General features: G+C 49.8%; 1 protein-coding gene across 1 annotated transcript; it reads left to right on the top strand.

Annotated features, from left to right (window-relative positions):
• Positions 1-6,284: 6,284 nt before the first annotated feature.
• On the top strand, positions 6,285-31,017 carry LOC118370580 (thyrotropin receptor-like). The gene is made up of 9 exons (XM_052523330.1): positions 6,285-6,309; positions 9,963-10,026; positions 15,971-16,045; positions 16,256-16,330; positions 16,603-16,680; positions 17,162-17,230; positions 20,304-20,381; positions 29,986-30,174; positions 30,717-31,017. The coding sequence occupies exons 1-9, from the start codon at positions 6,285-6,287 to the stop codon at positions 31,015-31,017; spliced, it is 954 nt and encodes a 317-aa protein (XP_052379290.1).
• Positions 31,018-66,004: the final 34,987 nt, after the last annotated feature.

Below are 66,004 nucleotides of genomic sequence, written 5' to 3'. Positions count from 1 at the left end.
CAGTATATTTGACCTCTCAGCTTCCCTATCAAATCTAAAAATCTCAAATAGAAAACCGAAGAAAATTAACAATAATGACAAATGGTTTGATGAGGAATGCAAAAATCTAAGAAAGAAATTGAGAAACCTGTCCAACCAAAAACATAGAGACCCGGAAAACCTGAGTCTACGCCTTCACTATGGTGAATCACTAAAACAATACAGAAACACACTACGGAAAAAGAAGGAACAGCATGTCAGAAATCAGCTCAATGCAATTGAAGAATCCATAGACTCTAACCACTTCTGGGAAAATTGGAAAACACTAAACAAACAACAACACGAAGAATTATCTATCCAAAATGGAGATGTCTGGGTAAACCACTTCTCCAATCTTTTTGGTTCTATAACAAAGAACAAAGAGCAAAAACATATACATGATCAACTACAGATCTTAGAATCAACTATTAAAGACTACCAGAACCCACTGGATTCTCCAATTACATTGAATGAGTTACAGGACAAAATAAAAACCCTCCAACCCAAAAAAGGCCTGTGGTGTCGATGGTATCCTCAATGAAATGATCAAATATACAGACAACAAATTCCAACTGGCTATACTAAAACTCTTTAACATCATACTTAGCTCTGGCATCTTCCCCAATATTTGGAACCAAGGACTGATCACCCCAATCCACAAAAGTGGAGACAAATTTGACCCCAATAACTACCGTGGAATATGTGTCAACAGTAACCTTGGGAAAATCCTCTGCATTATTATTAACAGCAGACTCGTACATTTCCTCAATGAAAACAATGTACTGAGCAAATGTCAAATTGGCTTTTACCAAATTACCGTACAACAGACCATGTATTCACCCTGCACACCTTAATTGACAACCAAACAAACCAAAACAAAGGCAAAGTCTTCTCATGCTTTGTTGATTTCAAAAAAGCCTTCGACTCAATTTGGCATGAGGGTCTGCTATACAAACTGATGGAAAGTGGTGTTGGGGTAAAACATATGACATTATAAAATCCATGTACACAAACAACAAGTGTGCGGTTAAAATTGGCAAAAAACACACATTTCTTCACACAGGGTCGTGGGGTTAGACAGGGATGCAGCTTAAGCCCCACCCTCTTCAACATATATATCAACGAACTGGCGCGGGCACTAGAAAAGTCTGCAGCACCCGGCCTCCCCTGCTAGAATCCGAAGTCAAATGTCTGCTGTTTGCTGATGATCTGGTGCTTCTGTCACCAACCAAGGAGGGCCTACAGCAGCACCTAGATCTTATGCACAGATTCTGTCAGACCTGGGCCCTGACAGTAAATCTCAGTAAGACCAAAATAATGGTGTTCCAAAAAGGTCGAGTCACCAGGACCACAAATACAAATTCCATCTCGACACTGTTGCCCTAGAGCACACAAAAAACTATACATACCTTGGCCTAAACATCAGCGCCACAGGTAACTTCCACAAAGGTGTGAACGATCTGAGAGACAAGGCAAGAAGGGCATTCTATGCCATCAAAAGAAACATAAATTTCAACATACCAATTAGGATTTGGCTAAAAATACTTGAATCAGTCATAGAGCCCATTGCCCTTTATGGTTGTGAGGTCTGGGGTCCGCTCACCAACCAAGACTTCACAAAATGGGACAAACACCAAATTGAGACTCTGCACGCAGAATTCTGCAAAAATATCCTCCGTGTACAACGTAAAACACCAAATAATGCATGCAGAGCAGAATTAGGCCGATACCCACTAATTATCAAAATCCAGAAAAGAGCCATTAAATTCTACAACCACCTAAAAGGAAGCGATTCACAAACCTTCCATAACAAAGCCATCACAAACAGAGAGATGAACCTGGAGAAGAGTCCCCTAAGCAAACTGGTCCTGGGGCTCTGTTCACAAACACAAACACACCCTACAGAGCCCCAGGACAACAGCACAATTAGACCCAACCAAATCATGAGAAAACAAAAAGATAATTACTTAACACATTGGAAAGAATTAACAAAAAAACAGAGCAAACTAGAATGCTATTTGGCCCTACACAGAGAGTACACAGCGGCAGAATACCTGACCACTGTGACTGACCCAAAATTAAGGAAAGCTTTGACTATGTACAGACTCAGTGAGCATAGCCTTGCTATTGAGAAAGGCCGCCGTAGGCAGACATGGCTCTCAAGAGAAGACAGGCTATGTGCTCACTGCCCACAAAATGAGGTGGAAACTGAGCTGCACTTCCTAACCTCCTGCCCAATGTATGACCATATTAGAGACATATTTCCCCCAGATCACACAGATCCACAAAGAATTCGAAAACATATCCAATTTTGAAAAACTCCCATACCTACTGGGTGAAATTCCACAGTGTGCCATCACAGCAGCAAGATTTGTGACCTGTTGCCACGAGAAAAGGGCAACCAGTGAAGAACAAACACCATTGTAAATACAACCCATATTTATGCTTATTTATTTTATCTTGTGTCCTTTAATTATTTGTACATTGTGTATGTATATATATATATATATATATATATATATATATATATATATATATATAATATGACATTTGTAATGTCTTTACTGTTTTGAAACTGTTGTATGTGTAATGTTTACTGTTAATTTTTGTTGTTTTTCACTTTATATATTCACTTTGTATGTTGTCTACCTCACTTGCTTTGGCAATGTTAACACATGTTTCCCATGCCAATAAAGCCCTTGAATTGAATTGAATTGAATTGACAGAGAGAGGTTGGGGGAAGAGAGAGAGACACAGACCTCTGGCTCTGGGCCCCGTTTGTAAATGGCACCCTATTTCCTATAGTGTGTTACTGTTGACCTTATGGATTTCTGCCAAAAGTAGTGGACTAGACTTATATAAGCAACAGGGTTCCATTTTGGACACAGCCCTGGTCCTGACCCAGGTGAGAACCAAATGTCGAACAGTAAGAATGTCCAATTGTCATATTTGAGTAAAAGTAAAGATACCTTAATAGAAAATGACTCAAATTAAAGTTCAAGTTACCCAGTAAAACACTATTTTAGTCAAAGTTTAAAAAAAATTCTAATTCTAATTCCGCAAACTAGAAAACACGATTTTCTTGTTATTTTTTAATTGTGCATAGTCAGGGGCACACTTCAACACTCAGACATAATTTACAAATGAAGCATGTGTGTTTAGATAAGAGGCAGTAGGGATGACCAATGATGTTATCTTAATAAGTGAGTGAATTGGATCATTTTCCTGTCCTGCTAAGCATTCAAAGTTGAATTGTTCAAGGACAGAACGACAGATTTTCACCTTGTCGGCTTGGGGATTCGATCTAGCAACATTTCAGGTAATGGCCCAATGCTCTAACCGCTAGGCTACCTGCAGCCCCAAAATGATGGAGAGACTATCATCAGGTTCTGAGAGTGGTGGATGGTTCAAGACATCCACTGTAGGACCCAGAGGGTTTTCTGGTTATAAAATAAAAAAGAGAAAATTATGTCACGTGATCAGGTTAAATTCATCATAAATTACTGCTGCATTCTGTACTCTCTGTTGGCCATTAGGGACTGGGCCATCTGTGTATGGGCACGGGTTGGCTTCAGAGAGGGCATGGTGGGTCTACAGCCTTCCTCCAGCTGTAGAGGTTTAACACGTGTGATAACGCACATTCTCCTTCTGTTTGTTCAACCTACTGGGAACATTCCATTACCCTTCCTACCATTGGACATCCCCCCTCCCTCATACACAGTCTCTTCTCCCAGGACACCCATCACATGGAATTAGCCCCCAATCAGTGACCCAATTCATCTGCCCAGACGCATCCGCGATGCCACCACATTCTTCAGCCTCACATAGTTTGCCCGGCGCCCACCAGGAAACAAAAGAAAAGGAACAATATCTCCCCAAAATATCTCAAGTCCAAAACAACCCAGCTCGAAATAGCCATCTGGCATCCTGTATTTTAGGGATGTTCTGATAGTTGAGGTGTGAAGGTGTTGTACTGTACTGACTGGGGAAGAACAGTGAAGCTGAACCCAGCTGACCTGACCTGAGCATAGGGGCAAGGTCCCTGTCTCTTTGTATTAACACAGTGGCTAGATATCCCTCGCTCTGTCTCTTTGTCTATTTCTCTCTCTATGTGTGTGTGTGTGTGTGTGTGTGTGTGTGTGTGTGTGTGTGTGTGTGTGTGTGTGTGTGTGTGTGTGTGTGTGTGTGTGTGTGTGTGTGTGTGTGTGTGTGTGTGTGTGTGTGTGTGTGTGTGTGTGTGTTTAACAAGCAGACTACCATAGTCCCTGTGCCCAAGAAGTCCAAGGAAACCTAAATGACACTCACATCTATATCTTTGAAGGGCCGGTCATGCCTCACATCAACACCATTATTCCAGAAACCCTAGACCCACTCCAATTTGCATACCGCCCCAGCAGATCCACAGATGGCGCAATCTCTATTGCACTGCACACTGCTCTTTCCTACCTGGAGAAGAGGAACACCTATGTGAGAATGCTGTTCATTGACTACTACTCAGCATTCAACACCATAGTGGCCTCAAAGCTCATCACTAAGCTAAGGACCCTGGGACTAAACGCACTCTGCAGCTGGACTTTCTGACGCGCTGCCCCCAGGTGGTGAGAGTAGGCAACAACACATCCAACAAGTTGACTCTCAACACGGTGCCCCTCAGGGTTGCCTGTTTAGTCCCCTACTGTACTCCCTGTTCACCCACGACTGCGTGCGCAAAGGAGCTGATCGTAGAATACAGGAAACGGAAGGCTGAGCATCGACAGGGCTGTAGTAGAGCACACCCCCATCTACATCGACAGGGCTGTAGTAGACCCCATCTACATCGACAGGGCTGTAGTAGACCCCCATCTACATCGACAGGGCTGTAGTAGACCCCCATCTACATCGACAGGGCTGTAGTAGACCCACATCTACATCGACAGGGCTGTAGTAGACCCCCATCTACATCGACAGGGCTGTAGTAGACCCCATCTACATCGACAGGGCTGTAGTAGACCCCCATCTACATCGACAGGGCTGTAGTAGACCCACATCTACATCGACAGGGCTGTAGTAGACCCCCATCTACATCGACAGGGCTGTAGTAGACCCCCATCTACATCGACAGGGCTGTAGTAGACCCACATCTACATCGACAGGGCTGTAGTAGACCCACATATACATCGACAGGGCTGTAGTAGAGTACAGAGTAGAGTAATACCAAATTACCAACAATTGTGAAAGCAATGGATAAGCTGTCGAGTGCCTCATAACCTCACTTACCCTCTCTTTGTCTCCAGTCCATCTCTAAAGCTCTTGTTTTTCTTGCTTTCTTTTAGAAGGGGGGTGCAAACTCAATATAATAACTTAATCCAAACTGTGGACAACTGATAATGTACCTACATTCAAACTGTTTATTGACCGTGTCCAGCTCGCCAAAATGAAAGCTAGATTATTTGCTACTTTTAATTCTTACTTTGTTAGGTATTTTTCTTAACTGCATTGTTGGTTAAGGGCTTGCAAGTAAGCATTTCACTGAAAGGTGTATTCGGCACGTGACAAATAACATTTTGATTTGATTTAGACAGTCAGGGAACATTGAAAATCCCCCAAACTATTGATAGAGGACTATTATCAGCACATTTTCTCGTTGAAGATTGAATGCGGCCTCCGGGGCAAAATTAGTTTGACACCCCTGTCATAGTGGAATCCATGTCTTCAGTGATCGTGGGTCTTGTCACGCCCTGACCTTAGAGATCCTTATTATTCTCTATGTTTGGTTAGGTCAGGGTGTGATTTGGGTGGGAAAGTCTATGGTTTCTATTTCTTTGTTTTTGGCCATGTGTGGTTCCTAATCAGAGGCAGATGTCTATCATTGTCTCTGATTGGGGATCATATGTAAGTTGTTATTTTCCTTTTGGGTTTTGTGGGATCTTGTTTTGTGTTTAGTATCTGAGCCTGACAGAACTGTGCGCTTTCGTTTTTTGTCTTTGTTATTTTGTTTGGTGTCGTCAATAAAAATACGATGTACGCCTACCACGCTGCGCCTTAGTCTCCTTCTACCAACCAGAGCCGTTACAGGTCTGCTTTCAACTCTAATATTTGCAGCATGCACAGTTTACCTTACACACTGTAAGGTAGATGAGTGTCTCTAGGGCAGGAATGTAACCCCTGTACACTGACTTAACTAAACCAGCACAAGGAGACCTCAAGATCTCAACATTACATCCAGGGATTAGTACAGTATGCATAACTGGCCAAAATGGGTATATATCTTATCAGTTGTTACAGATATGATAGAGACTCTGGAGGAGGAAGGTACAATGCTTTTCTTATGAATGGACTTCAAACAACTACATGCTGATCTGTACACTTTACATAAATCAGTAAACTGTACATAAATCAGTAAACTGTACATAAATCAGTCAACTGTACATAAATCAGTCAACTGTACATAAATCAGTAAACTGTACATAAATCAGTCAACTGTACATAAATCAGTCAACTGTACATAAATCAGTCAACTGTACATAAATCAGTAAACTGTACATAAATCAGTAAACTGTACATAAATCAGTAAACTGTACATAAATCAGTCAACTGTACATAAATCAGTCAACTGTACATAAATCAGTCAACTTTACATAAATCAGTCAACTGTACATAAATCAGTCAACTGTACATAAATCAGTCAACTTTACATAAATCAGTAAACTGTACATAAATCAGTCAACTGTACATAAATCAGTAAACTGTACATAAATCAGTCAACTGTACATAAATCAGTCAACTGTACATAAATCAGTCAACTGTACATAAATCAGTCAACTGTACATAAATCAGTAAACTGTACATAAATCAGTCAACTGTACATAAATCAGTCAACTGTACATAAATCAGTCAACTGTACATAAATCAGTCAACTTTACATAAATCAGTAAACTTTACATAAATCAGTCAACTGTACATAAATCAGTAAACTGTACATAAATCAGTCAACTGTACATAAATCAGTCAACTGTACATAAATCAGTAAACTGTACATAAATCAGTCAACTGTACATAAATCAGTAAACTGTACATAAATCAGTAAACTTTACATAAATCAGTCAACTGTACATAAATCAGTAAACTGTACATAAATCAGTCAACTGTACATAAATCAGTAAACTGTACATAAATCAGTCAACTGTACATAAATCAGTCAACTGTACATAAATCAGTAAACTGTACATAAATCAGTCAACTGTACATAAATCAGTAAACTGTACATAAATCAGTAAACTGTACATAAATCAGTCAACTGTACATAAATCAGTCAACTGTACATAAATCAGTCAACTGTACATACATCTGTAAACTTTATTTTGATCTGTGAACGTAAGCCTCTATCTTCTCTTCCAGGTGGCTTCTGGAGACGCGTCTGAAATCAGTGCCAGGAGATGTCTTCTCCAACCTAGTAAACATATCAAGGATGTGAGTGAATCACAATCAGCACAATCACATTCACCAGCTTCTCGTTAAAGTCCTAAAGCTTTGTATTTAAATTCCTGTGAATCACTCAATCATCAGGATGATACACTTGTTTCTCACTGTCTCACTTTCTCATTTGCGCTCTTTCTTCTCCTCTTCTCTTTCTCTCCCCCTTCTCTCTTCTCCTCTTCTCTTTCTCTCCCCCTTCTCTCTTCTCCTCTTCTCTTTCTCTCCCCCTCTCTCTTCTCTCTTCTCTTTCTCTCCCCCTCTCTCTTCTCCTCTTCTCTTTCTCTCCCCCTCTCTCTTCTCTCTTCTCTTTCTCTCCCCCTCTCTCTTCTCTCCTCTTTTCTTTCTCTCCCCCTTCTCTCTTCTCTCCTCTTCTCTTTCTCTCCCCCATCTCTCTTCTCTCCTCTTTTCTTTCTCTCCCCCATCTCTCTTCTCTCCTCTTCTCTTTCTCTCCCTCTTTTCTCCTCCTCTTCTCTCTCTCTCTCGCTCCTCTCTTCCCCCTCTCTCTCTCTTCTCTCTTCCCCCCTCTCTCTCTCTTCTCTCTCCCCCCCTCTCTCTTCTCTCTTCCCCCCTCTCTCTCTCTTCTCTCTTCCCCCTCTCTCTCTCTCTTCCCCTCTCTCTCTCTTCTCTCTTCCCCCCTCTCTCTCTTCTCTCTTCCCCTCTCTCTTCTCTCTTCCCCCTCTCTCTCTCTATTCCACCCTCTCTCTCTCTTCTCTCTTCCCCCTCTCTCTCTCTTCTCTCTTCCCCCCTCTCTCTCTCTCTCTCTCTTCCCCCTCTCTCTATCTCTCTCTTCCCCCTCTCTCTCTCTTCTCTCTTCCCCGCTCTCTCTCTCTTCTCTCTTCCCCCTCTCTCTATCTCTCTTCCCCCCTCTCTCTCTCTTCTCTCTTCCCCCTCTCTCTCTTCTCTCCCCCCTCTCTCTCTCTCTTCCCCCCTCTCTCTCTCTTCTCTCTTCCCCCTCTCTCTCTATTCTCTCTTCCCCCTCTCTCTCTCTTCTCTCTTCCCCCTCTCTCTCTCTCTTCCCCCTCTCTCTCTCTTCTCTCTTCCCCTCTCTCTCTCTCTCTTCTCTCTTCCCCCTCTCTTCTCTCTTCCCCCTCTCTCTCTCCTCTCTTCCCCCTCTCTCTCTCTTCTCTCTTCCCCCTCTCTCTCTCTTCTCTCTTCCCCCTCTCTCTCTCTTCTCTCTTCCCCTCTCTCTCTCTTCTCTCTTCCCCCCTCTCTCTCTCTTCTCTCTTCCCCCTCTCTCTCTCTTCTCTCTTCCCCCCTCTCTCACTCCTCTCCCCCCCCTCTCTCTCTCTTCTCTCTTCCCCCTCTCTCTTTCCCTTTTTCATCATCAGTATGATCACATGTTTCTTGTTAAAGCCACAAAGCTCTATAAAGCTATATTTAAATTCCAGCGACTTACTAAACCACCTGTTGCATGTCTCTTATTCTCCAAAGAGGGGGAAAAACATCAGATCCAAGCCTCTCTCTCTCTCTCTCTCTCTCGCTCTCTCTCTCTCTCTCTCTCTCTCTCTCTCTCTCTCTCTCTCTCTCTCTCTCTCTCTCTCTCTCTCTCTCTCTCTCTCTCTCTCTCTCTCTCTCTCTCTCTCTCTCTGTCTCTCTCTCTCTCTGTCTCTCTCTCTCTCTCTCCGTCTGATCTGTTTTCTGTTTGGTATCACTGCTGTCTGCTAATCACAGTTAATGCCATCCTAGAATAGGAATGTCGGCATTCCCATCGCAAGAGCATAGGCATCCGCAAGGTAATCCAGTAGAACTGTTCTATGGATTGGTGCTTTTTTAGGATTTTAGTTTTTGGTCAAAAAAGACTGTAAAATCAACAGAAATTCAGCTGAAAATAATTCTGGACATCTGTTCCCAAGTATGAAAAAAAAACAATAGACGGTGTCTGAATTTAATCAAATATGTATTTGAAAATAACAATAATTTCAATCTCTTTTTTTGGGCGTAGTTGTGATCAATTTGCAGTGTACACATTTTTATCATTACAGTTGGTTCTGGCCGCGTCTGAATCTAGTTGCCTTCCCCTGGTTTAGTTGATGTGGTAAAATATACACTAGGTACATAAAGGTGGAAAGGGGTATCACCAAGCTAAAACGCTTAAACGCAAGATGAAGCCTTGATCTCAGCCTGTGAGGCCAATGTCCAAGTCAGCTACGAGGAAAGAGAGAGAAAGCAAAGAAGATTCTTATTTTCTTCTGCCTCAGCCAGTACATAGCAGCCAGGTGCTTCTATATTGGCAAATAAGATACTGTAATTGAGACACTTTTTAACCTGACCACACACTAGTTACTCAGTAATAACAAATGAAAGCAGTGATACTGATGACTAAGGTAAAAGTGTTGCATACTGTACATACTTGTTAATTGATTGTATTTAGATGCTATGTGACAGGTGGGTAGTTGAGTAGATTGGTCATGTGTGGCCATTAGAATGGAGTCAACAGACAGTAGATTGGCCATATTGAAGTATATATTTTTTTCCCAGATATATATCAGTGGATCTGACGCTGAAGAGGCTGGAGAGGCATTCATTCTATAACCTGAAGAAAATCACCCACATGTGAGTGACTTACTAATGTAATATATGCCATTTAGCAGACGCTTTGAAAGTTCCTACAGTCACGCGTGCATGCATGTTTACGTATTGGTTGCCCCAGGAAACGAACCCACATTCCTGACTTTGTTCTACCAACTATGCAGTACCAACTGAGTCACACAGGACCACCATTACTAACTTGTAAATTCCCTTGATTTCCATTACTGGCTGTCACATGAAGCGTAATTCCCTTCGACGAACTAGCAGTTTAAAGGCATTTGAGTATAGTTGTGTCAACTAAATTATTATTAAGTAACTGGATCCACAGACTTGTTTTAGTTTACGCAAATTTTCCGGTCAAAGTTTTATCAGAAGTCTGTGGAACTAATTACACACACACAGCACTTTTTAACATCAATTTTTTTAAACTTACAACTTGACATACATGATTACATTGTGCATGTTAATTTATTCACTCATTATTACTATTATTATTATTATTTGTATCCACAATCTCTTTATTGATGTCGTTCTGATCTTCCTGCCACCACGTCTGTGTTAATTATCAGTTAATCTGACAATTCTCGCATCTTTGCTTTTGTTTATTTATTTATTTATTTAAGCAGTTTTAGGTTTTTCTGTATAATTGTCAAATGTTGATAGGAAATATTACTCTGCTTTAATGTTACTCCTTGATAAATGAAATAGTTTTTCTTGACTACTTTTAACAGATTTATTTCAAAGTGCAAAGTGTAGCAATACAGCTGAAATCAGTTATTGAGACTGACATGGTGGCATAGCAGGAAGATTAGAATGCTGTGAACCAAGAGTTTGTGAGTTCAAATCCCAGTTGAGGACATGTTGAATACTAATTACTGTATAAATGAACATGCACAATGTCAATGTTTGTCTAATATGTAAGTTGAAAACGTTGTATGTTAAAAGCAGTGTGTGTTTAACTATTTCCACAGCCATTTGGGGGGGATAAAATGCCCAAATAATCATTTCTAGTTGAATGAACATATCAGACAAATTGAGCAAAAACAAGTTTGAGCCAACACATTTTTTCTATTCAGGTAAACACTGACCGAAAAGTTGAGTAAAAAAAGAAAAGGATGTGGAACCAGTTACTTCAAACTTCCTGGCATTGACAATGTCACGGATCCCTCCGGAAAATGCGCACACCTGGTCCCCATTCCCACTGATTGTATTTGTATAAATGTGCCCTTTGTTTCACCATTGGGCTGTCGGTTATGTTTTGGCTTTCGTGCCATTGTGGAGTGCGCAGAAGATTACGGGTCTCATCCCGTGTGATAATCATTGTGCGCTAGAGTTATTTATTTAAGGTACTCCTCGCTCTTTTGTTTGGGTTTCAACCCTGTGTTTTGTATACATGTTTGGTCTTTGTCCACGTGCCATTACATGGAACGCTGTCATTTGGGAAAATAAAAACCCCTATTACACATTCCTGCACCTGTCGCCCGATCCCTTCATACCAGCATGGCAGACAACTTAGATGTAAAGCTACTGAGGATGGTAGCTGACTCTATAGCCACTCCTATATGTCATATCTTTAATCTGAGCCTAGAGGAAAGTATTTGTCCTCAGGCCTGGAGGGAAGCCAAAGTTATTCCGCTACCCAAGAGAGATAAAGCAGCCTTTACTGGTTCTAACAACAGGCCTATAAGCTTGCTGCCAGCTCATAGAAAACAGTTGGAAATAATTGTGTTTGAGCAAATACAATGCTATTTCTCTGTAAACAAATTAACAATTTGATATTAAGCCTTTGCCATATTGTGGATTCAGAGCTACCTATCTAATAGAACTCAAATAGTTTTCTTTAATGGAAGCTTCTCATGTTAAACATGTAAAGTGTGGTGTACCGCAGGGCAGCTCTGTAGGCCCTCTACTCTTTTCTATTTTTACCAATGACCTGCCTCTGGCATTAAACGAAGCATGTGTGTCCTAGTATTCTGAAGATTCAACCATATATACATCATCAACCGCAGCTAATGAGCTGCAACCGCAGCTCTTCAACTTGTTCAACAGCCCCACCATTCATTACCAGATTCAGCTGAGGTCTAGAACTTAAGGAGTGATTTGTACCAAATACGATGCTCTTTAGAGATTTTTAGGACCCGTTTATTAATGGCCACCCATTCCAAAACAGACATGTAAACTGTAATGGTAAAAACAAATAGATTTAATGGATGTAAAGATGGGGAGAGGTCTGTCTTTAAAAAAAATATATTCTCTGCCTTTTTGACATCACATTCCAAAAAGCAGGCTCTCGCTTAGTCTTATCTTGATTATTGTGTGGTCGAGTGCTGTAAGGGAAGATCTAGTTAAGATGCAGCTGGCCCAGAACAGAGCAGCACGTCTTGCTCTAAATTTGTAATCAGAGGGCTGATATACACTTACCGGTTTGATCGGTAGTGTAACCAGAGGGCTGATATAAATACTATTCAGGTAGTCTCTCTTGGCTATGAGTTGAGTGAGGAGAGACTGGCTGCATCACTTATTTTTATAAGAAACATGAATGTGTTGAAAATCCCCAAAGTTTGCATACTCAACCCAACTTTACTCAAGGGCACATTTACCCCACCAGACATGTCACCGGGGGTCTTTTCACAGTCCTCAAACCCAGAACAAATGCAAGAAAGCGTACAGTATTATATAGAACCATTATTGGATGGAACTGTTCCATCTCATATTGTTCAAATGAACAGCAAACCTGGTTTCAACACCTCTCCCCTATTAGTTTGTGTATGTATTGGAATTGATGTAGGCTGTGTCCCTTTTTTGTAAAAAAAAAAGAAAAACTGGATAGTTGATGTAGGTCTGTACTTGAGCTGTTCTTGTCTATTAATGTTCTGTATTATGTCATGTTTTGTGTGGACCCCAGGAAGAGTAGCTGCTGCTTTTGCTGCAGCTAATGGGGATCCTAATAAAATACCAATACTACATAATATTTAGGTGAAACAACTAGTTTTTTTTAATATATTTCATTACAGTGCATCCTCAACAGACTTTCTGTTACCCAACATCGTCTCCATAACCAGTTTGTGGGTGACAACAACATTTCATAAGGTCTGAAGATTGTCACTGCCATCCCATGTCACTCTAGAGAAGCATATTAGCGAAGTGGCTTTTGAGATGACATCTGCTATATATATATATATATATATACCTTTTAGATGAGATGTGATTGTTTGTCCCCTCTGTGATAGGCTCTCTTTGTGGCCAATCCCTGTCATGGATTTAGTCTTCCACAAATCTCCAGTCCTGACACACCTCCCGCTCCTGAGAAGATTGAGCCCCGATCCAGTTATTTGAATTGGATCTCCAGGGTCTGTTCAGAGCTGATTGGTCCAGTGGTTGTGCCACACCACAATAATGGCATCTCTCTCCGTTTCCTCCAAGGATCAGAAACAAATTAATGTTGGGCTTCCTGTCAGCTGCTTGTGGCCAGTAGAGGGTGGCAACTGTTAGGAGTCGGGGGACCAGGGGGAGAGGTAGGGTGGAGGGATGGGGTGGAGAGGTAGTGTTCAGGGGAGAGGTAGGATTCAGGGCAAGGGGCTGGGGCTGGGGGCTGGGGGCTGGGGGGGGACCAAGGGGCTGGGGAGAGGTAGGGTGGAGGGATGGGCTGGAAGGGTGGAAGGAAATGTTTCATTGAACAAAGGCAGGCAAACCTTGGGGCTGAAATCAGGGGGGAGCAGGTTGAGTGTGGTGAGTGGGCGGTGGTTCACTGCACATTGCTGGGTCAGACAGAGGGCTCCCAGTGGTCAAAGCACGTTGGCCAGGGTGCTGTGTGGTTATCCAGGTGTGTGAAGGAGGGCCAGGATTGCACGTTCGTCCCCAGCGTTCCTACACACCACATGGGTTAGACAAGCAAAGAGGAGAGCCCCTCTCCTGGCCCTCTCTGGTGCACAAGAGTTAACACAGTAAGACAACATTAATTGAACCTTGACTTCTGGAGTTAGATGTATGTGGAGATTTGGAAGATTTTACTCCTGGTCTTTCCCACAGACAGACATGTACCTTTCCCTGTTCTGTCAGCACTCAGCAGGTTTAAGCCACACGGATGTAATCGGTATCCCTGGGTAAGGGTGTGTGCGTGCGCGTGAACCTTTTATTTTTTTATTTTTTATTTCACCTTTATTTAACCAGGTAGGCTAGTTGAGAACAAGTTCTCATTTGCAACTGCGACCTGGCCAAGATAAAGCATAGCAGTGTGAGCAGACAACACAGAGTTACACATGGAGTAAACAATTAACAAGGCAATAACACAGTAGGAAAAAAAAGGGGAGTCTATATACATTGTGTGCAAAAGGCATGAGGTAGACAAATAATTACAATTTTGCAGATTAACACTGGAGTGATAAATGATCAGATGGTCATGTACAGGTAGAGATATTGGTGTGCAAAAGAGCAGAAAAGTAAATAAATAAAAACAGTATGGGGATGAGGTAGGTAAAAATGGGTGGCCTATTTGCCAGCGATCGGTTAGCTGCTCAGATAGCAGATGTTTGAAGTTGGTAAGGGAGATAAAAGTCTCCAACTTCAGCGATTTTTGCAATTCGTTCCAGTCACAGGTAGCAGAGAACTGGAACGAAAGGCGGCCAAATGAGGTGTTGGCTTTAGGGATGATCAGTGAGATACACCTGCTGGAGCGCGTGCTACGGATGGGTGTTGCCATCGTGACCAGTGAACTGAGATAAGGCGGAGCTTTACCTAGCATGGACTTGTAGATGACCTGGAGCCAGTGGGTCTGGTGACGAATATGTAGCGAGGGCCAGCCGACTAGAGCGTACAAGTCGCAGTGGTGGGTGGTATAAGGTGCTTTAGTGACAAAACGGATGGCACTGTGATAAACTGCATCCAGTTTGCTGAGTAGAGTGTTGGAAGCAATTTTGTAGATGACATCGCCGAAGTCGAGGATCGGTAGGATAGTCAGTTTTACTAGGGTAAGTTTGGCGGCGTGAGTGAAGGAGGCTTTGTTGCGGAATAGAAAGCCGACTCTTGATTTGACGGTCCTGACCTTTAGACAACATGAAGGGAAGTTATGATGGACTGTTGGAAATTAATCAAACCCTTGTATCACCTCGATGTATGTGATATACAATATGTTCTGTGATGCAAAGGTATGCTAAATTACTGAGCAATGCAAAGAATGTATTAGCACTCAAAGGGATACTTCAGGATTCCATCTACTTCCCCAGAGTTGGATGAACTTGTGGAAACCATTTCATGTCTCTGTGTCCAGTATGAAGGAAATTAGAGGTAGGTTTGAGAGCCAATGCTAACTAGCATTTGCGCAATGGCTAGACGTCTATGGGTATCTTGCTAGCTTTAGCGCAACTACCTCTAACTTATTTCTTACTGGACACAGAGACATAAAAATGGTATCCACAAGTTCATCTGACTCTTTGCCAAAATACCAAAGTATCCCTGTAATCCTAAAATACACAGAAATACATCTCAAATTGGAAAACATTATGTTTACCTTGTCGTTCACTTACAAGTGTGTGTGTGTGTGTGTAGCTATCCCTTTCCTGCAGTCAAATGATCTAGTGGGCTCATGGGTGGAATGTTACAAGCATTTCGCTACCCATACAATAACATCTGCTAAATATGTGTATGTGCCCAATAACATTTGATTCATTAATAGTTTTCATAATTAATAAACATGTATTTATTTTACGCTGAAAACCTGGTGACAAATGTTTTTTATATTTTTCTTCTGTGATGTAATATTGGGATGCAAACTCCAAATTGAATACATTTTAACTCTATATCTGACATGGTACAGGTGTCTTCTTCTTTTTGTAAAGCCCATAACCATGTGTGTGAGGTGTATACTTTTGTTTCACAGTAGATTAGTTTTAGACGACCAAGAAACACTCTGTGTGACCCTGATTTAGCCCACTGCAGTAAAAGGTTAAGCATTTTGTGTTTTCCATTTCAGAGAGATCCGGAATGCGAGGAGTCTGTCATACATAGATCCAGAAGCATTTAAAAACCTTCCAAACCTGAAATACCTGTGAGCACTTTTACACATCATATACAATGATTTAAAAGCATCATTCTGACAGCATTGAAAACTCTATTGTGAGTCCTCCTAACCACTGATAATGCTACTTTAACACAAGATGCAAGAGATGAGACTTGTCTTCAAATATTTGGCTTGGTTAAAGGACCCATAATTGATCAATTATATATATTTAAGTTGTTGTTTTTTGGTTCCTTCTAGGGGTATTTTCAATACTGGCCTCACCATCTTCCCTGATCTCACCAACATTCACTCAGATGATATGAACTTCATACTGTAAGAAAACTAGTAGGCAGAACTTTTTGTTATTTGTCACTCAGGTCATAGAAATCTATTACAATCCACCGACCATAGTATTCTATATATAAAATCCCACACTCAAAACCTCCTTTCTTCAGTAGTAGGGAGGTTTTTCAACGCAATATGCCTTGGTTAGTCTAGTGTCAGTGGTTACTATAGTGCCAGGAGATGTACTTAGCTATTTCCCACTCTGACGAGGTTTTCTATATTTGCGATGCCACCTCATTTCCTCTTGTTTCTCCTGACAGTGAGATCACTGATCATCCTTACATCTCTGAGGTCCCAGCCAACTCATTCCGCGGTATTACCAACCAAGTGCTGACAGTGTGAGTACACAGCCCTGGTTCTAGTGTTTCACTGGTGTTGTCACTATAAGGGATAGGCCATTACATTACCCTCACTTGCAGTCTCAGAGTGTGCTGGGGCCAGCCCAGAGAGGTTTTCCGGAGAGAAACTACCATTACATTAGATGTCAAAGCTATGGGCACATTGGTCACATTGGAAAAGAGATACAGGAGACAACAAACTCCTACAGCTAAGTAGTTAGGTTTTGAAGGGGAGAAAATAATATTGAAAATGTTGTGGTGGTTTTAGTCACTAAATTGCATACACAGGCAAATCCCTCAGCACAAAAGTATGCATGTTGTTCACTACCTACTGTAGCACTGATATTACTGATTTTAATGTGACTTGTACAACCAGAAAGTTAGTCAGTGGGTTAGTGCCTAATAACTCAATTACCCAGTGATTACTTCAGTAAAAATGTCACCTTTATGAATGTTTTCTAATGTTGTTATTCTCTTCCAGGATGCTGTACAGTAACGGCTTCACAGACATCCAACATCATGCTTTCAACGGGACCAAACTGGATGCTGTGTAAGTCATTTAGCTTATCATTAAAAGCTAGAATGGAATGGAATAGAATAGAATATACAATATGGAATAGAATAGTCCCAGTCGGTATTAGACAGAACGTTGCGGCCCTGCCTGCCTGTGGGGAAAACAACCTGTTGCTACCTAGGTTACCCATTGGCTCACAGCAAATACTTGACCATGCAGTTTTCTTGATGTCTGCTTGTTTTAGTCAATTACAAAACTTAATTTAATAAAAGTACAACATGTCTAAAGATAACTTTTCAACATTGCCTGCTCCAGAGTTTTCTCACTACTTAGAAAAACATCATATTGTAGGGCTTCCCTCATGCCCCTTTTCATGACGTGCTAGCAGCCAGGTGAATAAATGAGGGCTAGCTAGCTACCAACCAGAACATTAAGCTAGCCAAGACCAACAATGCAAGCAAATGGACTATAGAAGTAGTGAGTGGAGTTACTAACTGACTATACTAAAAAAGTTAAATGTCTTACCTGTGATAAAATGTTTTCCAGACATATATAGCTAATGTGTAGCCTATTTGGATATCCGGCTCCCCACATTTCCCACATCGAATATCCTGAAGACACAGGGCTCTTCTCGCAGGCTCAAATTTCCCTACATGGGAGCATTGGGAACCTTTCCTGTACGTCTGGATTTTTGACCTGGTTATTTGTACCTTATTAAACAACACAGCAGCTTTTCGGCAAGTTTTGTTATCTCTGTATAACAAAATTACGTTATTTAATATCTTGACATGAGTAAACAATTTTTTACTTCTGGCATGTATATTTCCTTACTCAAAATTACACTATTACCCTACACAAGTAGTAGGATCACGGCCACATCTGAACTAGTTCTCTCAGATCACGGCTACATCTGAACCAGTTCTCTCAGATCACGGCCACATCTGAACCAGTTCTCTCAGATCACGGCCACATCTGAACCAGTTCTCTCACATCACGGCTACATCTGAACCAGTTCTCTCAGATCACGGCCACATCTGAACCAGTTCTCTCAGATCACGGCCACATCTGAACCAGTTCTCTCAGATCACAGCCACACCTGAACTAGTTCTCTCAGATCACGGCTACATCTGAACCAGTTCTCTCAGATCACGGACACATCTGAACCAGTTCTCTCAGATCACGGCCACATCTGAACCAGTTCTCTCACATCACGGCTACATCTGAACCAGTTCTCTCAGATCACGGCCACATCTGAACCAGTTCTCTCAGATCACGGCCACATCTGAACCAGTTCTCTCAGATCACTGCCACACCTGAACTAGTTCTCTCAGATCACGGCTACATCTGAACCAGTTCTCTCAGATCCCGGACACATCTGAACTAGTTCTCTCAGACGTGCTTAGAGAGAGATTATCCCCAGCTTTGATTAGGAAGCTCTAGTTCTCATGGGATAAATAGGATATTTTAGGAAGGTGATTTCAGGAAGTCCGCATCAAAGCATCAAATGACCTCTATTTCCCTAGCCCTGGGTACCAGTCTCTTTACAACAGGGGCGTTGTCACACCTTGGTCTTAGTATTTTGTGTTTTCTTTATTTATTTGGTCAGGCCAGGGTGTGACATGGGTTATTGTGGTGAGTTTTTTGTCTTGGGGTTTTGTGGGGTGACTAATTAGTCTATGGCTGCCTGAGGCGGTTCTCAATCAGAGTCATGTGATTTTCGTTGTCTCTGATTGGGAACCATATTTAGGCAGCCATATTCTGTGAGTGTTTTCGTGGGTGATTGTTCCTGTCTCTGTGTCGTTGTTCACCAGACAGGCTGTATAGGTTTTCTCGTTCCATTTGTTGTTTTGTAATATTATAAGTTATTTCATGTCTCGTTCACTTTCATTAAAGAACATGCGCTTCTCCTTCAACAGACAAACGCTGTTACAGGTGTCTAACGCATTCCACGGAGGGCCTAGTGTCTGTAGGTTTTAGTTTTTTATGGAATAAGTTTGACACCTGTGCTTTAGATAATCCACTCCATGTACTCCTGTGCCAAAGATACCGGCCTTTCTGCCATCTTCAAATATTAACCGTCTATCATTAATGAGCTTGAGGACAACAGTGGATGTGATCCTGATTTGATCACCCTCACAGTTATCCTCCAAGCACAACTAAAATGCAAATATTGGAACTCTCACTTTTTCTCTCTCCACAGAACACGTGGGTATCCAGTTGCTAGGCAAACATTTTTTGTTAGTCCAGAGGAAACCAGTCTGAAAAAAGGTTAAATTCCCAAACTAAATACATACTGCAATTCCAACCACAGATTGTCTTAGTTTTAAGCCTGAAAATACAACAACTTGACTAGCTAAGGAGTGTAATGTTAGCTGGAGAGGCTGATACTCAGACTACTATTTTACCAAGGGAGAAAAACACTATATAGGGTCTCATTTTTAAATGTAGATTTCATCTTACTGGGGACTGACCTGGATTTGCATTGAATGAAGTTTTAATAATACCTTGTTTTATATAGAGAGCCCTTCTCATTCAGTGTGGAAATCACAAAGCTCTGAAATGGGGATTAAACCAACCACTGCTTTCTGTCACAATTACAACTCCCCTCGTCCTTTTGGTCACCTCTCTGTCACCTTTCCAGTCAGGATATGAAACATTAATATGTCTCTGACCCTCTCATCCCTCTATCCCTCCATTTACCCCAAGTCAACCCTAGCTGGTCCTTATGGAGTTGTAATTAAACCAATGGGCAGTCACTTTAGTCTTACCACACTGCTGTTTGTGTTGGCAGGAGCGCGCTCAGAGAGAGAAATGATCCTGGAGTGTGTGTTTGATCCCTGTTATACCAAGACAAACACTCCCCCCACACGTTTATTATCATGTAGGGATTCTACAGTATGTTTCTGAAGTATCTTCTCCGATGGCTAATTTAAAACAACACTCAGGATAAGATCTGATCCATCCGAAGTCAGTGTTGCTTTAGAAAGCGGTGAAAATATTAGGTGTTTTTGAGCTATCAGGATGATTACAGTGATTGAAGTGTGTCGGTTATATTCTTGCGCGTGTCTGCTTGTGCGTGCGTGCCCATGTGTGTGTGTTCTCTCTCCAGGTACCTCCATAGAAACAGGCGTCTGACCAGGATGGATGAAAATATGTTTTCTGGCACTGTCAGTGGCCCAATGCTGCTGTGAGTATGAATTAGTCCTTTATTTAACCGAGGAAATCACATTCCTTTATTTAACCAGGGATGTACCCTTACTTTATTTAACCAGGGATGTACCCGTACTTTATTTAACCAGGGATGTACCCGTACTTTATTTAACCAGGGATGTACCCGTACTTTATTTAACCAGGGATGTACCCTTACTTTATTTAACCAGGGATGTACCCGTACTTTATTTAACCAGGGATGTACCCATACTTTATTTAACCAGGGATGTATCCTTACTTTATTTAACCAGGGATGTACCCTTACTTTATTTAACCAGGGATGTACCCGTACTTTATTTAACCAGGGATGTACCCTTACTTTATTTAACCAGGGATGTACCCTTACTTTATTTAACCAGGGAAGTACCCTTACTTTATTTAACCAGGGATGTACCCTTACTTTATTTAACCAGGGATGTACCCGTACTTTATTTAACCAGGGATGTACCCTTACTTTATTTAACCAGGGATGTACCCTTACTTTATTTAACCAGGGATGTACCCTTACTTTATTTAACCAGGGATGTACCCTTACTTTATTTAACCAGGGATGTACCCGTACTTTATTTAACCAGGGATGTACCCTTACTTTATTTAACCAGGGATGTACCCTTACTTTATTTAACCAGGGATGTACCCTTACTTTATTTAACCAGGGATGTACCCGTACTTTATTTAACCAGGGATGTACCCATACTTTATTTAACCAGGGATGTACCCTTACTTTATTTAACCAGGGATGTACCCTTACTTTATTTAACCAGGGATGTACCCGTACTTTATTTAACCAGGGATGTACCCTTACTTTATTTAACCAGGGATGTACCCGTACTTTATTTAACCAGGGATGTACCTTTCCTTTACTTAAGCAGTTCATTCGTTCTTTTTCAGGTGAGCGCTCGACAGAAATGTATCTCTTACTGCATTGCCCAACACTTTCAGTTAAAATCTGATGTTAATCGCTCAAACGCCTTTGACATATTGGTGGACTGGTACAAATGTCATGTACAGTTGAAGTCGGAAGTTTACGTACACCTTAGCCAAATACATTTAAACGTTTTTTTTTTACAATTCCTGACATTTAAACCTAGTAAAAATTCCCTGTCTTAGGTCAGTTAGGGTCACCACTTTATTTTAAGAATGTGTAATAATAGTAGTAGTCATTTGATTAGATGTTCAGGAGTCTTATGGCTTGGGGGTAGAAGCTGTTTAGAAGCCTCTTGGACCTAGACTTGGTGCTCCTGTACCGCTTGCCGTGCAGTAGCAGAGAGAACAGTCTATGACTTGGGTGGCTGGAGTCTTTGCCAATTTTTAGGGCCTTCCTCTGACACCGCCTGGTATAGAGGTCCTGGATGGCAGGAAGCTTGGCCCCAGTGTTGCACTGGGCCGTACACACTACCATCTGTAGTGCCTTGCAGCCGAAGGCCGAGCAGTTGCCATACCAGGCAGTGATGCACCAGGATGCTCTCGATGGTGCAACTGTAGAACCTTTTGAGGATCTGAGGACCCATGCCAAATCTTTTCAGTCTCCTGAGGGGGAATAGGTTTTGTTGTGCCCTCTTCACGACTGTCTTGGTGTTTGGACCCTGTTAGTTTGTTGGTGATGTGGACACCAAGGAACTAGAAGCTCTCAACCTGCTCTAATACAGCCCCGTTGATGAGAATGGGAGCGTGCTCGGTCCTTCTTTTCCTATAGTCCACAATAATCTCCTTTGTCTTGATCACGTTGAGGGAAAGGTTGTTGTCCTGGCACCACACGGCCAGGTCTCTGATCTCCTCCCTACAGGCTGTCTAGTCATTGTCGTTGATCAGGCCAACCACTGTTATGTCATCGGCAAACTTAATGATGGTGTTGGAGTAAGCCTGACCGTGCAGTCATGAGGGGACTGAGCACGCACCCCTGAGGGGCCCCTGTGTTGAGGTTCAGCGTGGCGGATGTGTTTTTACCCACCCTTACCACCTGGGGCCGGCCCGTTAGGAATTCCAGGATCCAGTTGCAGAGGGAGGTGTTTAGTCCCTTAGCTTATTGATGAGCTTTGAGGGCACTATGGTGTTGACTACACTGAGCTGTAGTCAATGAATAGCATTCTCACATAGGAGTTCCTTTTGTCCAGATGGGAAAAGGCAGTGTGGAGTGCAATAGAGATTGTATCATCTGTGGATCTGTTGGGGTGGTATGCAAATTGGAGTGGGTCTAGGGTTTCTGGCATAATGGTGTTGATGTGGGCCATGACCAGCCTTTGAAAGCACTTAATGGCTACAGACGTGAGTGCTACGGGTCGGTAGTCATTTAGGCAGGTTACCTTACTGTTCTTGGGACAGGGACTATGCTGGTCTGCTTAAAACATGATGGTATTACAGACTTGGACAGGGAGAGGTTGAAAATGTCAGTGAAGACACTTTCCAGTTGGTCAGCACATTCTCGCAGTGCACGTCCTGTTGATCCGTCTGGCCCTACGGTCTTGTGAATGTTGACCTGTATAAATATCTTACATCAGGTGGGAAGAGTGTGATCACACAGTAACCCGGAACAGCTGGTGCTCTCATGCATGTTTCAGTGTTATTTGCCTCGAAGCGAGCATAGAATTAGTTTAGCTCATCTGGTAGGCTTGTGTCGCTTAGTCCTGTATTGAAATGTTGACTGTTTGATGGTTCGTCGGCAGGCATAGCGTGATTTTGTATTTGCTTCCGGGTTCAAGTCCTGCTCCTTGAAAGCTCAGCTCTAGCCTTTAGCCCAGTGTGGATGTTGCCTGTAATCCATGGTTTCTGGTTGGGGTATGTACGTACGGTCACTGTGGAGATGACGTCATCGATGCACTTATTGATGAAGCCAATGACTGATGGTGTACTCCTCAATGCCATAGGAAGAATCCTGGAACATATTCCACTCTGTGCTAGCAAAACAGTCCTGTAGTTTAGCATCTGCTTCAGTTGACCACTTTTTTATTGACTGAGTCACTGGTGCTTCCTGCTTTAATTTTTGCTTGTAAGCAGGAATCAGGAGGATAGAATTATTGTCAGATTTTCCAAATGTAAGTTTCCCTGCATTAAAGTCCCCGGCCACTAGGAGCACCGCCTCTGGATGAGCGTTTTCCTGTTTACTTATGGCTGAATACAGCTCATTGAGTGCGGTGTTATGCCAGCATCAGTCTGTGGTGATATGTAGACCGCTACGAAAAACACAGATGAAAACTCTCTATGTAGATAGTATGGTCTACAGCTTATCATGACATACTCTACCTCAGCCGAGCAAAACCTTGAGACTTCCTTAGATATCGTGAACCAGCTGGTGTTTACATATATGCATAGTCCGCCACCCCTTGTCTTACCAGACGCCGCTGTTCTATCCTGCCGATACCGCGTATAACCAGCCAGCTGTATGTTGATAATGTCATCGTTCTGCCACAACTCCGTGAAGCATAAGATATTACTGTTTTTAATGTCCTGTTGGTAGTTTAATGCCCTTTTAGTGTAAGAGCTGTTAGAAAAGACTGCCTGAAATTTCAGCGTGTTTTGGTGGGATGGAGTTTTGGCCTGCCTGGTGGTGGTACGTTTGTTAATTGACCAATAATAATGTGAGTCCCAAACCAATAACAGCTAGTTTTCAGTTTACCCCTCCCCACTCAGACCATTCCTATGGGACACCGTTTGGTTCTTTGCATGTCAAAAAAGATATGTCAAATAACACTATTTGGTGCATCAAATAAGCTTGTTGACCAATCAGGACCTGAATATGACTGCACATCATAATTTAACACTCATTCATTTAAGTAGTTATTACACATTGATTACAGTATCACTTGTATTTCATGTCACAACAATGTTTTCCCCCCAAAACATAGCAAGACGACAATCTGTTTGAGTCGCTACAGTTAGCTAGCTAACTGTCTAGCTAGGTGTCATATCCCTGATTAATAAATAAGACAGTTGTCGTATTTGTCCGGACCCGGTCCGGTCAAGGCACACTAGCCATGCGTATAACGTTAACTTGGGGCAACAGTGTCACGTTCTGACCTTTATTTCCTTTGTTTTGTCGTTATTTAGTATGGTCAGTGTAACGGCGTTCTTCGTTTGTAGAAAGAGAGTCGGACCGAAATGCAGCGTGGTGGTTACTCATGACTTTAATGAAAAAAGTGACACATGAAATAACTATACAAATACAAAAACAACAAACGGAACGTGAAACCTAATTACAGCCTATCTGGTGAAACTACACAGAGACAGGAACAATCACCCACGAAATACACAGTGAAACAAGGGGTGGCGGACTACCTAAATACGGTTCCCCATCAGAGACAACAAGAATCACCTGACTCTGATTGAGAACCGCCTCAGGCAGCCAAGTGTAACAGTATAATTTTAAACAGTCCCCTCACCCATACCCGGGCGCGAACCAGGGACCTTCTGCGCACAACGACAACAGTCACCCTCGAAGCATCGTTACCCATCGCTCCACAAAAGCCGCGGCCCTTGCAGAGCAAGGGGAATTACTACCTCAAGGTCTCAGAGCAAGTGACGTAACCGATTGAAACGCTATTTAGCGCACACCGCTAACTAAGCTAGCCGTTTCACATCCGTTACACTCACCCCCCTTTTGACCTTCCTCCTTTTTTCCGCAGCAACCAGTAATCCGGGTCAACAGCATCAATTTAACAGTATAACTTTAAACCGTCCCCTCGCCCATACCCGGGCGCGAACCAGGGACCTTCTGCACACAACGACAACAGCCACCCCCAAAGCATCGTTACCCATCGCTCCACAAAAGCCGCGGCCCTTGCAGAGCAAGGGGAATTACTACTTCAAGGTCTCAGAGCAAGTGACGTAACCGATTGAAACGCTATTTAGCGCACACCGCTAACTAAGCTAGCCGTTTCACATCCGTTACACAAGCCTATACTAGACACACCCCTAATAAACCACAATCCCAATGCCTACAAAAACCCCAATACGACAATACAAAAAACCCATATCACACCCTGGCCTGAACAAATAATTAAAGAAAACACAAAATACTAAGACCAAGGCGTGACAGTCAGGGCGTTAGTTGGGGTGGGCAGTCTGTTTGTTTTTCTATGATTTGGGGATTTGTATGTTTCGGCCTAGTATGGTTCTCAATCAGAGGCAGGTGTCATTAGTTGTCTCTGATTAAGAATCATACTTAGGTTGCCTGGGTTTCACTGTTTGTTTGTGGATGATTGTCTATGTTGATTGCTTGTGTCAGCACAGTTCTGATTAGCTTCACGGTCGTTATTTTGTTTATTGTTTTTGTATAGTGTGTTTCAGTGTTTTCTCTATTAAAATTCAAGATGAACACAAACCACGCCACATATTGGTCCTCTGATCCTTCTCGCCTCTCCTCTTCAGATGAAGACCGTGACAAACAGGGTTAGGTAGCTGGCTAGCTTGTTTAGTTCTTTATCTAACTAGCTGGCTATTTCATGATCTGAAGTTCGATTTCAGTAGCATAACAACAAGTGGTTGCCTAGCTAAGAATATTACAAATGATTGTCAGGTATACGCAGGGATTCAGGGAGCAGGTGCAGAAGTAGAGTTTTATAACAATGATGCAAGGCAGATTAACAAAACAGGGGATGCTACTGAACATGAAAACAAACCAATACTGCCTGATGACTGAGGCTACTGAGGGATAAATAAAGGGATGGTAATCAAGGTGATGATGAGATCCAGGTGTGCGTAATGATGGGGAGCTGGTGTACATAATAAAGGTTGCCAGGGCCGGTGGTTCGTAGACCGGCGACATCGAGCTCTGGAGAGAGGGAGCAGGAGTAGGCATGACAATGATTGCAGTTTATTTTTTTCTTAACACCCGCCTGCTTAATCTGGAAGCCAGCCGCACCAATGTGGCAGAGGAAGCACTGTTCAACTGACAATCAAGGTCAGCCTGCAGGCGCCTGGCCCGCGACAAGGAGTCACTTGAGTGCGATGAGCCAAGTAAAGCCCCCAGGCCAAACCCTCCCCAAACCCGGACGACATTGGGCCAATTGGGTGCCGCCCTATGGGACTCCAGATCACGGCCGGTTGTGATATAGCCCCGGATCGAAACCGGATCTGTAGTGATGCCTCAAGCACTGTGATGCAGTGCCTTAGACCGCTGCGCCACTCGGGAGGGCCCATGATTGCAGTTTCTGGTATTTTGGACGTAGTATTTGCAGCAAACTGCAGTCAGATTGAAGTACACTCTAGTATGACTGTAGTTAGAGTGTAGCATAACTGCAGTATCCTGCAAATACTGGGTCCAAAATACCACTTTTCTTTACTGCAGAAATGTTGCATTGTAACTGCAGTTACAGTGCAGGATAACTGCAGATCAAATGCAGTACATTGCAATTACTCCATCCAAAATACCACATTCGACTGCAGTTACTGCACTTTCACTGCGCTATCAAAACTGCAATAGCTACCACAGAAGTTGCTAAAAACATCTGTATCAAAGATGTTTGTGAGTAACTTTATCATACAGCAAACCAGTCAATGTAGTAGGGAGAAAGCCTAACTCCAGTTTCCATACTGTCATCACTGTTGACAAAATGCTTGATTGTTATTCTGTATTTTGCCAAGCTAGGATAAAACAAGTGCAACTGCGTGGGAAGTTGGGATCTGACTGGCTGGCTGGCTGGTAGACAGCAGCAGCAGGATCACCATCCTTTTTCTGCCTCTGAGATGGTTGCATGTCGGGGAGAATGGTGGACTACATAGCCCTCTCAGGACTAAGGCATTGTTTCAAATACTTCAGAAATCCTTCTTCCCTTCCTTCCATGACATAATCACTGACCTGGATTGGTGAAAGTAATAATTATACCCATCCAAATCACTTATCTCTATGTTTACATAAGAAAGGAAGGATGGATGAATATTTCTATTCTATAAATATTGGAGCAGGGCCCATGTCCTGGCTGAGTGTTGAGGTCAACCACATGAGGTCATGGCCTAAACATCTCTGATTGACAATCAGCCAGTCTTCGACCCACACTGTTATTCTCCAGTGTTGCTCAGTGTGTGTGTGTGTGTGTTTGTGTGTGAGTGAGAGAGTCTAATGATTTATTTAATGCATTGTTTGGCTTATCTTTCAAGTTATTTAACTAGTATGCTAGACGAGGAAACATCTTGTTAATGTTTTGTCCCTCACCCACGTTACAGCCTTATTCTAAAATCGATTAAATTAATCCAAAAATACCATCACTCAATACCCCATAACTACAAAGTGAAAGCAGTTTTTTAAAATATTTGCAAATGTATTACAAATAAAAAACATGAATACCTTATTTACATAAGTCTTCAGACCCTTTGCTATGAGTCTCAGGTGCATCATGTTTCCATCCTTGAGACGTATCTACAACTTGATTGAAGTCCACCTGTGGTTAATTCAATTGATTGGACATGATTTGGAAAGACACACACCTGTCTATATAAAGGATGCACGTCAGAACAAAAAACAAGCCATGAGTTTGAAGGAATTATTGGAGCGGCTGGCTTCCAGATTAAGTGGGTGTTACGGTGGGTGTTACGAAAAAAATAAACTGCAATCATTGTCATGCCTAATCCTGCTCCCTCTCTCCAGAGTTCGATGTCGCCGGTCTACTAACCACCAGACCTGGCAACCTTTATTAAACATGAGATTTTTGACATGGCACGTATTGCACTTCTACAACACTGTGTTTCTGCATTATTTAATCCAAATTGAACATGTTTCATTATTTATTTGAGACTAGATAGGTTTTATTATGATTTATATTAAGTTAAAATAAAAGTGTTCATTCAGTATTGTTGTAATTGTCATTGCAATAATATATGTATATATATATACACACATACATACATACATACACTGCTCAAAAAAATAAAGGGAACACTTAAACAACACAATGTAACTCCAAGTCAATCACACTTCTGTGAAATCAAACTGTCCACTTGGGAAGCAACACTGATTGACAATAAATTTCACATGCTGTTGTGCAAATGGAATAGACAACAGGTGGAAATTATAGGCAATTAACAAGAAACCCCCAATAAAGGAGTGGTTCTACAGGTGGTGACCACAGACCATTTCTCAGTTCCTATGCTTCCTGGCTGATGTTTTGGTCACTTTTGAATGCTGGCGGTGCTTTCACTCTAGTGGTAGCATGAGACGGAGTCTACAACCCACACAAGTGGCACAGGAAGTGCAGCTCATCCAGGATGGAACATCAATGCGAGCTGTGGCAAAAAGGTTTGCTGTGTCTGTCAGCGTAGTGTCCAGAGCATGGAGGTGCTACCAGGAGACAGGCCAGTACATCAGGAGACGTGGAGGAGGCCGTAGGAGGGCAACAACCCAGCAGCAGGACCGCTACCTCCGCCTTTGTGCAAGGAAGAGCAGGAGGAGCACTGCCAGAGCCCTGCAAAAATGACCTTGAGCAGGCCACAAATGTGCATGTGTCTGCTCAAACAGTCAGAAACAGACTCTATGAGGGTGGTATATGAAGGCCCGACGTCCACAGGTGGGGGTTGTGCTTACAGCCCAATACCGTGCAGGACGTTTGGCATTTCCCAGAGAACACCAAGATAGGCAAATTCGCCACTGGCACCATGTGCTCTTCACAGATGAAAGCAGGTTCACACTGAGCACATGTGACAGACGTGACAGAGTCTGGAGACGCCGTGGAGAACGTTCTGCTGCCTGCAACATCCTCCAGCATGACTGGTTTGGCGGTGGGTCAGTCATGGTGTGGGGTGGCATTTCTTTGGGCGGACGCACAGCCCTCCATGTGATCGCCAGAGGTAGCCTGACTGCCATTAGGTACCGAGATGAGATCCTCAGACCCCTTGTGAGACCATATGCTGGTGCAGTTGGCCCTGGGTTCCTCCTAATCCAAGACAATGCTAGACCTCATGTGGCTGGAGTGTGTCAGCAGTTCCTGCAAGAGGAAGGCATTGATGCTATGGACTGGCCCGCCCGTTCCCCAGACCTGAATCCAATTGAGCACATCTGGGACATCATGTCTCGCTCCATCCACCAACGCCACGTTGCACCACAGACTGTCCAGGAGTTGGCGGATGCTTTAGTCCAGGTCTGGGAGGAGATCCCTCCGAAGACCATCCGCCACCTCATCAGGAGCATGACCAGGCGTTGTAGGGAGGTCATACAGGCACGTGGTGGCCACACACACTACCAAGCCTCATTTTGAATTGTTTTAAGGACATTACATCAAAGTTGGATCAGCCTGTAATGTGGTTTTCCCCTTTAATTTTGAGTGTGACTCCAAATCCAGACCTCCATGGGTTGATAAATTTGATTTCCATTGATAATTTTTGTGTGATTTTGTTGTCAGCACATACAACTATGTAAAGAAAAAAGTATTTAATAAGAATCTTTCATTCATTCAGATCTAGGATGTGTTATTTTAGTGTTCCCTTTATTTTTTTGAGCAATGTATAAACATCGGCCGATTAATCGGTAGCAGCTTTTTTTGGTCCTCCAATAGTCGGTATCTGCGTTGAAAAATCCTAGTCGGTCGACCTCTAGTCAGGACCCCCTTTATGAGCCCTCAGTAACCTTCAGCTGTCATGTCTGTCTTCCCTAACAGTGACGTGTCCCTGACGGCGGTGTCGTCCCTCCCCACAGCAGGGCTGGAGTCTCTCAGGGAGCTGATGGCACGCAGCGCCTGGAACCTCAAGAAGCTTCCGCCAATCAAAACCTTCAAACACCTGACCACCGCTGACCTCACCTACCCCTCTCACTGCTGCGGCTTCAAGAACCTCAAGAAGAAACGAGGGTGAGTTAGAATCGAGTTTCTATTAAATTACTAGAGGCTATGTCGTACATTTTAGAGGCTATTTATACAGAACATTTGTATTTAACCTGTATAAACTACATAGTTTTTACATATGTTAACAGACCACAAATGTCTACATTTTAGTTTTCTTGGGAAGAGTTATTATATGATACAAGATCAGTACATGTTGCATATACAACTTGTCTAAGTCTTGTCGTCTGTGGCTCGACTGCATTGTATGGAATGTTGGCATACTGGCAGTTAATTTGAAAATGTACGGAATCATTGCAGTACAACTGGCTGGCTGGCTAGCTAGCTAATGAACTTTAGATCATCTTCAATTTCATTGTTTTACACAATATTTTACCACAGCACTGGCTGACCACTGACTGACTTTTCACTTACAATAATTATTGCTCACAAAAAACACATTCATCTATCAATCACATTTTGATCTCAATCAAACTGTATTCAGAAAGACCTTCGTCAAAGTCACGCGTGTCACAAAAGGCTTTTCCAGTAACCCGGCCTGGATATTGCAGATACCTGGAGTACATCATCTGTAACCTGACAGCATTCTACGACCAGCAGCAGAAGAGGTCCGTAGGTCCTCTCACAGTCCCATCCCTCCAGGGAGACCCCACTGCAGACACAGCTGACCAGGAGCCCAGTGAGGAGGGCTTCAGAGATGGTGTATTCAAAGATACCCAGGGAGACCCCTGGAGAGACATCCACAACAGCCTCAACTACCACGCCTACTTCGGTGGGCAGCCGGACGATGACGTGGGCTTCGGGGAGATGCTGAAGGTAAGAGAGGATCACCTGTTTCAATCTCCACACTGACTGGAGAAAATCTGGTGGGGAGTGGGCCTGAAACCGGAGCATTGCTACTATTGATATCATTAGTATCTTTAATACTTAAAAGTTACATATCACAACATTTCGATTTGAAATCTTTGCCATCGGTGCGACCTCGAGGGAATCATATTTGAGTCCGAAAAGAATGTTCATATGATAGGTAAGATATACAAAACCTTGCAGCGAGCATATCCAACTGACAATCTCTTAGAAAAAAAGATGAACTATTGGAACCAAGATGGACAGACAGTTGGAGCATATCTAACCAAATTACAGTTAAGGAAAATGTACGGTTAATCTAGTATAAACTAATGTTTAGAATGTATTATACAAGAGATAAAATGTAAAAAATGTAAGTGTAAAACTAGTATGATCCATGCTTTCTGGGAATGCTATAGGGGCTGTACGTTGTGGGTGGAGCTAGAAAGTTGGCTGTCAGAAGTATTACAACGTAAACTTTTATTCTGTCAGAAGTATTACAACGTAAACTTTTATTCTGACTGTCTGCAAATTTCAAGACATGGCACATGGGGGTGTAGTGAGATACGTATACTTACAAACTTGGAAAGCAATCAAATCCGCCATCATTAACACAATTTAAGGCCAAATGGCAAACACTAATGCAGGCACAAGGGATGGGAATGTGACCAGGCACTAGGGACGGGAGTGTGACCAGGCACTAGGGACGGGAGTGTGACCAGGCACTAGGGATGGGAGTGTGACCAGGCACTAGGGACGGGAATGTGACCAGGCACTAGGGATGGGAATGTGACCAGGCACTAGGGACGGGAGTGTGACCAGGCACTAGGGATGGGAATGTGACCAGGCACTAGGGATGGGAATGTGACCAGGCACTAGGGATGGGAATGTGACCAGGCACTAGGGACGGGAATGTGACCAGGCACTAGGGATGGGAATGTGACCAGGCACTAGGGATGGGAATGTGACCAGGCACTAGGGATGGGAATGTGACCAGGCACTAGGGATGGGAATGTGACCAGGCACTAGGGATGGGAATGTGACCAGGCACTAGGGATGGGAATGTGACCAGGCACTAGGGGGATGACCAGGGGAATGTGACCAGGCACTAGGGATGGGAATGTGACCAGGCACTAGGGATGGGAATGTGACCAGGCAGAAGGGATGGGAATGTGACCAGGCACAAGGGATGGGAATGTGACCAGGCACTAGGGATGGGAATGTGACCAGGCACTAGGGATGGGAATGTGACCAGGCACTAGGGATGGGAATGTGACCAGGCACTAGGGATGGGAATGTGACCAGGCACTAGGGATGGGAATGTGACCAGGCACTAGGGGGAATGTGACCAGGCACTAGGGATGGGAATGTGACCAGGCACTAGGGATGGGAATGTGACCAGGCACTAGGGATGGGAATGTGACCAGGCACTAGGGATAGGGATAGGGATGGGAATGTGACCAGGCACTAGGGATGGGAATGTGACCAGGCACTAGGGATGGGAATGTGACCAGGCACTAGGGATGGGAATGTGACCAGGCACTAGGGATGGGAATGTGACCAGGCACTAGGGATGGGAATGTGACCAGGCACTAGGGATGGGAATGTGACCAGGCACTAGGGATGGGAATGTGACCAGGCACTAGGGATGGGAATGTGACCAGGCACTAGGGATGGGAATGTGACCAGGCACTAGGGATGGGAATGTGACCAGGCACTAGGGATGGGAATGTGACCAGGCACTAGGGATGGGAATGTGACCAGGCACTAGGGATGGGAATGTGACCAGGCACAAGGGATGGGAATGTGACCAGGCACCAGGGACGGGAATGTGACCAGGCACTAGGGATGGGAATGTGACCAGGCACTAGGGATGGGAATGTGACCAGGCACTAGGGATGGGAATGTGACCAGGCACTAGGGACGGGAATGTGACCAGGCACTAGGGATGGGAATGTGACCAGGCACTAGGGATGGGAATGTGACCAGGCACTAGGGATGGGAATGTGACCAGGCACTAGGGATGGGAATGTGACCAGGCACTAGGGATGGGAATGTGACCAGGCACTAGGGATGGGAATGTGACCAGGCACTAGGGGATGGGAATGTGACCAGGCACTAGGGATGGGAATGTGACCAGGCACTAGGGATGGGAATGTGACCAGGCACTAGGGATGGGGAATGTGACCAGGCACTAGGGATGGGAATGTGACCAGGCACTAGGGATGGGAAGTGGCACTAGGGATGGGAATGTGACCAGGCACTAGGGATGGGAATGTGACCAGGCACTAGGGATGGGAATGTGACCAGGCACTAGGGATGGGAATGTGACCAGGCACTAGGGATGGGAATGTGACCAGGCACTAGGGACGGGAATGTGACCAGGCACTAGGGATGGGAATGTGACCAGGCACTAGGGATGGGAATGTGACCAGGCACTAGGGATGGGAATGTGACCAGGCACTAGGGATGGGAATGTGACCAGGCACTAGGGATGGGAATGTGACCAGGCACTAGGGATGGGAATGTGACCAGGCACTAGGGATGGGAATGTGACCAGGCACTAGGGATGGGAATGTGACCAGGCACTAGGGATGGGAATGTGACCAGGCACTAGGGATGGGAATGTGACCAGGCACTAGGGATGGGAATGTGACCAGGCACTAGGGACGGGAATGTGACCAGGCACTAGGGATGGGAATGTGACCAGGCACTAGGGATGGGAATGTGACCAGGCACTAGGGATGGGAATGTGACCAGGCACTAGGGACGGGAGTGTGACCAGGCACTAGGGATGGGAATGTGACCAGGCACTAGGGATGGGAATGTGACCAGGCACTAGGGATGGGAATGTGACCAGGCACTAGGGATGGGAATGTGACCAGGCACTAGGGATGGGAATGTGACCAGGCACTAGGGATGGGAATGTGACCAGGCACTAGGGATGGGAATGTGACCAGGCACTAGGGATGGGAATGTGACCAGGCACTAGGGATGGGAATGTGACCAGGCACTAGGGATGGGAATGTGACCAGGCACTAGGGATGGGAATGTGACCAGGCACTAGGGATGGGAATGTGACCAGGCACTAGGGATGGGAGTGTGACCAGGCACTAGGGATGGGAATGTGACCAGGCACTAGGGATGGGAATGTGACCAGGCACTAGGGATGGGAATGTGACCAGGCACTAGGGATGGGAATGTGACCAGGCACTAGGGATGGGAATGTGACCAGGCACTAGGGACTAGGGGAATGTGACCAGGCACTAGGGATGGGAATGTGACCAGGCACTAGGGATGGGAATGTGACCAGGCACTAGGGATGGGAATGTGACCAGGCACTAGGGATGGGAATGTGACCAGGCACTAGGGGGAATGTGACCAGGCACTAGGGATGGGAATGTGACCAGGCACTAGGGATGGGAATGTGACCAGGCACTAGGGATGGGAATGTGACCAGGCACTAGGGGATGGGAATGTGACCAGGCACTAGGGATGGGAATGTGACCAGGCACAAGGGATGGGAATGTGACCAGGCACTAGGGATGGGAATGTGACCAGGCACTAGGGATGGGAATGTGACCAGGCACTAGGGATGGGAATGTGACCAGGCACTAATGTGGGACTAGGGGAATGTGACCAGGCACTAGGGATGGGAATGTGACCAGGCACTAGGGATGGGAATGTGACCAGGCACTAGGGACGGGAATGTGACCAGGCACTAGGGATGGGAATGTGACCAGGCACTAGGGATGGGAATGTGACCAGGCACTAGGGATGGGAATGTGACCAGGCACTAGGGATGGGAATGTGACCAGGCACTAGGGATGGGAATGTGACCAGGCACTAGGGATGGGAATGTGACCAGGCACTAGGGATGGGAATGTGACCAGGCACTAGGGATGGGAATGTGACCAGGCACTAGGGACGGGAATGTGACCAGGCATTAGGGATGGGAATGTGACCAGGCACTAGGGATGGGAATGTGACCAGGCACTAGGGATGGGAATGTGACCAGGCACTAGGGATGGGAATGTGACCAGGCACTAGGGATGGGAATGTGACCAGGCACTAGGGATGGGAATGTGACCAGGCACTAGGGATGGGAATGTGACCAGGCACTAGGGATGGGAATGTGACCAGGCACTAGGGATGGGAATGTGACCAGGCACTAGGGATGGGAATGTGACCAGGCACTAGGGATGGGAATGTGACCAGGCACTAGGGATGGGAATGTGACCAGGACCAGGCACTAGGGATGGGAATGTGACCAGGCACTAGGGATGGGAATGTGACCAGGCACTAGGGATGGGAATGTGACCAGGCACTAGGGATGGGAATGTGACCAGGCACTAGGGATGGGAATGTGACCAGGCACTAGGGAGGCATGTGACAGGGATGGGAATGTGACCAGGCACTAGGGATGGGAATGTGACCAGGCACTAGGGATGGGAATGTGACCAGGCACTAGGGATGGGAATGTGACCAGGCACTAGGGATGGGAATGTGACCAGGCACTAGGGATGGGAATGTGACCAGGCACTAGGGATGGGAATGTGACCAGGCACTAGGGATGGGAATGTGACCAGGCACAAGGGATGGGAATGTGACCAGGCACTAGGGACGGGAGTGTGACCAGGCACTAGGGACGGGAGTGTGACCAGGCACTAGGGATGGGAATGTGACCAGGCACTAGGGATGGGAATGTGACCAGGCACTAGGGATGGGAATGTGACCAGGCACTAGGGATGGGAATGTGACCAGGCACTAGGGATGGGAATGTGACCAGGCACTAGGGATGGGAATGTGACCAGGCACTAGGGATGGGAATGTGACCAGGCACTAGGGATGGGAATGTGACCAGGCACTAGGGATGGGAATGTGACCAGGCACTAGGGATGGGAATGTGACCAGGCACTAGGGATGGGAATGTGACCAGGCACTAGGGATGGGAATGTGACCAGGCACTAGGGATGGGAATGTGACCAGGCACTAGGGATGGGAATGTGACCAGGCACTAGGGATGGGAATGTGACCAGGCACTAGGGATGGGAATGTGACCAGGCACTAGGGATGGGAATGTGACCAGGCACTAGGGATGGGAATGTGACCAGGCACTAGGGATGGGAATGTGACCAGGCACTAGGGGATGGGAATGTGACCAGGCACTAGGGATGGGAATGTGACCAGGCACTAGGGATGGGAATGTGACCAGGCTAGGGACGGGAATGTGACCAGGCACTAGGGACGGGAATGTGACCAGGCACTAGGGATGGGAATGTGACCAGGCACTAGGGATGGAATGTGACCAGGCACTAGGGATGGGAATGTGACCAGGCACTAGGGACGGGATGTGACCAGGCACTAGGGAATGTGACCAGGCACTAGGGATGGGAATGTGACCAGGCACTAGGGATGGGAATGTGACCAGGCACTAGGGATGGGAATGTGACCAGGCACTAGGGATGGGAATGTGACCAGGCACTAGGGATGGGAATGTGACCAGGCACTAGGGATGGGAATGTGACCAGGCACTAGGGATGGGAATGTGACCAGGCACTAGGGATGGGAATGTGACCAGGCACTAGGGATGGGAATGTGACCAGGCACTAGGGATGGGAATGTGACCAGGCACTAGGGATGGGAATGTGACCAGGCACTAGGGATGGGAATGTGACCAGGCACTAGGGATGGGAATGTGACCAGGCACTAGGGATGGGAATGTGACCAGGCACTAGGGGATGGGAATGTGACCAGGCACTAGGGATGGGAATGTGACCAGGCACTAGGGATGGGAATGTGACCAGGCACTAGGGATGGGAATGTGACCAGGCACTAGGGATGGGAATGTGACCAGGCACTAGGGATGGGAATGTGACCAGGCACTAGGGATGGGAATGTGACCAGGCACTAGGGATGGGAATGTGACCAGGCACTAGGGATGGGAATGTGACCAGGCACTAGGGATGGGAATGTGACCAGGCACTAGGGATGGGAATGTGACCAGGCACTAGGGATGGGAATGTGACCAGGCACTAGGGATGGGAATGTGACCAGGCACTAGGGATGGGATGTGACCAGGCACTAGGGATGGGAGACCAGGCACTAGGGGGAATGTGACCAGGCACTAGGGATGGGAATGTGACCAGGCACTAGGGATGGGAATGTGACCAGGCACTAGGGATGGGAATGTGACCAGGCACTAGGGATGGGAATGTGACCAGGCACTAGGGATGGGATGTGACCAGGCACTAGGGATGGGAGTGTGACCAGGCACTAGGGATGGGAATGTGACCAGGCACTAGGGATGGGAATGTGACCAGGCACTAGGGATGGGAATGTGACCAGGCACTAGGGATGGGAATGTGACCAGGCACTAGGGATGGGAATGTGACCAGGCACTAGGGATGGGAATGTGACCAGGCACTAGGGATGGGAATGTGACCAGGCACTAGGGATGGGAATGTGACCAGGCACTAGGGATGGGAATGTGACCAGGCACTAGGGATGGGAATGTGACCAGGCACTAGGGATGGGAATGTGACCAGGCACTAGGGATGGGAATGTGACCAGGCACTAGGGATGGGAATGTGACCAGGCACTAGGGATGGGAGTGTGACCAGGCACTAGGGATGGGAATGTGACCAGGCACTAGGGATGGGAATGTGACCAGGCACTAGGGATGGGAATGTGACCAGGCACTAGGGATGGGAATGTGACCAGGCACTAGGGATGGGATGTGACCAGGCACTAGGGATGGGAATGTGACCAGGCACTGGGAATGTGACCAGGCACTAGGGATGGGAATGTGACCAGGCACTAGGGATGGGAATGTGACCAGGCACTAGGGATGGGAATGTGACCAGGCACTAGGGATGGGAATGTGACCAGGCACTAGGGATGGGAATGTGACCAGGCACTAGGGATGGGAATGTGACCAGGCACTAGGGATGGGAATGTGACCAGGCACTAGGGATGGGAATGTGACCAGGCACTAGGGATGGGAATGTGACCAGGCACTAGGGATGGGAATGTGACCAGGCACTAGGGATGGGAATGTGACCAGGCACTAGGGATGGGAATGTGACCAGGCACATGGGAATGTGACCAGGCACTAGGGATGGGAATGTGACCAGGCACTAGGGATGGGAATGTGACCAGGCACTAGGGATGGGAATGTGACCAGGCACTAGGGATGGGAATGTGACCAGGCACTAGGGATGGGAATGTGACCAGGCAGGAAGGGATGGGAATGTGACCAGGCACTAGGGATGGGAATGTGACCAGGCACTAGGGATGGGAATGTGACCAGGCACTAGGGATGGGAATGTGGCACTAGGGATGGGATGTGACCAGGCACTAGGGATGGGAATGTGACCAGGCACTAGGGATGGGAATGTGACCAGGCACTAGGGATGGGAATGTGACCAGGCACTAGGGATGGGAATGTGACCAGGCACTAGGGATGGGAATGTGACCAGGCACAGGCATGTAGGGATGGGAATGTGACCAGGCACTAGGGATGGGAATGTGACCAGGCACAAGGGATGGGAATGTGACCAGGCACTAGGGATGGGAATGTGACCAGGCACTAGGGATGGGAATGTGACCAGGCACTAGGGATGGGAATGTGACCAGGCACTAGGGATGGGAATGTGACCAGGCACTAGGGATGGGAATGTGACCAGGCACAAGGGATGGGAATGTGACCAGGCACTAGGGACGGGAGTGTGACCAGGCACTAGGGACGGGAATGTGACCAGGCAGAAGGGATGGGAATGTGACCAGGCACTAGGGATGGGAATGTGACCAGGCACTAGGGATGGGAATGTGACCAGGCACTAGGGATGGGAATGTGACCAGGCACTAGGGATGGGAATGTGACCAGGCACTAGGGATGGGAATGTGACCAGGCACTAGGGATGGGAATGTGACCAGGCACTAGGGATGGGAATGTGACCAGGCACTAGGGATGGGAATGTGACCAGGCACTAGGGATGGGAATGTGACCAGGCACTAGGGATGGGAATGTGACCAGGCACTAGGGATGGGAATGTGACCAGGCACTAGGGATGGGAATGTGACCAGGCACTAGGGATGGGAATGTGACCAGGCACTAGGGATGGGAATGTGACCAGGCACTAGGGATGGGAATGTGACCAGGCACTAGGGATGGGAATGTGACCAGGCACTAGGGATGGGAATGTGACCAGGCACTAGGGATGGGAATGTGACCAGGCACTAGGGATGGGAATGTGACCAGGCACTAGGGATGGGAATGTGACCAGGCACTAGGGATGGGAATGTGACCAGGCACTAGGGATGGGAATGTGACCAGGCACTAGGGATGGGAATGTGACCAGGCACTAGGGATGGGAATGTGACCAGGCACTAGGGATGGGAATGTGACCAGGCACTAGGGATGGGAATGTGACCAGGCACTAGGGATGGGAATGTGACCAGGCACTAGGGATGGGAATGTGACCAGGCACTAGGGATGGGAATGTGACCAGGCACTAGGGATGGGAATGTGACCAGGCACTAGGGATGGGAATGTGACCAGGCACTAGGGATGGGAATGTGACCAGGCACTAGGGATGGGAATGTGACCAGTGACAGGCACAGGCACTAGGGATGGGAATGTGACCAGGCACTAGGGATGGGAATGTGACCAGGCACTAGGGATGGGAATGTGACCAGGCACTAGGGATGGGAATGTGACCAGGCACTAGGGATGGGAATGTGACCAGGCAGAAGGGATGGGAATGTGACCAGGCACTAGGGATGGGAATGTGACCAGGCACTAGGGATGGGAATGTGACCAGGCACAAGGGATGGGAATGTGACCAGGCACTAGGGATGGGAATGTGACCAGGCACTAGGGATGGGAATGTGACCAGGCACTAGGGATGGGAATGTGACCAGGCACTAGGGATGGGAATGTGACCAGGCACTAGGGATGGGAATGTGACCAGGCACTAGGGATGGGAATGTGACCAGGCACTAGGGATGGGAATGTGACCAGGCACTAGGGATGGGAATGTGACCAGGCACTAGGGATGGGAATGTGACCAGGCACTAGGGATGGGAATGTGACCAGGCACTAGGGATGGGAATGTGACCAGGCACTAGGGATGGGAATGTGACCAGGCACTAGGGATGGGAATGTGACCAGGCACTAGGGATGGGAATGTGACCAGGCACTAGGGATGGATGGGAATGTGACCAGGCACTAGGGATGGGAATGTGACCAGGCACTAGGGATGGGAATGTGACCAGGCACTAGGGATGGGAATGTGACCAGGCACTAGGCATGGGAATGGAGGCACTGGGAATGTGACCAGGCACTAGGGATGGGAATGTGACCAGGCACTAGGGATGGGAATGTGACCAGGCACTAGGGATGGGAATGTGACCAGGCACTAGGGATGGGAATGTGACCAGGCACTAGGGATGGGAATGTGACCAGGCACTAGGGATGGGAATGTGACCAGGCACTAGGGATGGGAATGTGACCAGGCACTAGGGATGGGAATGTGACCAGGCACTAGGGATGGGAATGTGACCAGGCACTAGGGATGGGAATGTGACCAGGCACTAGGGATGGGAATGTGACCAGGCACTAGGGAATGTGACCAGGCACTAGGGATGGGAATGTGACCAGGCACTAGGGATGGGAATGTGACCAGGCACTAGGGATGGGAATGTGACCAGGCACTAGGGATGGGAATGTGACCAGGCACTAGGGATGGGAATGTGACCAGGCACTAGGGATGGGAATGTGACCAGGCACTAGGGATGGGAATGTGACCAGGCACTAGGGATGGGAATGTGACCAGGCACTAGGGATGGGAGTGTGACCAGGCACTAGGGAATGTGACCAGGCACTAGGGATGGGAATGTGACCAGGCACTAGGGATGGGAATGTGACCAGGCACTAGGGATGGAATGTGACCAGGCACTAGGGATGGGAATGTGACCAGGCACTAGGGATGGGATGTGACCAGGCACTAGGGATGGGAATGTGACCAGGCACTAGGGATGGGAATGTGACCAGGCACTAGGGAATGTGTGACCAGGCACTAGGGATGGGAATGTGACCAGGCACTAGGGATGGGAATGTGACCAGGCACTAGGGATGGGAATGTGACCAGGCAGAAGGGATGGGAATGTGACCAGGCACTAGGGACGGGAGTGTGACCAGGCAGTAGGGATGGGAATGTGACCAGGCACAAGGGATGGGAATGTGACCAGGCACTAGGGATGGGAATGTGACCAGGCACTAGGGATGGGAGTGTGACCAGGCACTAGGGATGGGAATGTGACCAGGCACTAGGGATGGGAATGTGACCAGGCACTAGGGATGGGAATGTGACCAGGCACTAGGGATGGGAATGTGACCAGGCACTAGGGATGGGAATGTGACCAGGCACTAGGGACGGGAATGTGACCAGGCACTAGGGATGGGAATGTGACCAGGCACTAGGGATGGGAATGTGACCAGGCACTAGGGATGGGAATGTGACCAAGCACTAGGGATGGGAAGGGTGGGACCAGGCACTAGGGATGGGAATGTGACCAGGCACTAGGGATGGGAATGTGACCAGGCACTAGGGATGGGAATGTGACCAGGCACTAGGGATGGGAATGTGACCAGGCACTAGGGATGGAATGTGACCAGGCACTAGGGATGGGAATGTGACCAGGCACTAGGGATGGGAATGTGACCAGGCACTAGGGGGGGATGTGACCAGGCACTAGGGATGGGAATGTGACCAGGCACTAGGGATGGGAATGTGACCAGGCACTAGGGATGGGAATGTGACCAGGCACTAGGGATGGGAATGTGACCAGGCACTAGGGATGGGAATGTGACCAGGCACTAGGGATGGGAATGTGACCAGGCACTAGGGATGGGAATGTGACCAGGCACTAGGGATGGGAATGGACCAGGCACTAGGGATGGGAATGTGACCAGGCACTAGGGATGGGAATGTGACCAGGCACTAGGGATGGGAATGTGACCAGGCACTAGGGATGGGAATGTGACCAGGCACTAGGGATGGGAATGTGACCAGGCACTAGGGATGGGAATGTGACCAGGCACTAGGGATGGGAATGTGACCAGGCACTAGGGATGGGAATGTGACCAGGCACTAGGGATGGGAATGTGACCAGGCACTAGGGATGGGAATGTGACCAGGCACTAGGGATGGGAATGTGACCAGGCACTAGGGATGGGAATGTGACCAGGCACTAGGGATGGGAATGTGACCAGGCACTAGGGATGGGAATGTGACCAGGCACTAGGGATGGGAATGTGACCAGGCACTAGGGAATGTGACCAGGCACAAGGGATGGGAATGTGACCAGGCACTAGGGACGGGAGTGTGACCAGGCACTAGGGATGGGAGTGTGACCAGGCACTAGGGATGGGAATGTGACCAGGCACTAGGGATGGGAATGTGACCAGGCACTAGGGATGGGAATGTGACCAGGCACTAGGGATGGGAATGTGACCAGGCACTAGGGGGATGTGACCAGGCACTAGGGGATGGGATGTGACCAGGCACTAGGGATGGGAATGTGACCAGGCACTAGGGATGGGAATGTGACCAGGCACTAGGGATGGGAATGTGACCAGGCACAAGGGATGGGGAATGTGACCAGGCACTAGGGACGGGGTGTGACCAGGCACTAGGGATGGGAATGTGACCAGGCACTAGGGATGGGAATGTGACCAGGCACTAGGGATGGGAATGTGACCAGGCACTAGGGATGGGAATGTGACCAGGCACTAGGGATGGGAGTGTGACCAGGCACTAGGGATGGGAATGTGACCAGGCACTAGGGATGGGAATGTGACCAGGCACTAGGGATGGGAATGTGACCAGGCACTAGGGATGGGAATGTGACCAGGCACTAGGGATGGGAATGTGACCAGGCACTAGGGATGGGAATGTGACCAGGCACTAGGGATGGGAATGTGACCAGGCACTAGGGATGGGAATGTGACCAGGCACTAGGGATGGGAATGTGACCAGGCACTAGGGATGGGAATGTGACCAGGCACTAGGGGGGAATGTGACCAGGCACTAGGGACGGGAATGTGACCAGGCACTAGGGATGGGAATGTGACCAGGCACTAGGGATGGGAATGTGACCAGGCACTAGGGATGGGAATGTGACCAGGCACTAGGGATGGGAATGTGACCAGGCACTAGGGATGGGAATGTGACCAGGCACTAGGGATGGGAATGTGACCAGGCACTAGGGATGGGAATGTGACCAGGCACTAGGGATGGGAATGTGACCAGGCACTAGGGATGGGAATGTGACCAGGCACTAGGGATGGGAATGTGACCAGGCACTAGGGATGGGAATGTGACCAGGCACTAGGGATGGGAATGTGACCAGGCACTAGGGATGGGAATGTGACCAGGCACTAGGGATGGGAATGTGACCAGGCACTAGGGATGGGAATGTGACCAGGCACTAGGGATGGGAATGTGACCAGGCACTAGGGATGGGAATGTGACCAGGCACTAGGGATGGGAATGTGACCAGGCACTAGGGATGGGAATGTGACCAGGCACTAGGGATGGGAATGTGACCAGGCACTAGGGATGGGAGTGTGACCAGGCACTAGGGATGGGAGTGTGACCAGGCACTAGGGATGGGAATGACCAGGCACTAGGGATGGGAATGTGACCAGGCACTAGGGATGGGATGTGACCAGGCACTAGGGATGGAATGTGACCAGGCACTAGGGATGGGATGTGACCAGGCACTAGGGATGGGAATGTGACCAGGCACTAGGGATGGGAATGTGACCAGGCACTAGGGATGGGAATGTGACCAGGCACTAGGGATGGGAATGTGACCAGGCACTAGGGATGGGAATGTGACCAGGCACTAGGGATGGGAATGTGACCAGGCACTAGGGATGGGAATGTGACCAGGCACTAGGGATGGGAATGTGACCAGGCACTAGGGATGGGAATGTGACCAGGCACTAGGGATGGGAATGTGACCAGGCACTAGGGATGGGAATGTGACCAGGCACTAGGGATGGGAATGTGACCAGGCACTAGGGATGGGAATGTGACCAGGCACTAGGGATGGGAATGTGACCAGGCACTAGGGATGGGAATGTGACCAGGCACTAGGGATGGGAATGTGACCAGGCAGAAGGGATGGGAATGTGACCAGGCACTAGGGATGGGAATGTGACCAGGCACTAGGGATGGGAATGTGACCAGGCACTAGGGATGGGAATGTGACCAGGCACTAGGGATGGGAATGTGACCAGGCACTAGGGATGGGAATGTGACCAGGCACTAGGGATGGGAATGTGACCAGGCACTAGGGATGGGAATGTGACCAGGCACTAGGGATGGGAATGTGACCAGGCACTAGGGATGGGAATGTGACCAGGCACTAGGGATGGGAATGTGACCAGGCACTAGGGATGGGAATGTGACCAGGCACTAGGGATGGGAATGTGACCAGGCACTAGGGATGGGAATGTGACCAGGCACTAGGGATGGGAATGTGACCAGGCACTAGGGACGGGAATGTGACCAGGCACTAGGGATGGGAATGTGACCAGGCACTAGGGATGGGAATGTGACCAGGCACAAGGGATGGGAATGTGACCAGGCACTAGGGATGGGAATGTGACCAGGCACTAGGGATGGGAATGTGACCAGGCACTAGGGATGGGAATGTGACCAGGCACTAGGGATGGGAATGTGACCAGGCACTAGGGATGGAATGTGACCAGGCACTAGGGATGGGAATGTGACCAGGCACTAGGGATGGGAATGTGACCAGGCACTAGGGATGGGAATGTGACCAGGCACTAGGGATGGGAATGTGACCAGGCACTAGGGATGGGAATGTGACCAGGCACTAGGGATGGGAATGTGACCAGGCACTAGGGATGGGAATGTGACCAGGCACTAGGGATGGGAATGTGACCAGGCACTAGGGATGGGGAATGTGACCAGGCACTAGGGATGGGAATGTGACCAGGCACTAGGGGATGGGAATGTGACCAGGCACTAGGGATGGAATGTGACCAGGCACTAGGGATGGGAATGTGACCAGGCACTAGGGATGGGAATGTGACCAGGCACTAGGGATGGGAATGTGACCAGGCACTAGGGATGGGATGTGACCAGGCACTAGGGATGGGAATGTGACCAGGCACTAGGGATGGGAATGTGACCAGGCACTAGGGATGGGAATGTGACCAGGCACTAGGGATGGGAATGTGACCAGGCACTAGGGGACGGGAGTGTGACCAGGCACTAGGGGGGAGTGTGACCAGGCACAAGGGATGGGAATGTGACCAGGCACTAGGGATGGGAATGTGACCAGGCACTAGGGATGGGAATGTGACCAGGCACTAGGGATGGGAATGTGACCAGGCACTAGGGATGGGAATGTGACCAGGCACTAGGGATGGGAATGTGACCAGGCACTAGGGATGGGAATGTGACCAGGCACTAGGGATGGGAATGTGACCAGGCACTAGGGATGGGAATGTGACCAGGCACTAGGGATGGGAATGTGACCAGGCACTAGGGATGGGAATGTGACCAGGCACTAGGGATGGGAATGTGACCAGGCACTAGTGATGGGAATGTGACCAGGCACTAGGGATGGGAATGTGACCAGGCACTAGGGATGGGCATGTGACCAGGCACTAGGGATGGGAATGTGACCAGGCACTAGGGATGGGAATGTGACCAGGCACTAGGGATGGGAATGTGACCAGGCACTAGGGATGGGAATGTGACCAGGCACTAGGGATGGGAATGTGACCAGGCACTAGGGATGGGAATGTGACCAGGCACTAGGGATGGGAATGTGACCAGGCACTAGGGATGGGAATGTGACCAGGCACTAGGGATGGGAATGTGACCAGGCACAAGGGATGGGAATGTGACCAGGCACTAGGGATGGGAATGTGACCAGGCACTAGGGATGGGAATGTGACCAGGCACTAGGGATGGGAATGTGACCAGGCACTAGGGATGGGAATGTGACCAGGCACTAGGGATGGGAATGTGACCAGGCACTAGGGATGGGAGTGTGACCAGGCACTAGGGATGGGAATGTGACCAGGCACTAGGGATGGGAATGTGACCAGGCACTAGGGACGGGAATGTGACCAGGCACTAGGGATGGGAATGTGACCAGGCACTAGGGATGGGAATGTGACCAGGCACTAGGGATGGGAATGTGACCAGGCACTAGGGATGGGAATGTGACCAGGCACTAGGGATGGGAATGTGACCAGGCAGAAGGGATGGGAATGTGACCAGGCACTAGGGATGGGAATGTGACCAGGCACTAGGGATGGGAATGTGACCAGGCACTAGGGATGGGAATGTGACCAGGCACTAGGGATGGGAATGTGACCAGGCACTAGGGATGGGAATGTGACCAGGCACTAGGGATGGGAATGTGACCAGGCACTAGGGATGGGAATGTGACCAGGCACTAGGGATGGGAATGTGACCAGGCACTAGGGATGGGAATGTGACCAGGCACTAGGGATGGGAATGTGACCAGGCACTAGGGATGGGAATGTGACCAGGCACTAGGGATGGGAATGTGACCAGGCACTAGGGATGGGAATGTGACCAGGCACTAGGGATGGGAATGTGACCAGGCACTAGGGATGGGAATGTGACCAGGCACTAGGGATGGGAATGTGACCAGGCACTAGGGATGGGAATGTGACCAGGCACTAGGGATGGGAATGTGACCAGGCACTAGGGATGGGAATGTGACCAGGCACTAGGGATGGGAATGTGACCAGGCACTAGGGATGGGAATGTGACCAGGCACTAGGGATGGGAATGTGACCAGGCACTAGGGATGGGAATGTGACCAGGCACTAGGGATGGGAATGTGACCAGGCACTAGGGATGGGAATGTGACCAGGCACTAGGGATGGGAATGTGACCAGGCACTAGGGATGGGAATGTGACCAGGCACTAGGGATGGGAATGTGACCAGGCACAGGGATGGGAATGTGACCAGGCACTAGGGATGGGAATGTGACCAGGCAGAAGGGATGGGAATGTGACCAGGCACTAGGGACGGGAGTGTGACCAGGCAGAAGGGATGGGAATGTGACCAGGCACAAGGGATGGGAATGTGACCAAGCACTAGGGACGGGAGTGTGACCAGGCACTAGGGACGGGAGTGTGACCAGGCACAAGGGATGGGAATGTGACCAGGCACTAGGGACGGGAGTGTGACCAGGCAGAAGGGATGGGAATGTGACCAAGCACTAGGGACGGGAGTGTGACCAGGCACTAGGGACGGGAGTGTGACCAGGCACAAGGGATGGGAGTGTGACCAGGCACTAGGGATGGGAATGTGACCAGGCACTAGGGATGGGAATGTGACCAGGCACTAGGGATGGGAATGTGACCAGGCACTAGGGATGGGATGTGACCAGGCACTAGGGACGGGATGTGACCAGGCACTAGGGATGGGAATGTGACCAGGCAGAAGGGATGGGAATGTGACCAGGCACAAGGGATGGGAATGTGACCAGGCACTAGGGATGGGAGTGTGACCAGGCACTAGGGATGGGAATGTGACCAGGCACTAGGGATGGGAATGTGACCAGGCACTAGGGATGGGATGTGGACCAGGCACTAGGGATGGGAATGTGACCAGGCACTAGGGATGGGAATGTGACCAGGCACTAGGGATGGGAATGTGACCAGGCACTAGGGATGGGAATGTGACCAGGCACTAGGGATGGGAATGTGACCAGGCACTAGGGATGGGAATGTGACCAGGCACTAGGGATGGGAATGTGACCAGGCACTAGGGATGGGAATGTGACCAGGCACTAGGGATGGGAATGTGACCAGGCACTAGGGATGGGAATGTGACCAGGCACTAGGGATGGGAATGTGACCAGGCACTAGGGATGGGAATGTGACCAGGCACTAGGGATGGGAATGTGACCAGGCACTAGGGATGGGAATGTGACCAGGCACTAGGGATGGGAATGTGACCAGGCACTAGGGGAATGTGACCAGGCACTAGGGATGGGAATGTGACCAGGCACTAGGGATGGGGAATGTGACCAGGCACTAGGGATGGGAATGTGACCAGGCACTAGGGACGGGAATGTGACCAGGCACTAGGGATGGGAATGTGACCAGGCACTAGGGATGGGAATGTGGGATGGGAATGTGACCAGGCACTAGGGATGGGAATGTGACCAGGCACTAGGGATGGGAATGTGACCAGGCACTAGGGATGGGAATGTGACCAGGCACTAGGGATGGGAATGTGACCAGGCACTAGGGATGGGAATGTGACCAGGCACTAGGGATGGGAATGTGACCAGGCACTAGGGATGGGAATGTGACCAGGCACTAGGGATGGGAATGTGACCAGGCACTAGGGATGGGAATGTGACCAGGCACTAGGGATGGGAATGTGACCAGGCACTAGGGATGGGAATGTGACCAGGCACTAGGGATGGGAATGTGACCAGGCACTAGGGATGGGAATGTGACCAGGCACTAGGGATGGGAATGTGACCAGGCACTAGGGATGGGAATGTGACCAGGCACTAGGGATGGGAATGTGACCAGGCACTAGGGATGGGAATGTGACCAGGCACTAGGGATGGGAATGTGACCAGGCACTAGGGATGGGAATGTGACCAGGCACTAGGGATGGGAATGTGACCAGGCACTAGGGATGGGAATGTGACCAGGCACTAGGGATGGGAATGTGACCAGGCACTAGGGATGGGAATGTGACCAGGCACTAGGGATGGGAATGTGACCAGGCACTAGGGATGGGAATGTGACCAGGCACTAGGGATGGGAATGTGACCAGGCACTAGGGATGGGAATGTGACCAGGCACTAGGGATGGGAATGTGACCAGGCACTAGGGATGGGAATGTGACCAGGCACTAGGGATGGGAATGTGACCAGGCACTAGGGATGGGAATGTGACCAGGCACTAGGGATGGGAATGTGACCAGGCACTAGGGATGGGAATGTGACCAGGCACTAGGGATGGGAATGTGACCAGGCACTAGGGATGGGAATGTGACCAGGCACTAGGGATGGGAGTGTGACCAGGCACTAGGGATGGGAATGTGACCAGGCACTAGGGATGGGAATGTGACCAGGCACTAGGGATGGGAATGTGACCAGGCACTAGGGATGGGAATGTGACCAGGCACTAGGGATGGGAATGTGACCAGGCACTAGGGATGGGAATGTGACCAGGCACTAGGGATGGGAATGTGACCAGGCACTAGGGATGGGAATGTGACCAGGCACTAGGGATGGGAATGTGACCAGGCACTAGGGATGGGAATGTGACCAGGCACTAGGGATGGGAATGTGACCAGGCACTAGGGATGGGAATGTGACCAGGCACTAGGGATGGGAATGTGACCAGGCACTAGGGATGGGAATGTGACCAGGCACTAGGGATGGGAATGTGACCAGGCACTAGGGATGGGAATGTGACCAGGCACTAGGGATGGGAATGTGACCAGGCACTAGGGATGGGAATGTGACCAGGCACTAGGGATGGGAATGTGACCAGGCACAAGGGATGGGAATGTGACCAGGCACTAGGGACGGGAGTGTGACCAGGAATGACCAGGCACTAGGGATGGGAATGTGACCAGGCACAAGGGATGGGAATGTGACCAGGCACTAGGGATGGGATGTGACCAGGCACTAGGGATGGGAATGTGACCAGGCACTAGGGATGGGAATGTGACCAGGCACTAGGGATGGGAATGTGACCAGGCACTAGGGATGGGAATGTGACCAGGCACTAGGGATGGGAATGTGACCAGGCACTAGGGATGGGAATGTGACCAGGCACTAGGGATGGGAATGTGACCAGGCACTAGGGAAGTGTGACCAGGCACTAGGGATGGGAATGTGACCAGGCAGAAGGGATGGGAATGTGACCAGGCACAAGGGATGGGAATGTGACCAGGCACTAGGGATGGGAGTGTGACCAGGCACTAGGGATGGGAATGTGACCAGGCACTAGGGATGGGAATGTGACCAGGCACTAGGGATGGGAATGTGACCAGGCACTAGGGATGGGAATGTGACCAGGCACTAGGGATGGGAATGTGACCAGGCACTAGGGATGGGAATGTGACCAGGCACTAGGGATGGGAATGTGACCAGGCACTAGGGATGGGAATGTGACCAGGCACTAGGGATGGGAATGTGACCAGGCACTAGGGATGGGAATGTGACCAGGCACTAGGGATGGGAATGTGACCAGGCACTAGGGATGGGAATGTGACCAGGCACTAGGGATGGGAATGTGACCAGGCACTAGGGATGGGAATGTGACCAGGCACTAGGGATGGGAATGTGACCAGGCACTAGGGATGGGAATGTGACCAGGCACTAGGGATGGGAATGTGACCAGGCACTAGGGATGGGAATGTGACCAGGCACTAGGGATGGGAATGTGACCAGGCACTAGGGATGGGAATGTGACCAGGCACTAGGGATGGGAATGTGACCAGGCACTAGGGATGGGAATGTGACCAGGCACTAGGGATGGGAATGTGACCAGGCACTAGGGATGGGAATGTGACCAGGCACTAGGGATGGGAATGTACCAGGCACTAGGGATGGGAATGTGACCAGGCACTAGGGATGGGAATGTGACCAGGCACTAGGGATGGGAATGTGACCAGGCACTAGGGATGGGAATGTGACCAGGCACTAGGGATGGGAATGTGACCAGGCACTAGGGATGGGAATGTGACCAGGCACTAGGGATGGGAATGTGACCAGGCACTAGGGATGGGAATGTGACCAGGCACTAGGGATGGGAATGTGACCAGGCACTAGGGATGGGAATGTGACCAGGCACTAGGGATGGGAATGTGACCAGGCACTAGGGATGGGAATGTGACCAGGCACTAGGGATGGGAATGTGACCAGGCACTAGGGATGGGAATGTGACCAGGCACTAGGGATGGGAATGTGACCAGGCACTAGGGATGGGAATGTGACCAGGCACTAGGGATGGGAATGTGACCAGGCACTAGGGATGGGAATGTGACCAGGCACTAGGGATGGGAGTGTGACCAGGCACTAGGGATGGGAATGTGACCAGGCACTAGGGATGGGAATGTGACCAGGCACTAGGGATGGGAATGTGACCAGGCACTAGGGATGGGAATGTGACCAGGCACTAGGGATGGGAATGTGACCAGGCACTAGGGATGGGAATGTGACCAGGCACTAGGGATGGGAATGTGACCAGGCACTAGGGATGGGAATGTGACCAGGCACTAGGGATGGGAATGTGACCAGGCACTAGGGATGGGAATGTGACCAGGCACTAGGGATGGGAATGTGACCAGGCACTAGGGATGGGATGTGACCAGGCACTAGGGATGGGATGTGACCAGGCACTAGGGACGGAATGTGACCAGGCACTAGGGATGGGAATGTGACCAGGCACTAGGGATGGGAATGTGACCAGGCACTAGGGATGGGAATGTGACCAGGCACTAGGGATGGGAATGTGACCAGGCACTAGGGATGGGAATGTGACCAGGCACTAGGGATGGGAATGTGACCAGGCACTAGGGATGGGAATGTGACCAGGCACTAGGGATGGGAATGTGACCAGGCACTAGGGATGGGAATGTGACCAGGCACTAGGATGGGAATGTGACCAGGCACTAGGGATGGGAATGTGACCAGGCACTAGGGACCATGTGACCAGGCACTAGGGATGGGAATGTGACCAGGCACTAGGGATGGGAATGTGACCAGGCACTAGGGATGGGAATGTGACCAGGCACTAGGGATGGGAATGTGACCAGGCACTAGGGATGGGAATGTGACCAGGCACTAGGGATGGGAATGTGACCAGGCACTAGGGATGGGAATGTGACCAGGCACTAGGGATGGGAATGTGACCAGGCACTAGGGATGGGAATGTGACCAGGCACTAGGGATGGGAATGTGACCAGGCACTAGGGATGGGAATGTGACCAGGCACTAGGGATGGGAATGTGACCAGGCACTAGGGACTAGGGGAGTGTGACCAGGCACTAGGGATGGGGAGTGTGACCAGGCACAAGGGATGGGAATGTGACCAGGCACTAGGGATGGGATGTGACCAGGCACTAGGGATGGGAATGTGACCAGGCACTAGGGATGGGAATGTGACCAGGCACTAGGGATGGGAATGTGACCAGGCACTAGGGATGGGAATGTGACCAGGCACTAGGGATGGGAATGTGACCAGGCACTAGGGATGGGAATGTGACCAGGCACTAGGGATGGGAATGTGACCAGGCACTAGGGATGGGAATGTGACCAGGCACTAGGGATGGGAATGTGACCAGGCACTAGGGATGGGAATGTGACCAGGCACTAGGGATGGGAATGTGACCAGGCACTAGGGATGGGAATGTGACCAGGCACTAGGGATGGGAATGTGACCAGGCACTAGGGACGGGAATGTGACCAGGCACTAGGGATGGGAATGTGACCAGGCACTAGGGATGGGAATGTGACCAGGCACTAGGGATGGGAATGTGACCAGGCACTAGGGATGGGAATGTGACCAGGCACAAGGGATGGGAATGTGACCAGGCACTAGGGATGGGAGTGTGACCAGGCACTAGGGATGGGAGTGTGACCAGGCACTAGGGATGGGAATGTGACCAGGCACTAGGGATGGGAATGTGACCAGGCACTAGGGATGGGAATGTGACCAGGCACTAGGGGGGAATGTGACCAGGCACTAGGGATGGGAATGTGACCAGGCACTAGGGATGGGAATGTGACCAGGCACTAGGGATGGGAATGTGACCAGGCACTAGGGATGGGAATGTGACCAGGCACTAGGGATGGGAATGTGACCAGGCACTAGGGATGGGAATGTGACCAGGCACTAGGGATGGGAATGTGACCAGGCACTAGGGATGGGAATGTGACCAGGCACTAGGGATGGGAATGTGACCAGGCACTAGGGATGGGAATGTGACCAGGCACTAGGGATGGGAATGTGACCAGGCACTAGGGATGGGAATGTGACCAGGCACTAGGGATGGGAATGTGACCAGGCACTAGGGATGGGAATGTGACCAGGCACTAGGGATGGGAATGTGACCAGGCACTAGGGATGGGAATGTGACCAGGCACTAGGGATGGGAATGTGACCAGGCACTAGGGATGGGAATGTGACCAGGCACTAGGGATGGGAATGTGACCAGGCACTAGGGATGGGAATGTGACCAGGCACTAGGGATGGGAATGTGACCAGGCACTAGGGATGGGAATGTGACCAGGCACTAGGGATGGGAATGTGACCAGGCACTAGGGATGGGAATGTGACCAGGCACTAGGGATGGGAATGTGACCAGGCACTAGGGATGGGAATGTGACCAGGCACTAGGGATGGGAATGTGACCAGGCACTAGGGATGGGAATGTGACCAGGCACTAGGGATGGGAATGTGACCAGGCACTAGGGACGGGAGTGTGACCAGGCACTAGGGATGGGAATGTGACCAGGCACTAGGGATGGGAATGTGACCAGGCACTAGGGATGGGAATGTGACCAGGCACTAGGGATGGGAATGTGACCAGGCACTAGGGATGGGAATGTGACCAGGCACTAGGGATGGGAATGTGACCAGGCACTAGGGATGGGAATGTGACCAGGCACTAGGGATGGGAATGTGACCAGGCACTAGGGATGGGAATGTGACCAGGCACTAGGGATGGGAATGTGACCAGGCACTAGGGATGGGAATGTGACCAGGCACTAGGGATGGGAATGTGACCAGGCACTAGGGATGGGAATGTGACCAGGCACTAGGGATGGGAATGTGACCAGGCACTAGGGATGGGAATGTGACCAGGCACTAGGGATGGGAATGTGACCAGGCACAAGGGATGGGAATGTGACCAGGCACTAGGGACCATGTGACCAGGCACTAGGGATGGGAATGTGACCAGGCACAAGGGATGGGAATGTGACCAGGCACTAGGGATGGGGAGTGTGACCAGGCACTAGGGACGGAGTGTGACCAGGCACTAGGGACGGGAGTGTGACCAGGCACAAGGGATGGGAATGTGACCAGGCACTAGGGATGGGAATGTGACCAGGCACTAGGGATGGGAATGTGACCAGGCACTAGGGATGGGAATGTGACCAGGCACTAGGGATGGGAATGTGACCAGGCACTAGGGATGGGAATGTGACCAGGCACTAGGGATGGGAATGTGACCAGGCACTAGGGATGGGAATGTGACCAGGCACTAGGGATGGGAATGTGACCAGGCACTAGGGATGGGAATGTGACCAGGCACTAGGGATGGGAATGTGACCAGGCACTAGGGATGGGAATGTGACCAGGCACTAGGGATGGGAATGTGACCAGGCACTAGGGATGGGAATGTGACCAGGCACTAGGGATGGGAATGTGACCAGGCACTAGGGATGGGAATGTGACCAGGCACTAGGGATGGGAATGTGACCAGGCACTAGGGATGGGAATGTGACCAGGCACTAGGGATGGGATGTGACCAGGCACTAGGGATGGGAGTGTGACCAGGCACTAGGGATGGGATGTGACCAGGCACTAGGGATGGGAATGTGACCAGGCACTAGGGATGGGAATGTGACCAGGCACTGGGAATGTGACCAGGCACTAGGGATGGGATGTGACCAGGCACTAGGGGAATGTGACCAGGCACTAGGGATGGGAATGTGACCAGGCAGAAGGGATGGGAATGTGACCAGGCACAAGGGATGGGAATGTGACCAGGCACTAGGGATGGGAATGTGACCAGGCACTAGGGATGGGAGTGTGACCAGGCACTAGGGATGGGAATGTGACCAGGCACTAGGGATGGGATGTGACCAGGCACTAGGGATGGGAATGTGACCAGGCACTAGGGATGGGAATGTGACCAGGCACTAGGGATGGGAATGTGACCAGGCACTAGGGATGGGAATGTGACCAGGCACTAGGGATGGGAATGTGACCAGGCACTAGGGATGGGAATGTGACCAGGCACTAGGGATGGGAATGTGACCAGCACTAGGGATGGGAATGTGACCAGGCACTAGGGATGGGAATGTGACCAGGCACTAGGGATGGGAATGTGACCAGGCACTAGGGATGGGAATGTGACCAGGCACTAGGGATGGGAATGTGACCAGGCACTAGGGATGGGAATGTGACCAGGCACTAGGGATGGGAATGTGACCAGGCACTAGGGATGGGAATGTGACCAGGCACTAGGGATGGGAATGTGACCAGGCACTAGGGATGGGAATGTGACCAGGCACTAGGGATGGGAATGTGACCAGGCACTAGGGATGGGAATGTGACCAGGCACTAGGGATGGGAATGTGACCAGGCACTAGGGATGGGAATGTGACCAGGCACTAGGGATGGGAATGTGACCAGGCACTAGGGATGGGAATGTGACCAGGCACTAGGGATGGGAATGTGACCAGGCACTAGGGATGGGAATGTGACCAGGCACTAGGGATGGGAATGTGACCAGGCACTAGGGATGGGAATGTGACCAGGCACTAGGGATGGGAATGTGACCAGGCACTAGGGATGGGAATGTGACCAGGCACAAGGGATGGGAATGTGACCAGGCACTAGGGATGGGAATGTGACCAGGCACTAGGGATGGGAATGTGACCAGGCACTAGGGATGGGAATGTGACCAGGCACTAGGGATGGGAATGTGACCAGGCACTAGGGATGGGAATGTGACCAGGCACTAGGGATGGGAATGTGACCAGGCACTAGGGATGGGAATGTGACCAGGCACTAGGGATGGGAATGTGACCAGGCACTAGGGATGGAATGTGACCAGGCACTAGGGATGGGAATGTGACCAGGCACTAGGGACGGGAATGTGACCAGGCACTAGGGATGGGAATGTGACCAGGCACTAGGGATGGGAATGTGACCAGGCACTAGGGATGGGAATGTGACCAGGCACTAGGGATGGGAATGTGACCAGGCACTAGGGATGGGAATGTGACCAGGCACTAGGGATGGGAATGTGACCAGGCAGAAGGGATGGGAATGTGACCAGGCACTAGGGACGGGAGTGTGACCAGGCAGAAGGGATGGGAATGTGACCAGGCACAAGGGATGGGAATGTGACCAGGCACTAGGGATGGGAATGTGACCAGGCACTAGGGACGGGAATGTGACCAGGCACTAGGGACGGGAATGTGACCAGGCACTAGGGATGGGAATGTGACCAGGCACTAGGGATGGGAATGTGACCAGGCACTAGGGATGGGAATGTGACCAGGCACTAGGGATGGGAATGTGACCAGGCACTAGGGATGGGAATGTGACCAGGCACTAGGGATGGGAATGTGACCAGGCACTAGGGATGGGAATGTGACCAGGCACTAGGGATGGGAATGTGACCAGGCACTAGGGACGGGAATGTGACCAGGCACTAGGGATGGGAATGTGACCAGGCACTAGGGATGGGAATGTGACCAGGCACTAGGGATGGGAATGTGACCAGGCACTAGGGATGGGAATGTGACCAGGCACTAGGGATGGGAATGTGACCAGGCACTAGGGATGGGAATGTGACCAGGCACTAGGGATGGGAATGTGACCAGGCACTAGGGATGGGAATGTGACCAGGCACTAGGGATGGGAATGTGACCAGGCACTAGGGATGGGAATGTGACCAGGCACTAGGGATGGGAATGTGACCAGGCACTAGGGATGGGAATGTGACCAGGCACTAGGGATGGGAGTGTGACCAGGCACTAGGGATGGGAATGTGACCAGGCACTAGGGATGGGAATGTGACCAGGCACTAGGGATGGGAATGTGACCAGGCACTAGGGATGGGAGTGTGACCAGGCACTAGGGATGGGAGTGTGACCAGGCACTAGGGATGGGAATGTGACCAGGCACTAGGGATGGGAATGTGACCAGGCACTAGGGATGGGAATGTGACCAGGCACTAGGGATGGGAATGTGACCAGGCACTAGGGATGGGAATGTGACCAGGCACTAGGGATGGGAATGTGACCAGGCACTAGGGATGGGAGTGTGACCAGGCAGAAGGGATGGGAATGTGACCAGGCACTAGGGATGGGAATGTGACCAGGCACAAGGGATGGGAATGTGACCAGGCACTAGGGATGGGAGTGTGACCAGGCACTAGGGATGGGAATGTGACCAGGCACTAGGGATGGGAATGTGACCAGGCACTAGGGATGGGAATGTGACCAGGCACTAGGGATGGGAATGTGACCAGGCACTAGGGATGGGAATGTGACCAGGCACTAGGGATGGGAATGTGACCAGGCACTAGGGATGGGAATGTGACCAGGCACTAGGGATGGGAATGTGACCAGGCACTAGGGATGGGAATGTGACCAGGCACTAGGGATGGAATGTGACCAGGCACTAGGGATGGGAATGTGACCAGGCACAGGGATGGGAATGTGCAGGCACTAGGGATGGGAATGTGACCAGGCACTAGGGATGGGAATGTGACCAGGCACTAGGGATGGGAATGTGACCAGGCACTAGGGATGGGAATGTGACCAGGCACAAGGGATGGGAATGTGACCAGGCACTAGGGATGGGAATGTGACCAGGCACTAGGGATGGGAATGTGACCAGGCACTAGGGATGGGAATGTGACCAGGCACTAGGGATGGGAATGTGACCAGGCACTAGGGATGGGAATGTGACCAGGCACTAGGGATGGGAATGTGACCAGGCACTAGGGATGGGAGTGTGACCAGGCACTAGGGATGGGAGTGTGACCAGGCACTAGGGATGGGAATGTGACCAGGCACTAGGGATGGGAATGTGACCAGGCACTAGGGATGGGAATGTGACCAGGCACTAGGGATGGGAATGTGACCAGGCACTAGGGATGGGAATGTGACCAGGCACTAGGGATGGGAATGTGACCAGGCACTAGGGATGGGGGACAAGGGACGGGAATGTGACCAGGCACTAGGGATGGGAATGTGACCAGGCACTAGGGATGGGAATGTGACCAGGCACTAGGGATGGGAATGTGACCAGGCACTAGGGATGGGAATGTGACCAGGCACTAGGGATGGGAATGTGACCAGGCACTAGGGATGGGAATGTGACCAGGCACTAGGGATGGGAATGTGACCAGGCACTAGGGATGGGAATGTGACCAGGCACTAGGGATGGGAATGTGACCAGGCACTAGGGATGGGAATGTGACCAGGCACTAGGGATGGGAATGTGACCAGGCACTAGGGATGGGAATGTGACCAGGCACTAGGGATGGGAATGTGACCAGGCACTAGGGATGGGAATGTGACCAGGCACTAGGGACGGGAATGTGACCAGGCACTAGGGATGGGAATGTGACCAGGCACTAGGATGGGAATGTGACCAGGCACTAGGGATGGGAATGTGACCAGGCACTAGGGATGGGAATGTGACCAGGCACTAGGGATGGGAATGTGACCAGGCACTAGGGATGGGAATGTGACCAGGCACTAGGGATGGGAATGTGACCAGGCACTAGGGATGGGAATGTGACCAGGCACTAGGGATGGGAATGTGACCAGGCACTAGGGATGGGATGTGACCAGGCACTAGGGATGGGAATGTGACCAGGCACTAGGGATGGGAATGTGACCAGGCACTAGGGATGGGAATGTGACCAGGCACTAGGGATGGGAATGTGACCAGGCACTAGGGATGGGAATGGACCAGGCACTAGGGATGGGAATGTGACCAGGCACTAGGGATGGGAATGTGACCAGGCACTAGGGATGGGAATGTGACCAGGCACTAGGGATGGGAATGTGACCAGGCACTAGGGATGGGAATGTGACCAGGCACTAGGGATGGGAATGTGACCAGGCACTAGGGATGGGAATGTGACCAGGCACTAGGGATGGGAATGTGACCAGGCACTAGGGATGGGAATGTGACCAGGCAGAAGGGATGGGAATGTGACCAGGCACTAGGGATGGGAGTGTGACCAGGCACAAGGGATGGGAATGTGACCAAGCACTAGGGATGGGAGTGTGACCAGGCACTAGGGACGGGAGTGTGACCAGGCACAAGGGATGGGAGTGTGACCAGGCACTAGGGACGGGAATGTGACCAGGCACTAGGGATGGGAATGTGACCAGGCACTAGGGATGGGAATGTGACCAGGCACTAGGGATGGGAATGTGACCAGGCACTAGGGATGGGAATGTGACCAGGCACTAGGGACGGGAATGTGACCAGGCACTAGGGATGGGAATGTGACCAGGCACTAGGGATGGGAATGTGACCAGGCACTAGGGATGGGAATGTGACCAGGCACTAGGGATGGGATGTGACCAGGCACTAGGGATGGGAATGTGACCAGGCACTAGGGATGGGAATGTGACCAGGCACTAGGGATGGGAATGTGACCAGGCACTAGGGATGGGAATGTGACCAGGCACTAGGGACGGGAATGTGACCAGGCACTAGGGATGGGAATGTGACCAGGCACTAGGGATGGGAATGTGACCAGGCACTAGGGGGAATGTGACCAGGCACTAGGGAGGGAATGTGACCAGGCACTAGGGATGGGAATGTGACCAGGCACTAGGGATGGGAATGTGACCAGGCACTAGGGATGGGAATGTGACCAGGCACTAGGGATGGGAATGTGACCAGGCACTAGGGATGGGAATGTGACCAGGCACTAGGGATGGGAATGTGACCAGGCACTAGGGATGGGAATGTGACCAGGCACTAGGGATGGGAATGTGACCAGGCACTAGGGATGGGAATGTGACCAGGCACTAGGGATGGGAATGTGACCAGGCACTAGGGATGGGAATGTGACCAGGCACTAGGGACGGAATGTGACCAGGCACTAGGGATGGGAATGTGACCAGGCACTAGGGACGGGAATGTGACCAGGCACTAGGGATGGGAATGTGACAGGCACTAGGGATGGGGCAGGCACTAGGGATGGGAATGTGACCAGGCACTAGGGATGGGAATGTGACCAGGCACTAGGGATGGGAATGTGACCAGGCACTAGGGACCGGAGTGTGACCAGGCACTAGGGATGGGAATGTGACCAGGCACTAGGGATGGAAATGTGACCAGGCACTAGGGATGGGAATGTGACCAGGCACTAGGGATGGGAATGTGACCAGGCACTAGGGATGGGAATGTGACCAGGCACTAGGGATGGGAATGTGACCAGGCACTAGGGATGGGAATGTGACCAGGCACTAGGGATGGGAATGTGACCAGGCACTAGGGATGGGAATGTGACCAGGCACTAGGGATGGGAATGTGACCAGGCACTAGGGATGGGAATGTGACCAGGCACTAGGGATGGGAATGTGACCAGGCACTAGGGATGGGAATGTGACCAGGCACTAGGGATGGGAATGTGACCAGGCACTAGGGATGGGAATGTGACCAGGCACTAGGGATGGGAATGTGACCAGGCACTAGGGATGGGAATGTGACCAGGCACTAGGGATGGGAATGTGACCAGGCACTAGGGATGGGAGTGTGACCAGGCACTAGGGATGGGAATGTGACCAGGCACTAGGGATGGGAATGTGACCAGGCACTAGGGATGGGAATGGACCAGGCACTAGGGATGGGAATGTGACCAGGCACTAGGGATGGGAATGTGACCAGGCACTAGGGATGGGAATGTGACCAGGCACTAGGGATGGGAATGTGACCAGGCACTAGGGATGGGAATGTGACCAGGCACTAGGGATGGGAATGTGACCAGGCACTAGGGATGGGAATGTGACCAGGCACTAGGGATGGGAATGTGACCAGGCACTAGGGATGGGAATGTGACCAGGCACTAGGGATGGGAATGTGACCAGGCACTAGGGATGGGAATGTGACCAGGCACTAGGGACGGGAATGTGACCAGGCACTAGGGATGGGAATGTGACCAGGCACTAGGGATGGGAATGTGACCAGGCACTAGGGATGGGAATGTGACCAGGCACTAGGGATGGGAATGTGACCAGGCACTAGGGATGGGAATGTGACCAGGCACTAGGGATGGGAATGTGACCAGGCACTAGGGATGGGAATGTGACCAGGCACAGTGACCAGGCACTAGGGATGGGAATGTGACCAGGCACTAGGGATGGGAATGTGACCAGGCACTAGGGATGGGAATGTGACCAGGCACTAGGGATGGGAATGTGACCAGGCACTAGGGATGGGAATGTGACCAGGCACTAGGGATGGGAATGTGACCAGGCACTAGGGATGGGAGTGTGACCAGGCACTAGGGATGGGAATGTGACCAGGCAGAAGGGATGGGAATGTGACCAGGCACTAGGGATGGGAATGTGACCAGGCACTAGGGATGGGAATGTGACCAGGCACTAGGGATGGGAATGTGACCAGGCACTAGGGATGGGAATGTGACCAGGCACTAGGGATGGGAATGTGACCAGGCACTAGGGATGGGAATGTGACCAGGCACTAGGGACGGGAATGTGACCAGGCACTAGGGATGGGAATGTGACCAGGCACTAGGGATGGGAATGTGACCAGGCACTAGGGATGGGAATGTGACCAGGCACTAGGGATGGGAATGTGACCAGGCACTAGGGATGGGAATGTGACCAGGCACTAGGGATGGGAATGTGACCAGGCACTAGGGATGGGAATGTGACCAGGCACTAGGGATGGGAATGTGACCAGGCACTAGGGATGGGAATGTGACCAGGCACTAGGGATGGGAATGTGACCAGGCACTAGGGATGGGAATGTGACCAGGCACTAGGGATGGGAATGTGACCAGGCACTAGGGATGGGAATGTGACCAGGCACTAGGGATGGGAATGTGACCAGGCACTAGGGATGGGAATGTGACCAGGCACTAGGGATGGGAATGTGACCAGGCACAGGGATGGGAATGTGACCAGGCACTAGGGATGGGAATGTGACCAGGCACTAGGGATGGGAATGTGACCAGGCACTAGGGATGGGAATGTGACCAGGCACTAGGGATGGGAATGTGACCAGGCACTAGGGATGGGAATGTGACCAGGCACTAGGGATGGGAATGTGACCAGGCACTAGGGATGGGAATGTGACCAGGCACTAGGGATGGGAATGTGACCAGGCACTAGGGATGGGAATGTGACCAGGCACTAGGGATGGGAATGTGACCAGGCACTAGGGATGGGAATGTGACCAGGCACAAGGGATGGGAATGTGACCAGGCACTAGGGATGGGAGTGTGACCAGGCACTAGGGACGGGAGTGTGACCAGGCAGAAGGGATGGGAATGTGACCAGGCACAAGGGATGGGAATGTGACCAGGCACTAGGGACGGGAGTGTGACCAGGCACTAGGGACGGGAGTGTGACCAGGCACAAGGGATGGGAATGTGACCAGGCACTAGGGATGGGAGTGTGACCAGGCACAAGGGATGGGAATGTGACCAGGCACTAGGGATGGAGTGTGACCAGGCACTAGGGATGGGAGTGTGACCAGGCACTAGGGATGGGAGTGTGACCAGGCACTAGGGATGGGAATGTGACCAGGCAGAAGGGATGGGAATGTGACCAGGCACAAGGGATGGGAATGTGACCAGGCACTAGGGATGGGAGTGTGACCAGGCACTAGGGATGGGAATGTGACCAGGCACTAGGGATGGGAATGTGACCAGGCACTAGGGATGGGAATGTGACCAGGCACTAGGGATGGGAATGTGACCAGGCACTAGGGATGGGAATGTGACCAGGCACTAGGGATGGGAATGTGACCAGGCACTAGGGATGGGAATGTGACCAGGCACTAGGGATGGGAATGTGACCAGGCACTAGGGATGGGAATGTGACCAGGCACTAGGGATGGGAATGTGACCAGGCACTAGGGATGGGAATGTGACCAGGCACTAGGGATGGGAATGTGACCAGGCACTAGGGATGGGAATGTGACCAGGCACTAGGGATGGGAATGTGACCAGGCACTAGGGATGGGAATGTGACCAGGCACTAGGGATGGGAATGTGACCAGGCACTAGGGATGGGAATGTGACCAGGCACTAGGGATGGGAATGTGACCAGGCACTAGGGATGGGAATGTGACCAGGCACTAGGGATGGGAATGTGACCAGGCACTAGGGATGGGAATGTGACCAGGCACTAGGGATGGGAATGTGACCAGGCACTAGGGATGGGAATGTGACCAGGCACTAGGGATGGGAATGTGACCAGGCACTAGGGATGGGAATGTGACCAGGCACTAGGGATGGGAATGTGACCAGGCACTAGGGATGGGAATGTGACCAGGCACTAGGGATGGGAATGTGACCAGGCACTAGGGATGGGAATGTGACCAGGCACTAGGGATGGGAATGTGACCAGGCACTAGGGACGGGAATGTGACCAGGCACTAGGGACGGGAATGTGACCAGGCACTAGGGATGGGAATGTGACCAGGCACTAGGGATGGGAATGTGACCAGGCACTAGGGATGGGAATGTGACCAGGCACTAGGGATGGGAATGTGACCAGGCACTAGGGATGGGAATGTGACCAGGCACTAGGGATGGGAATGTGACCAGGCACTAGGGATGGGAATGTGACCAGGCACTAGGGGGGAATGTGACCAGGCACTAGGGATGGGAATGTGACCAGGCACTAGGGATGGGAATGTGACCAGGCACTAGGGATGGGAATGTGACCAGGCACTAGGGATGGGAATGTGACCAGGCACTAGGGATGGGAATGTGACCAGGCACTAGGGATGGGAATGTGACCAGGCACTAGGGATGGGAATGTGACCAGGCACTAGGGGGAATGTGACCAGGCACTAGGGATGGGAATGTGACCAGGCACTAGGGATGGGAATGTGACCAGGCACTAGGGATGGGAATGTGACCAGGCACTAGGGATGGGAATGTGACCAGGCACTAGGGATGGGAATGTGACCAGGCACTAGGGATGGGAATGTGACCAGGCACTAGGGATGGGAATGTGACCAGGCACTAGGGATGGGAATGTGACCAGGCACTAGGGATGGGAATGTGACCAGGCACTAGGGATGGGAATGTGACCAGGCACTAGGGATGGGAATGTGACCAGGCACAAGGGATGGGAATGTGACCAGGCACTAGGGATGGGAATGTGACCAGGCACTAGGGATGGGAATGTGACCAGGCACTAGGGATGGGAATGTGACCAGGCACTAGGGATGGGAATGTGACCAGGCACTAGGGATGGGAATGTGACCAGGCACTAGGGATGGGAATGTGACCAGGCACTAGGGATGGGAATGTGACCAGGCACTAGGGATGGGAATGTGACCAGGCACTAGGGATGGGAATGTGACCAGGCCAGGCACTAGGGATGGGAATGTGACCAGGCACTAGGGATGGGAATGTGACCAGGCACTAGGGATGGGAGTGTGACCAGGCACTAGGGATGGGAATGTGACCAGGCACTAGGGATGGGAATGTGACCAGGCACAAGGGATGGGAATGTGACCAGGCACTAGGGACGAGTGTGACCAGGCACTAGGGATGGGATGTGACCAGGCACTAGGGATGGGAATGTGACCAGGCACTAGGGATGGGAATGTGACCAGGCACTAGGGATGGGAATGTGACCAGGCACTAGGGATGGGAATGTGACCAGGCACTAGGGATGGGAATGTGACCAGGCACTAGGGATGGGAATGTGACCAGGCACTAGGGATGGGAATGTGACCAGGCACTAGGGATGGGAATGTGACCAGGCACTAGGGATGGGAATGTGACCAGGCACTAGGGATGGGAATGTGACCAGGCACTAGGGATGGGAATGTGACCAGGCACTAGGGATGGGAATGTGACCAGGCACTAGGGATGGGAATGTGACCAGGCACTAGGGATGGGAATGTGACCAGGCACTAGGGGGGGAATGTGACCAGGCACTAGGGATGGGAATGTGACCAGGCACTAGGGATGGGAATGTGACCAGGCACTAGGGATGGGAATGTGACCAGGCACTAGGGATGGGAATGTGACCAGGCACTAGGGACGGGGAATGTGACCAGGCACTAGGGATGGGAATGTGACCAGGCACTAGGGATGGAATGTGACCAGGCACTAGGGATGGGAATGTGACCAGGCACTAGGGATGGGAATGTGACCAGGCACTAGGGATGGGAATGTGACCAGGCACTAGGGATGGGAATGTGACCAGGCACTAGGGATGGGGAGTGTGACCAGGCACTAGGGATGGGAATGTGACCAGGCACAAGGGATGGGAATGTGACCAGGCACTAGGGATGGGAATGTGACCAGGCACTAGGGGGATGTGACCAGGCACTAGGGATGGGAATGTGACCAGGCACTAGGGATGGGAATGTGACCAGGCACTAGGGATGGGAATGTGACCAGGCACTAGGGATGGGAATGTGACCAGGCACTAGGGATGGGAATGTGACCAGGCACTAGGGATGGGAATGTGACCAGGCACTAGGGATGGGAATGTGACCAGGCACTAGGGATGGGAATGTGACCAGGCACTAGGGATGGGAATGTGACCAGGCACTAGGGATGGGAGTGTGACCAGGCACTAGGGATGGGAATGTGACCAGGCACTAGGGATGGGAATGTGACCAGGCACTAGGGACGGGAATGTGACCAGGCACTAGGGATGGGAATGTGACCAGGCACTAGGGATGGGAATGTGACCAGGCACTAGGGATGGGATGTGACCAGGCACACGGGAGTGTGACCAGGCACTAGGGACGGGATGTGACCAGGCACTAGGGGATGGGAATGTGACCAGGCACTAGGGATGGGAATGTGACCAGGCACTAGGGATGGGAATGTGACCAGGCACTAGGGATGGGAATGTGACCAGGCACTAGGGATGGGAATGTGACCAGGCACTAGGGATGGGAATGTGACCAGGCACTAG

This window comes from Oncorhynchus keta, chromosome 8 (genome assembly GCF_023373465.1).
Source record: "Oncorhynchus keta strain PuntledgeMale-10-30-2019 chromosome 8, Oket_V2, whole genome shotgun sequence".
Taxonomy (NCBI): domain Eukaryota; kingdom Metazoa; phylum Chordata; class Actinopteri; order Salmoniformes; family Salmonidae; genus Oncorhynchus; species Oncorhynchus keta.
Note: the sequence above shows the minus strand (reverse complement) of the source record. Positions and strands in the feature narration are given on the sequence as shown.

Excerpts from the sequence above, each read along its gene's own strand:
- LOC118370580 (XM_052523330.1), top strand. The coding sequence starts at position 6,285 with ATGATAGAGACTCTGGAGGAGGAAG. Across the intron at positions 10,027-15,970 it reads CTGAAGAAAATCACCCACAT|AGAGATCCGGAATGCGAGGA; the intron begins GTGAGTGACTTA and ends TTTCCATTTCAG. Across the intron at positions 17,231-20,303 it reads GGGACCAAACTGGATGCTGT|GTACCTCCATAGAAACAGGC; the intron begins GTAAGTCATTTA and ends TTCTCTCTCCAG.